Source organism: Salvia hispanica, chromosome 2, assembly GCF_023119035.1.
Source record: "Salvia hispanica cultivar TCC Black 2014 chromosome 2, UniMelb_Shisp_WGS_1.0, whole genome shotgun sequence".
Taxonomy (NCBI): domain Eukaryota; kingdom Viridiplantae; phylum Streptophyta; class Magnoliopsida; order Lamiales; family Lamiaceae; genus Salvia; species Salvia hispanica.
In genome coordinates this window covers 10,304,025-10,372,325 of record NC_062966.1, presented here as the reverse complement: position 1 = coordinate 10,372,325, position 68,301 = coordinate 10,304,025, and the positions used below count along the sequence as shown (strand labels likewise).

Genomic DNA, 68,301 nt, shown 5'->3' with positions numbered 1-68,301 from the left:
GTTTTAAATGAAAAGAACCCAAGTCACTAAAAGCATTTTCACATAAATTTCGGTTGCAACCATTTTCCATCCACATCACCATCACCATATCTGAACATACATGACAAGGAACGTGGCCACGAACCAAGTCACTAGACCGGCCAACTCCAAAGAGATAGCGCACGATCTACTGGGTGTACACTAGTCCGAGCAGGGTTTGCGGCCCTACTGGGACCCGAATTCGATTAAACATACATGGCATAGCCACTTCAGATAGGTTCATTCAAACACAAAACATGGCAAGACAAACAATTTTCACCTCCTTTCACATAAAAATAGTATTTAGGACATAGTCCTTATTTAAAACGAAAGCCCACCTCAAAAGCTTAGCTCCTCCACAAACTTCATGTCCCAACCTCAACAACGTGCAAAATTTTACCCTTTTCAAAATAACATGATATGCAAAAAAAATCAGGCTTTGCTAAATAATTTAATTAAAGACAATACATGCATGTGTGTCTGAAAAATTTATCCCTCATTCACAAATAATAAAACAGACTCATTAATCAAGCACAAAACCCAATGGTGGCCAACATACAAGTCTCGGTTATTACTAAAAATAGGCCAAGCGATTCACATAAATTTTACTTAATGAGATAAACTAACCCAACACTAATCGGTCAACTCTATTAAACAAGAATTAAGGAAAAGAATAGCATTAGTCATTTAATATATATTACTCCCAGCCATACTCACGTCTGTACTCCCTATCAAACTCATGTATATATTTTAGTATACTCCCAACTTAACACTTTTATCAACTAAAGAAAAGGAAAAAAAAAAAAAAAGTAGTACATCTCCCAAATCATCACATGTATATATCCTCTGCCATTTAGCCACGCCTATATCTTCCTCTCGTCTCTATCTCTATCTCTATCTCTATCTCCATCTCCCCCATTCTCAAACTTCTCTCTGAAATTCTCCTAACAATTCACAATGCAGGAACAATCCCAAATTATCTCCCAAATTATTTCACAGAGGCATAATTCCTATCCGTCATAGCTCCCTCCCTCTTTCTCACAAAAACAGAAGTAACCAAAGGACTCTCATCTCTCGTTCCAAAAATCGACGCCGCAACAGCCTTCGTCGCTGCTGCAGTCACGGCCTCTCCGTCACCGCCACTGTCCGCCACCGATCCCGGCGGTCAGCTCCTCCGTCGCGGCACCGCTACTCCCAACAGTAGGTCTCTCCCCTTTTCCCAATCCAAACTTTTATCTCAAAATTCTAATTGATTGATTGCAATTATTAAATGGGCAGACACATGATTTAATTGAAATTGAAAAGAAACAGGAGACGGCTTCTAAAGCCTTAAAGATCGAAGCTTTAGGAGGAAAAAGATTATCATTCAACAAGTTTCAAGGAATTAAATTCCAAAACTTTTCCGGGCTGTGATCTACTGTGAAATATATGTGACCATGATGTGGAGGATTTCAGCGATTAAGGATATACCTTTGAAGAGAAGAAAATTTGCACAAGCAGAAGGTATTGAAAAGTCACACTCTCTTGATTTCTCCTTCCCACTTCGCGGAAGAAGCAGAACTTGCAGAAGAGAAGATATTGAAAAAAAAATCACAACTCGTTGCGTTTCTCCTCCACACTGTGATTTCGAGAATTTTGATTATGGAATCGACCAATATGCAGATTTTCGAATTCAATGGGAGGGGAAGAAATTACCTTCACTGAAAGGGAAGAAAACTGCAGGGACGACGGACTGCTGAGATTGTGGGAGGAGATGTATAATATAGAGATTTGATTGGTTTGTTGAGAGATTTTTGGTAGTGGGAGCAAGGTGGAGACGTGGATTTAGGAGAGGGAATGTATTTTGACTAAGAATTTGACTGTAGTAGAAGAATAATTAATTTATATTTTGGCTTCTCAAAATCGGTCAACCAAAAAGGAATAAAAGCTAGAAACATGGGAGGTAAAAAGATAAGCCCAAATATTTGGTTTAGAGTATTTATTGGTATTTTATTTTTAGTATTTTGGTGATTAAATAAGAACACCTAATATTCCCATCGACGGCACTCACATCAATCTCGCCGAATACTTTCACCACGCGATTAACCAACAACGATCAAGCATTCACTAATTTCATTCACAGTCAATCGAAACAAAGACAGTATTTTATTTAAGGTCTATCACTCGCTCGTTCTCAAAACAAAACTCAACGTGAAGAGGTTCTAAAAAGACGGGTGTTACAATCTACCCACCTTCACAAAAATTTCGTCCCGAAATTTGGTTAGATCATTCGAACAGTTCCGGGTATTTCTCCTTCATTTTATCTTCTAATTCCCACGTAGCTTCCTCAATACCATGATTTCTCCACCGTACCTTCACTGAAGCGATAGACTTGTTTCTCAACTCTTGCACCTTCCGATCTAGAATAGCTTCGGGCTTCTCTTCATAACTCAAATTTGGATTCAAGATCATCATCTCTTCTTGATGAATTATGTGACTAGGATCGAACACATACTTCCTCAATTGTGACACATGGAAGACGTCGTGCACATTCCCAAAACATGGTGGTAGCGCCAATCTATACGCTACGGGACCTACTCTATCAAGAATCTCATACGGTCCAATAAATCGTGGTCTCAACTTGTCCTTCACACCGAACCGAGTTATCCCTTTAGAAGGAGCTACTTTTAGAAAGACTTTATCACCAGTTTCGAACTGTAGATCGGTTCTTCGAACATCAGCATACGATTTCTGTCGATCCTGAGCTTCCTTGATCCTCTCACGGATTTGTCGGACAATCTCTATCATTTCTTCCACAGATTCGGGTCCAAGGACTCTTCTCTCACCCACTTCATCCCAATAAAGTGGAGATCTACATTTCTTCCCATACAATGCCTCATACGGGGCCATGTTAATAATCGTCTGATAACTATTGTTGTAAGCGAACTCTATTAGTGGCAATATATTCTCCCAACCTACCCCTCGATCTAGCACTACGGCTCTTAACATGTCCTCCAAAGTCTGTATCGTCCTTTCCGTTTGTCCATCAGTCTGTGGGTGTAACGCAGTACTGAAATTCAACTTGGTGCCTAACTCTCGCTGCAGGCTCATCCAAAATCTAGATGTAAACTTCGAATCACGATCACATGTAATAGTCACCGGCACTCCATGTAAGCGTATGATCTCTCACACATACATCTTAGACAACTTATTAGCTCTATAAGTATCACGAACCGGCACAAAAGTGGGCAGATTTGGTGAGACGATCAATAGTCAGCCAAATAACTGTGTTTCCTCGTTGAGATCTCGGTAATCCTGTCACGAAGTCCATTGCAATGTGCTCCCATTTCCATTCTGGAATCTCAAGTGGTTGCAGTCTTCCATAGGGTCGTTGATGTAGGGCTTTCACTTGTTGACATGCTAGACACCTCTCCACAAATGCCGCAACATGCTTTTCATGCCATTCCACCAAAACTGTCTCTTCAAATCTTGATACATCTTTGTACTCCCCGGATGAGCAGTATACAGTGTTTCATGCGCTTCCCTCATGATTTCATTTCTAAGTCTTTCGTCTTTAGGCACACACAACCTTCCCTTGTAGGTGAGGGCATTATCCGCCTCTTCGTGAAAAATTTCTTGCTCTCCTGCCCTCACTCCCGAACGGATTTTCTCTAGTAGAGTATCGCGTCTTTGAGCCTCGACAATTCTAGCTCTTAGGTCAGGTTCCATCACCAAGGTGGCGATCCTTCCTTGCACTGTCTCGGGTGCCCTCACGACTTCCAATCGCATCCTACCAAACTCTCGTATCAAGTGATCTTCATTTGTGAGAAAAGTGGCTAATTGAAGTTGAGACTTTCTACTTAGAGCATCAGCCACTACGTTCGCCTTTCCTGGGTGGTAGTTTATGCTACAATGTAATCCTTCACTAACTCGAGCCATCTACGTTGGCGCATGTTCAAATCCTTCTGTTCGAAGAAGTACTTGAGGCTTTTGTGGTCCGTGTATATTTCACAGCGAACTCCATAAAGATGATGTCTCCAAATCTTCAAGGCATGTACTACTGCTGCCAACTCCAAGTCATGCGTAGGGTAGTTCAACTCATGTGGCCTCAACTGCCTTGATGCATACGCAATCACTTTCCCATTCTGCATAAGTACACATCCAAGTCCAACCTTCGATGCATCAGTATACACCACATAGTTAGTGTCCGGCTCTGGCACAGCGAGAATCGGTGCGGTGGTCAACTTCTTCTTCAACAACTGAAAACTCGCCTCACATTCCGGTGTCCAATTCACTTTGACTCCGTTCTTCAATTGTTGAGTCATTGGCCTTGCTATCTTTGAAAATCCCTCGATGAATCTCATTTGGTGTAGTCGGTGACTTCCATTGTTGTATCGCTTCCACCTTTGCAGGGTCCACTCGAATTCCATCCGCGGTTACTATGTGTCCAAGGAAATTCACTTCCTTAAGACAAAACTCGCACTTGCTGAACTTAGATAGAGTTTCTCGGCCCTTAGCGTCTCCAAGGTGGTCCTCAAATGTTCTTCATGTTCCTCCTCGTTCTTTGAGTAAATAAGTACATCGTCTATGAAGACTAGGACGAACTTGTCCAAGTATTGATGGAACACACAATTTATAAGGTCCATAAATACAGTCGGGGCATTTGTTAATCCGAAAGGCATCACTATAAACTCATAGTGGTCGTACCTAGTTCGAAAAGTCGTCTTGGGTACACCTTCTTGCCGGACTCTTAGTTGATGGTACCCAGATCTCAAATCCATTTTCACAAAGACACCAGCTCCTCGAAGCTGATAATCTATTCTCGATAGTGGAAACGTGTTCTTAGATATAGTGGAAGCTGATTAAAGTGTCATCTCGTTCAGGTCTCGATAATTTATGCACATTTTCAACGTTCTGTCATTATTCCTAAGAAATAGTATTGGTGCACCCCAAGGTGGCACACTGAATTTGATGAAACCCAGGTCTTACAATTCTTGCAGTTGCATCTTGAGTTCTTCAAACTCTTTAGTCATCATTTTGTATGTTGTCTTAGATATCTAAGGTTGATCATGGCTCCTAGTCAATTGTAAACTACGACTGTCGATTTGTCACGAAAGGTAATCCAACGTGAGTTTCCAACATATCATTAAATATTTTTTTTTTCTAACATTCCTTCCATTTTCTGCGTATGCAAAAATTCCTATTATAATGTTACTAACTCTCTACTTGGGTTGAGGAGGTGGAGGGCTACCACGCGTTCTTTCATTCGATTGCTTTTCCTACTCTACATATCTCGTCTCGAACGTTTCTCTCTTAGTTGATGGTATTTACCTTGTTAGCATCCTCGTATTTTCGCCACAATTGTCGTATTGTAGCAGTGATATTTAAATACTCCATTCCTCGTGGTTCACTTAGTTTTTTTTTTTTTTTTTTTTTTTTTCATCATCCTCATATCGATCGATCAACTAGTTTCATATAGATCACTACACCGTACAAGACAATTAGGCCTGTGTGCCTAAAATTTTCCTTAACATTATTTTCTCCAATATCATTATCTGTGCACATAACACGACATTCAATTTCTTAGCAGCTCATTACAAGCGGTTCGTAAATGCAATCTATTCCACTCTCGTTCTATTGGTCATGTCTACACTTCTGGTTGGTGTATCATTTCAGTGTGTGTCTGTCTATAAAAACTTATTTCCCACGTGTATCTTCAAGCTTTTGCCTTTCCTCACGTTGTATCCAGAACTCAGAATATGTATCAAGGACTCAAAATTTAATCAAACAGTCTTAGCTTGGATATGGACCAATTTCAAATTATCACAACACTGTTAAAAGAAAGTGTCTTTAAATTAGAAAAGTTCCAGAATCACTCAACGAAACAAGAATTACAATTTCAACTCGACTTTTGTTTTGAATCTCTACGCTAACTTGTAACAATTGGTTTGGATCATCCCAATAGAGTTTGAGAATTTACTTCCAACGAGAGCTTGAAAGAACACAAGATAGGTTATGAATATAGGATGGAATCGAATTAAATCTCAATTCCCATAGTAGGCTACCCAACATGATAATCAGTTGTCCGACCAAATTTGAAAGGTCCAGACATCAACGGATAATGATTCAAACATGTCACAACCGAAAATGATTAGTTGCATGAGAATTTAGAAACATAGGCAGTTGTCACGAAGCAGCACTAATCATGGTTCAACGAAAATCATTGTATAGAATAATGATATCACATCAATGAGTACATAAGTTTGTGAAAGGCAGCCATAGTCATGGGGACTTTTGAGAAAATCAAGTGGATTAAATCTGTTAAGGAAAGTACAAAATGTAGGCCTTAACTTCGTTTTACATAAAGAAAAGTTCTAATATGGAAACGATACATGTAGTGGACTGGACCAAAAAGAATTTCACTTCTATAAGAAAGAACATGCCACATACATGGTTGCAAAATGAAAAGCTGAATAACAGTTCGAAGAAGTTTAATCTTCTATAGAAAACATATCTGCAAGCAACATTAGGAATGATGTTCAATGGCGAAGGCTCACAAGGTCACAATATTTTTCTTGTGAATGACGAGTCAAAGAAGATTACAACCAATCAAAGCGTGTGAAGTTATAAGGGGAAACCTCAATTTCCAAGAACTGAAAGTGAGTCATGACTTGATGTAGGAAAATAAATAATGGGCATTACTTGCAAAGTATGAGTCAAACAAGGTGTTAAATAGACAAGAGCTCATGGTTATTCGAAAGGTCCCAAAAAGAACTTCTTAGAATCCAAGTAAGTACTGTTGATTAAAATCATTCATTCTAGCTATTAAGGTCGCACTCCCTCGTTCATCTCTCACAAGCCGAAACATGGTAACATCGTTCTAAGAAACTGTAGATTCCAAGTTGAGATTCTTCGTGTTGTTACCACCAATAACGATGATCAGAATCCATATCTTCATAATATTCTTTGCACGTCATAACAATCATTCTCTTAAAAACATTGTAATTATACTCCCGCTCTCAACATGCAATAACAGTTGTTTTCGTTGCATCGCTACTTTTGACATAAGATTGGGTTTAACTTATTAGATCGCATGTATGATCTTCACCCCCGTTGCAGGATTAAATCATTTAACATCTCCTCTTGTCTCGAATATTTTCTCGTTCGGAACTTCTCTTCAATTTGCACACCTTTTCCTCTTGAACTCATTATCGTACGTAATGTCTCTTCACATTCTCGTTATTCTTATCGTTCATAAAGACAATAGTGAATTTGTAATTATCCAATTAAGTTCGAATTCGCACCACATATTTTCATTTGTCCTATCACTCAGAAAAGTGATATTGCAGTTGTAACAACTAAGTTCGATATCGTTCAATCTAACAGACATCTTGGGCATCCTATGTTTGCATACAAAGTTCATAGCATCATACTTCCATTCTATCAACAAATTCGCAATATATTTCATACTTTACTGTCCATACTCTATTAATTAAAACGTTATTCATATACCACATAGCTAATCATGCATAAACGCATATCTTTATACATCTTAAGACAAAACAACGTCATACTTCTCATTCACTTCAATATCTCAATTTCCCAAAAGAAACGAACTAGCATGCTTTCATGTAAAGTTCAAAGATTTCTGAAATTTTCAACAATTTTCCTCAACATAATTATTTTCCTCAACCAAATTTCCACCAAAACAACTAGTTATTACCACTGAAAACATTCACCTCAAAATTCTTTCCATTTTTTTTATTATATAAATCAAACACATTGCAAAAACTTCCAAAAACTCGTTCTTTTCTCAACATAACAAAATAGTTCTTCACTTTCTATACAAAACATCCTTCACTTCTTTTTCCAAGAATATTTTTTTTTACCTCTTTTCAGGTTGAGCGCGACGGTCGGATGTTGAGCCATTGACACTTTAAAATTTATTTATTCATTTATTTATTTTGATCTAAGGATACAAATCTAGATCAAGACAGAAAGAAGACTCTTGGGTCCAGAGCGGAAAGAAAAATTGCTCTGATACCACTTTGTCACGCCCGTATTTTCTAAGGATAGAAAACACGGTTGATCGCGACTAGGGGATGATTAAAGAAGCGGGGAAGAAAGGGGGAAACACACATCTTTGACCAAAATATTTAAATAATTGAAATAACTTAGAAAACAACATAGTATCATTTCAACAAAGAACCAATTCTAAGAAATAAAGACTAGAAAGTAGACAATTTTGAAAAGAGTTAGGTTCTCAATACTAAAACAATTTTAAAGAAAAGACACCTAGCGGAAGCGTTCAAGACACGGAAAATGCCGAGTATGAAGACACGACATATCCAACAATATTAAGCCAAACATAAATAATCCATGAATTCTGCTCAACATCCTCCACGCCCGTCGTCGCTCAATCTGCACATTAAGAAAAACAAATATGCAGGGCTGAGTACTTGATGCACTCAGTGGACACATGCCAAAATCAGTTTGTCAAGCCATACCGAGTGATCTTGGGGGTTTTAAATGAAAAGAACCCAAGTCACTAAAAGCATTTTCACATAAATTTCGGTTGCAACCATTTTCCATCCACATCACCATCACCATATCTGAACATACATGACAAGGAACGTGGCCACGAACCAAGTCACTAGACCGGCCAACTCCAAAGAGATAGCGCACGATCTACTGGGTGTACACTAGTCCGAGCAGGGTTTGCGGCCCTACTGGGACCCGAATTCGATTAAACATACATGGCATAGCCACTTCAGATAGGTTCATTCAAACACAAAACATGGCAAGACAAACAATTTTCACCTCCTTTCACATAAAAATAGTATTTAGGACATAGTCCTTATTTAAAACGAAAGCCCACCTCAAAAGCTTAGCTCCTCCACAAACTTCCTGTCCCAACCTCAACAACGTGCAAAATTTTACCCTTTTCAAAATAACATGATATGCAAAAAAAATCAGGCTTTGCTAAATAATTTAATTAAAGACAATACATGCATGTGTGTCTGAAAAATTTATCCCTCATTCACAAATAATAAAACAGACTCATCAATCAAGCACAAAACCCAATGGTGGCCAACATACAAGTCTCGGTTATTACTAAAAATAGGCCAAGCGATTCACATAAATTTTACTTAATGAGATAAACTAACCCAACACTAATCGGTCAACTCTATTAAACAAGAATTAAGGAAAAGAATAGCATTAGTCATTTAATATATATTACTCCCAGCCATACTCACGTCTGTACTCCCTATCAAACTCATGTATATATTTTAGTATACTCCCAACTTAACACTTTTATCAACTAAAGAAAAGGAAAAAAAAAAAAAAAGTAGTACATCTCCCAAATCATCACACGTATATATCCTCTGCCATTTAGCCACGCCTATATCTTCCTCTCGTCTCTATCTCTATCTCTATCTCTATCTCCATCTCCCCCATTCTCAAACTTCTCTCTGAAATTCTCCTAACAATTCACAATGCAGGAACAATCCCAAATTATCTCCCAAATTGTTTCACAGAGGCATAATTCCTATCCGTCATAGCTCCCTCCCTCTTTCTCACAAAAACAGAAGTAACCAAAGGACTCTCATCTCTCGTTCCAAAAATCGACGCCGCAACAGCCTTCGTCGCTGCTGCAGTCACGGCCTCTCCGTCACCGCCACTGTCCGCCACCGATCCCGGCGGTCAGCTCCTCCGTCGCGGCACCGCTACTCCCAACAGTAGGTTTTCCTCTCCCCTTTTCCCAATCCAAACTTTTATCTCAAAATTCTAATTGATTGATTGCAATTATTAAATGGGCAGACACATGATTTAATTGAAATTGAAAAGAAACAGGAGACGGCTTCTAAAGCCTTAAAGATCGAAGCTTTAGGAGGAAAAAGATTATCATTCAACAAGTTTCAAGGAATTAAATTCCAAAACTTTTCCGGGCTGTGATCTACTGTGAAATATATGTGACCATGATGTGGAGGATTTCAGCGATTAAGGATATACCTTTGAAGAGAAGAAAATTTGCACAAGCAGAAGGTATTGAAAAGTCACACTCTCTCGATTTCTCCTTCCCACTTCGCGGAAGAAGCAGAACTTGCAGAAGAGAAGATATTGAAAAAAAAATCACAACTCGTTGCGTTTCTCCTCCACACTGTGATTTCGAGAATTTTGATTATGGAATCGACCAATATGCAGATTTTCGAATTCAATGGGAGGGGAAGAAATTACCTTCACTGAAAGGGAAGAAAACTGCAGGGACGACGGACTGCTGAGATTGTGGGAGGAGATGTATAATATAGAAATTTGATTGGTTTGTTGAGAGATTTTTGGTAGTGGGAGCAAGGTGGAGACGTGGATTTAGGAGAGGGAATTTATTTTGACTAACAATTTGACTGTAGTAGAAGAATAATTAATTTATATTTTGGCTTCTCAAAATCGGTCAACCAAAAAGGAATAAAAGCTAGAAACATGGGAGGTAAAAAGATAAGCCCAAATATTTGGTTTAGAGTATTTATTGGTATTTTATTTTTAGTATTTTGGTGATTAAATAAGAACACCTAATATTCCCATCGACGGTACTCACATCAATCTCGGCGAATACTTTCACCACGCGATTAACCAACAACAATCAAGCATTCACTAATTTCATTCACAGTCAATCGAAACAAAGACAATATTTTATTTAAGGTCTATCACTCGCTCGTTCTCAAAACAAAACTCAACGTGAAGAGGTTCTAAAAAGACGGGTGTTACACGGGAGTTTCAGTATCTCATGCGTCATAGGAAATGACAGACAGACAAAGGCACTGTATGATCAAGGGGCAAGCATAAATTTGATGTCATTATCGTCTTTAAGAAAGATGAAGATCGGCACTCTCAAGCCGACTACAATCACACTGCAGATGACAGATACCTATCCTAAATGAATTGTTGAGGATGTTCTGGTGAAGGTACACGACTTTATATTTCCCGTCGATTTTGTAGTGTTGGATATGGAGAAAGAAATGAATGTGCCGCTTATCTTGGGGCGTCCATTCCTAGCAATGGGAAAAACATTGATAGGTATAGCAAAGGGAGAGCTCATTCTTCGTATGAGAAACAAACGACACATTTTGTCTATCTACAATGCTATGAAGAGTCATGAAGACGATGAACTTGTTATGAAGATGGAGTTCAAAGTTGTGCATGTTGTGAAGGTCCAAAAGACACAAGCAATTGAGTCAACATTGGGGGATTTTTAATTACCACGGTGGATGTTTTGTTTATGTGGTGGATCAATTTCTAAAGAAGAGAATGCATCAAATCCTAAAGCGAAGGAGAAAAAAACAAAAACTAAAAATTCACCCAAGGTGGAAACCAAAATTTCTGATGGAGCGCTAAAAAATACTTGGTGGAAGAAGAGATTGGCGAGATCATATGCGTCCAAGATTGAAGGAAAAGCCAACACCACCATTTATGGCGTGACATGATGCAGCTCATGGAGGACGTCGAGCCAATGACAATAACCAAAGGCACTGTAGGGGAGGTAACCCCTAGTAGGTAACTTATAAATTTTTTTTCGTTTCAGTTTGTTTTTGATGGGTTTTGTGTGCTTGCATACCATGTAAGTCTCCCTTCTCCACCAATTTTTCAAATTTATTCTTTGCATAGCTTTGAATAAGTTTGGGGGGATGATATGGTGGATAGGGACACTAACGAGGTAAATATCTTTTTGATTGATTAGTTGTCTTTTGTTGCTTTTTTATCTTATTTTAGGATAGAATTTCTTTGTTAGAACTCCATGAATTTTTTTTGCTTTGATTGGTTGGGATTGATTGAAAATTTTAAAATTGAATTGAAAATTTGGGTAGTAATTTGGGTGAAGACTAGTCGTCTATGATAAAAGAACCATCTATTTTGATCTATCACTTGACCATTGACTTGAGAGTTTGAGTAATATGATGCATAAGTAACGAATTGCCTGTTTGTCTTGATTCATGCTATTTGCCCAGTAAGACTTGATCTTTCAACTCTTTCATATGTGTTTTATCATCAATTGTGCATGTGTTTCTAAAACTTGCCCCTTGTCTTCTTGAGTCCACATAGTGACCTTAGAGATAGGGGAAGATGTTAGGCCATCGTTGTTAGCCTTATTTTTACCTAAACACTAACCTTATTATATAATACCCTTGATAGCCAAGTTTGAGCCTATTGTCTTTTCTTTTGTCAAGCTAATCAAGTGGGTAGGGAATCCTAGACTCTATAATTGTTGATCTATGAAAAGAAGAGTTTGGAGAGTTTAATTGTTGAAAGAAATTGGTTGTGTTTAGCTTATCAAGTTGGAAATTGGTTGAAAAAAAAAAAGAAAGAGAAAGAAAGAAAAAGAAAAAAAAAAGAAAAAAAAATTATATAGAGAATAATTCAAAGTCTTTGGAAGTTGGGAAGCATTACACAAAGTCTAGTTATTGTTGAGAAGTGTTTTGGTTAATGGTTGAAGTTGAATGTGGATGATGTAATGTCTTGGGATTTCACATCTTTTTGAGGAATTTAGTCACTTTAGCCAAATATTACCCCACCTTACCAAAGAGCCTACATTATAACCTAATTAAAAGACCTTTCGGACTCTAGATTTATTGTCACATGAAGTAGATGAGAGGTTAGACATTGAGCAAGCCTATGGTAAGTCATGCATTTTTTAATGCATTTTTGGGGAATTTAGTCACTTTAGCCAAATATTACCCCACCTTACCAAAGAGCCTACATTATAACCTAATTAAAAGACCTTTCGGACTCTAGATTTATTGTCACATGAAGTAGATGAGAGGTTAGACATTGAGCAAGCCTATGGTAAGCCATGCATTTTTGAATGGTTTGAGTGTTACTTGATATCTTATACACTTTTGAGTAAGGTAAAATACACACATATATACATACCGAGTGAAGCATGAATCCAAGGTGATATATGATTTAGTAGTAAAAGTGCATTCGACGGCTTAACTTGATGAAATTTGTATTGTGATATGTTCCTTTATTCCGTATTATTTGAAACGATGATGATGTCTAAAACTCTTTTGAATCCAAGTTTCTTCTAGTTCTTTTTCTTCTTTGCTTGAGGACTAGCAATTGTTTAAGTTTGGGGAGTTGATTCACTTGGATTTTACATGGTTTTAGAGGGTAGTTTTACTTGGTTTTGATCATATATTGTGTACTTTGAGACATGGTTATAGCTACTTCTCTATAATATTGGTATTTTGACCATTTTGTGAAGAATGTGTAGAAAAATGTACAAAATATATGGATGTGCAACGGCTTTGGTTCGAAATAGTTTTTCTGGAGATTTTGAAGTCCGATTCGCACATAATGCATACCATTCTCTTCGACTTCGAAAGAGCTTTGCGTGGATATCTTAAACGTCTCAATCGAAGTTTGGTAGAAGAAGTTATGACCGTTTTACCAAGACTGAGCGGAGTAGTGACATAGTTGGCGACCCGTCGGGTTCGCATGCAAACAAACCTGGCGACCCGCCAGCAAAACACGAGAAAAACGTCGTAAGCAGTTGGCGATTCGCCAACTTCGACGCACACCCAACTTGGCGACCCGCCAGCTTTGTCCGACAGTTTATTTCGCACCCAAAGTCAACCCTAGGTATATATATGCCTAGTAAACACCTCCAAACACAACTTACACGCCTCCTACCCCAAAAATACCGCATATTCACCTAGGAAGAATACAAGAACGAGCAGAGGACGAGTATTCATCACAAGATTGAAGACGAGGCCTCCAATCCGCCCAATCCAATTCTAGGAGTTCATCTTTTAGTTTTATTCTTGTTCAAACAATGTTTTTTATTATTCCTTTGAATATTTCTTTGACTTTTGTGATGAACATGAGTAGCTAAATCCTCCGTAGAGTTCTACGGGGGAGATACAATGATTCTTATGTTTAATTGATTTCCTTTTTCTATGCCTTGGCTCATGTGATTATTTTGACTTCTCTTGTGCTTATACAATTATTTGATTGATCTCCTTATAAATGCATCTAGATTTTACTACAACACTCGGGAGATGAGTAGTTTAATTTGAAAGAAGAGAAGTTGACGTCTTTGCCGATATAATCGATAGATTTAAGCCCTTGAATGAAGCTAAGTATCTTAGGAGCTTTTAGGAGTTGTTACCTTTGTTCTAGGAAGACACTTCGGTTCTAGGCAGCAATCTACGAATTGTATGCTTCGGGAGAAGATATAGTTTTACCTTAGTGATAGCTTAATAACCCTTGAGACCCTTGTTGGCATAGTTTTGAAATTAGTTGAGCATAGGATAATTGTTATCGATCTCGTAGGAATCTACCTTTCTCATCCTTGATCTACATCCGTCTCTTTTATTTGCTTTTAATTCTCTAGTTGTTTTTAAATGATTTTACCTTGCTTTTAAGTAGATTTAGAAAAACCAAAACTTTCTGATTCATTTAGATAGTAGTTGAGGTTGGTTCGTGGTAATTAGGTTGACACTCATTGTTTCTGTGGATACGGTACTCTTTGCTTACTATTTGCTACATTAGCCCTTTACACTTGCGGTTATACTTGTTTTAAAAATAAGTTGAGTCAAGCAGTTATCCCTAAAACATACAACTATTCAATTTTTGTGCGTTGATTTGCTTTTGGAACTATAAAATGTAATTAATGCATGTAACTTTAGTAAAGCAAGAAGAGGGGAATTTAGATTTTAAAAATAAAAAATGAGGTTAAAGGGTAATTAAGTCTTTTAAGTTTACCCACTAACTACAATTAATATTTGAATACATAATTATTACTTCAAATTACTGATATAGCCTTATTTTAGTTGTACATAATTTGGTTGTTTATAATTTGGTTGTTTATTAGTACATGTTATTGCGGAATCTGCATTTTTAATGCTACAAGTTTGCTTTGCTTTTAGTATTTCTTTCTTGATTAATGCACACTACAACAAACTTAATTTTTAAAGATACGAAAATAGTTATACATAATTTGGTTGTTTATAATTTGGTTGTTTATTAGTACATGTTATTGCGGAATCTGCATTTTTAATACTACAAGTTTGCTTTGCTTTTAGTATTTCTTTCTTGATTAATGCACACTACAACAAACTTAATTTTTAAAGATACGAAAACTTAATTTTTAAAGATACGAAAATTAAAATGCAATTACTTCTGTTGGAAATTTTTTTAAAATAACAATAATTTAGGACATAAAAGAAAGCGTTTCAAAATTAAGGACAATTAACTTAATCTTTTGTTTTTTAGGACGCTTTCATTTGCGTCCTCTAATTTTAATTTAGACGCCAACAATAATAACATTTTTTGAAACGTTGGTGACATATTTAGAAACATAAATTAGCATCTTTAATTGCATTAGAAGACGTCCTTATCGATATTATTTTTAGTGGTATTACGTGATTCTTGATATGGATTATTATTAAACTCGAATCATACAACTATGCTATATAGATCTAGAGTTGTGAGCAATGTCGAACCAATTTTAAAGACCGAACTAGAGACCAAATTATGGCCATTAGATCAAGTTTTTTGATGAGATTCGTTGATGTGTAAATTATTTCGATCTTCATTATAAGCTCATTTTACTTCATTCTAGCAGGTTTATTACTTCATTCCGGTATGTAATACCTTGAAACTACAGTATGTTTTTACTTACGTCCAGTAGGTTTTGAAATGATTCAACACATGCTTTATACGAATTCATTGAACTGGGTTTTTACTTTATTCACTTTAAAAAGATAATTTATTCCAATAAGTTTATTACTTCATTCAAAAACATTATTACTTCATTGGACAAAGTTTTTACTTCATTTCAGCAAGACTTCAAATGCTTCTACACATACTTCATTCAAATAGTTTATCACACCATTCCATGTGCTTATTACATCATTCAATTAGGCTATCATTTCATTTTGTTGTCAACGTCGTACGGCGGTGATAGACATTACAGAGAAAAAGAACGGTACGTGATGGCAAAACCGCCTGTATGTACTGGAATGAAGTTAAATCTCATCCATAAAAACCTATATCCAAAAACGTTACTCCCTCCGTCCGCGAATAGGAGTCCCGGTTGAGTTGGGTGCGAGTTTTAAGAAAAGTTTGAGTGTAATAATTAAAGTGTGTGATAGTGGAACGTGGGACCCATTTATATTATTATTTGATTTATTCTTTGGAATAATGAAATCTAACATTAAGAGAGAGAGTGAGAAATTGCAATCAAAGTGGATTAAAAATAATTGCAGCTTCTAAATTAAGGGAACACTGAGGTCATTTTTATACTCCCAAGATAAAATGTCTAACCGGGACTCCTAATGGCGGACGATTGAAAATGGCCAACCGGGACTTCTATTCGCGGACGGAGGAAGTACTTTGATTTAGTTGAGGAGTGGATTAACATTATGAGACTCATAGACGCTCGTCTCTTATTTAATCTGCTCTGGGAATATTTCTTAGATGGACTTCGAAATATTAAATTAGAAAGGTGCTAATACTAACATACTTATAATTATTATGATTAAAATGATTAAAATTGAACAAGTTTTCTTTATTTCCCGAGAAAATTCGGAGTCTTCTTATACGAACTTATAAGCTTATAAAATTTAATAATTTTCAATAGCTGCCGTTTTTGTTAAATAAGATTTATAAGGGGTCTTATTCTAATGCTTATAGCACCCTAATCCAAAATCAAGACTAAATCTCCACCTTTGGATTTTAAAATAAGTGGATGAGATTAAAGCATACAAATCTCAATAAATAGTAGACAAAATATCAACAAAAGGGTAATATCGTCATTATGTATCATATGATAATTTTCGTGGGTGTTTTTTTATATCAACATTGTGTATTACAAAGATCAACAATATGACATTAGAATATCAATACAAGGATAAGAAAATATCAACACATTTTTATTGAGATTGGACATGCATAATATTGAGATTTTGCCTACAATATATTGAGATTTTTTGTTGCATTTGTTGATAAAAGCTGCTTATCAACATGTACGAAAATTGAAATATAATTTATCAAATTTCATCACCCGAACATCGTCGGAACATATGCAATTGAGATCTCGTTGGAATCCTTATTAAATTATCTTTAATTTGATATATTTTTTACGAAAAAATAATTTAAATTAAGAGAGTTATGTAAATTTAAAGATTTGAGATGATTTTGAGGAGAGTGAAAGTAGTTAGTTATAATTACTATATATAAGATTTGACATTAATACCCTTTTAATTTAATTAATAATTATTTAAATTTAAAATATATTACACTTGGCATTATATTAACTACAAGATCTTCTAATCTAATGGTTGAAAATTGGTCTCAATTTGGGATTGGTAATTAGTTAGCAATTGATTACATCCCTATAAGAGCACTCCCAATGGTTAGGCGTTAGGGTCGGCGAAAAATCGCCGAATATCGCCGGATTATCGCCGGGCGTTGGGGTGAATTCGGCGATAATTCGGCGTTAATTCTACCGATTCATCACCAACTCCCGATTCATCGCCGGATTATCGCCGAATTATCGCCGACCACTGTGGGCGATAATTTGGCGATAAAAATATTTATTGTTTTTTTTTTAATTTCTCCCCTATAAATACACACCTTCTCTTCATTCTCTCCCCATCCCTTTTCTCTCTTCATTCTCTCCTCATCCTCATCCATTTTCTCTCTTCATTTATTTTCTCTCTCTCCATCTATATTTAATGAATTTTGAATCATCTTCTCATTCTCGGTCCGACGAGGAGATATCTCATTCTTCTTCCGAAGAAGAGGTACCTCCCGCTCCCACCGGATGGGATGTCGCGGGTTTCGCCAACAACGAACATGAACGGTTCAAGGCGTTCATGGACATACACCAAAAGGAGGCCCATCGAGCACTACAACACGATATGATCGAAGAATTGTGGGCAAATAGAAACCGCGCCCACCGCCCTTGAATTTTTTTACTTTGAATTTTTTTTTCCATTCCTGTACTATTTTTTTTTATTAATTTTCGTCGTTGTAATGTTTACTCGTGTTTAATACAACGAACTTTATTACTATTATTTGTTTTGTCTTATAAATTAAATTAGCTAGCTTTATTATATACAAAAATAAAACAATTAAATTAGTAATGATGTAAAAATGAAATGTTGAGTTAGGGAGAAATAAGGGAGAAACCATTGGAGCAGTTGGCTAAAAGTTGGCTAAAAACTGGGGATAAATTTTGGTGCTGATGTGGCGCTGATGTGGCAGGAGTTAGGGAGAAATAAGGGAGTTTTTAGGGAGAGCATTGGGAGTGCTCTTAGAGATATAATTACGGCCTTAATAAATCATAGTATCAAAACCATCGAACCACGATATACAAATAAACTAGAAAGAAAACGCAAATATGTTGTATTTTTAATGATAACTGAAAACCGGGGACAAATTAAATCAAACAGAGCATGAGAATTCAAAATGGAGTATTATTACACAATTATAGGATGAACTAATTTTGTTAAAGTGACCTTATCGGCTCCAGTCACCCTCTGAATCCTCTCAACTATCTCCAACATCTGAGTTTCCTCCATTTTCACCCCACATGGAACCAGCACCACCTGATCATTCCTCACGCTAAGTTCGTCACAAATCCTTCCGAATTCCGACAACACTGACACCAACAAATCCAGCTTAGCTTTCTCCGCCAAGAGCTTCACCAGTTTAACCAAATGCTTCTCAAACCGGCCTTGCTTCACCACCTCCTTCACTAACTCTCCCTTCGCCGTCAAATCAGGGTCCGCCATCACGTGGCGGAGCTGGTCGTCGCGCAGCCATCTCAACAGCCGCCCGACGTCTCTGCGGACTGCGCCCACCGCGTTGTGGCGCCGTGCGGCGTCGAGCAGCGCGACGGCGTAGCCCGTGGAAGGGCGGTGGTGGGGCTCCGGTGGCTTGGGGTACTGTTTGAGCGGCGAGGATGGTCGAGAGGAGTTGATGTGGGGAGGGAGGAAGTGGTTTTGGGTGGTGAAAGAGGTGGTTTTGTTTGAGAGTTTGGTGGTTTTGGGTTTGGATTTGGATGGGATTGAAGGGTGGTGGTGGTGGTTTTTGAGATTGGATTTGGGGATAGTGAAGATTGGATTGAGGGAGGTTGAGAGGGTGTCCATGGCTTGGCTTTCGATGGGAATGGAATGGGGTCAGGTTTGGATGATTTTGGAGCTTGTGGAGTCTCAACAAATAGACTCCACATAAATTCAAATGGGAATTTTTTTAAAATAGTTGTGGCAATGTTTACAATTTCATTCTATAATATTTTTTGTCGTTGTACTTGTATACAAATTCATTTAAGGAGTCATTCCATCTACGTCCAAAAGTAATAGTAATATGGGTTAATTACATGAAAATTCACGAATTTTGGTCAAATTCTGATTTATTTTGGATTTTTCAAAATTTGAATAATCAATTTCCCATGATTTTCTTCGGACAATGCGATGTAAAGTTAACATACACGTGTAAAATTTTAGTAGTGTGAATGAATAGTGAAACAAATGAGTACTAATGTGAGGACACCAATTTATCATTCAATTATGAAATGTGCAAGACAAATCACTAGTAAGATCATCGAGAATCTTAAGAACCTCTTGGTGGATTAGCCCGTTAGGGCTTTATCAGAGGTGATAAGGTGGAGATCTATTGGACGATAGTGCGTTAAATGCATAGTAAAATCTTTTTTCACTTCGCGTGCAATTCAAACAAGGAATATTTGGCTCCTAAAATTTTAGCTGAGATATGTGCGTGTGTAAATAAATTTTGTGGACTCTCTCTTCTACCTTTTGGCTATAGAATGGGCATGGGAAGAATGGTTTTAGATCAACCAATAGTACATCAGCACGGTTACAGAGCTTCTGTGCTCTCCCCCCTACTTAGCTTTCTAATTCCTATATCTCAAAACTGGTGTTAGTCTTTTATTAATTATTTCTATATATTATAATTGATCGATGACATTGACAGAATCACATAATATTTTTATCATCCAAATTTTTATACTATTTTATTTGTTTATTATTCAATTTTCGTGGTATTAGATTGAACCGAAACTAGATTCAATAATATGATGGTATCAGAGCCAAAGTCTTCAGTTCTAAAATACTCTTTAGTCATCATGGGATAACAAAGAGTTCAATTGAAAAGTTTTCTAGGTATGGTAACTTCGCAATATGGATACTCAAGATGAATATTACTCCTATATGATACTCCATATCAAACTAGGTGGGGTAAATGATGTTTGAGGACTTGTACTCCATCTGTCCTCATTAATTCAATTTCCTTTCTTGTTTATACCCAATTAGTTGAAATCCTTATATCTACTACTTTTAGTAATTCACCTTATATTCACTAACTTATTATAGAAACATTTTATTATAAAATTAGTATATAAAAATAGGACTAATATTTCATTAACTTTTTCCACCTACTTTTTACTACACTCTCTGTACTACAATAGGATTCACATTTGGTGTAAGCATGAATTTTAAGAAATGTTAAGAATAGTGGATTTCAAAAGTTAGTGGAATATTTGGTCCATCTTTTTATGATAGTTTTATAATAAAATGTGAATGAAATAAGTTACTGGAATGTGAGACATACTTATAAAAATTAGTTATAGTAATTTTTATTGTGGGATGGACTAAAATTATGAGATGTGACTTTTATTTGAAATGAATAAGATAGTACTCCCTCCGTTCCAAAGTAATAGAGACATTTCATTTTCTGCACTCGTTTTGAAAAAATGATACTTCCTCCGTCCCGCTTAAGATGACACGTTTTCCTTTTTAGTTTGTCCCAACTAAGATGACACATTTCATTTTTTGGTAACTTTCTCTCTCCAATTAATATACTCAACCACTTTTTCTCACTCCTATTAAAATATCCATCTTTCTTTATATCTATACTTTAATATTTGCACTCACCTTCTCTCTCCAATTAAACACTTTAACCAATAACTCCTAAAATCCCGTGCCGGCTAAGCAATGTATCATCTTAGCCGGGACGGAGGGAGTATTAAATAGTTAAAGTGGAGAGAGAGTGAAGTAAGAGAGAGAATAATATAGAGACGAGTCTTATTTACAATATTCTTTCTCTTACTTAACTTTTTCTCCACTTTAACTATTTATAATAATTTTTCTAAATGAGTGCGCAAAATGAAATGTTTCTATTATTGTGGAACGGAGGGAGTATCAAATTAAAAGGGGAAGCAAACGAGAAAACAAGGATGTGAAGAGATAGGACAAGGGAGCCGTGCAATGCCTCTGCCAGCTCTCACCGACATCCAAAAAGGGGTCCCGCAATTTGAAGAGAATAGAGGATTGAACGCATATTTCCTGTTTTACTTTTTGTCTTGTCCAAAAATTATGTTTGTATTGTGAATAATTATTACTTAATGAAATATTAATTCAAGGAAAATAGGTTTTCAAACATTCATTATCTAAAGGCCATAAATTATAGATTTATAGATAACATCATTTATATTGTATGATGATATATTCTGCAAGACAACAAATTGTAGAATGTGATTACATTTTCCATCGGTTCCTCTACAAACCTTTTTCCGTCCGAGATAGTACGAATACATTGATTTATTTTTATAGCCCCTGTGGTATGCTTGTATATCATGAGTCATGAGTCATGACCCGTTTCTTATATTTGAGAGGTCAACACCCAAAGGCCAAACTCCATTACTTTTAAATCATTTTACCTTTTGTGATATGGGCTGTTCAATTTTGGTAAAAGTGTGCATCTTACTAGTACTATAAGTTATAAGGCTCCTGTCCTAGCATGTTAGGTAGGATAGATAATAATCTAAGAATGAAATTCAATAAATAAAAATAACATTTTTATATATTTTGCTACTAATTTTAGCTTTAAATCTTTTACTGAATTTTTGGAGAAAATTTCATGAATCGATCAAGTGTGATACTATGATTTATTTGATGGGTTATTTGGTAAATATTCGTACGTATTCAATTTCCTCTTTTTTTTCCTTTTTTTTTTCTCAGCAAGATTTTTTCACTTTCGAATTTCAGAAAATTTTGAATTTTAACATAATTGATTAGAAGGTTAAAAAGAAAATAAAGTTGATTTGAGTTGAAATCTCTGAAAATATAGCCGAATATTTGTAGTATAACGAAGACAGAATTAGTCCTTGGATCACGGCCGAGATTATGGTAAAGTGCTAGCCTTTACACCCATAAAACCTAACCAAAATATACTTTGCTCATTATTAAGCGTTTATATTCTTTATCTGGAGTAAGAAATTGAGAAAAAAAACTTTAATTTAAATGAATATATCCAACTGTGTGTAGGACTGTCCAGATGTACATAAATAAAAATAATGCAGAAATAAAAACAATAGAAAAATGAAAAGTACAAAATATGATCTAAAATGTGATTGAATTGAGGAAAAAGGTGAAAACAGTTGATGAAGCAGAGTGAAAGCAGTGGATCACTATCAATACTCATTTCATTTTCCGCGTTATTTATTTAACTCAACCGCCTTTACTTTATCAGACATCCCCTTGTAATTGTTTCCTCTGATTTTGAAGACGAAAAATGAATCAAGAGATGAGCGAGGAGGAGAGGATAGCCTACGTGTTCAAAGTGGTGGTGATCGGCGACTCCGCCGTCGGGAAGACTCAGCTGCTGTCGAGGTTCGCGAAGAACGAGTTCTGCTTGGACTCCAAGTCCACCATCGGCGTCGAATTTCAGACCAGAACCGTCTCCATCAGTTCTAAACTCGTCAAGGCCCAGATCTGGGACACCGCCGGCCAGGAGAGGTCTGTAATTGTTGCAATAATTGTTGTATTTTGGTGGATAGTAATAATTGTTGTAAAATTAATTAAGTCAGGTATAGAGCTGTGACGAGCGCGTACTACAGGGGAGCCCTGGGGGCAATGCTGGTGTACGACGTGACGAAGCGGCAGAGCTTCGACCACGTGGCGAGATGGGTGGATGAGCTCAGGGCTCACGCCGACGCCTCTATTGTTATTATGTTGATCGGTAACAAGGCTGATCTCGTCGACTCCAGAGCTGTTCCCGCTGAGGATGCTGTGGAGTTCGCAGAGACCCAAAATTTGTTCTTCTTTGAGACGTCGGCGCTCAGCGGTGAGAATGTGGAGCCTGCGTTTCTGAAGCTGCTTCACGAAATCTATGATGTGGTTTCTAAGAAGGCCTTGGATAGCAGCAATTTGGTGAAGCCCAATGGGGGGCTGTTGTCAGGGTTGAAGATCGAAGCTGCTCAGTCTGAAGTTAGTGAGATGAAGAACTTGTCTACCTGTTCTTGCTGACTCTTGTTTCTCAGTATGTGCTAGTTTTGCTGTGTTTTCGATCTTCATATTAGTATAACTCACCATGAATCATGATTGTGTTTTGGCTTCAAATGCTTTTTGATGAGCTCAAACCGGTAGATTCTTTTAGTACAAATGTGATTTGTTTGGTATATGTTATGATTAAATGCATATTATGTTTACGTGATAACGAGTGAGTCATGGGCAATTCTGTTGGATTAAAATAATCTCACAACTTATCCTAGATGGATATCATATGATAATGAGTCATGACAATCGAACAATGCCATAGTATTATTGTCATGTGTTTGTATGTATGCTATCCGGAGGGAAGAGGCTAAACCATCGCTGTCGGAGGAAATTTGCCACTCATATCCCTACGGCATCATGTGGCTGATGATAATCATATCTGTTAGATAAAAATTATCCATAGGCAAAACATATTATTGTTGATGTTTGTTAACTATTTTTTTTTATGTCTAGTCTCTAGACATCATTGTTTAATTTATTTATCGGCAGTACGAAGATATCCTTAAAGTACAATACTAAATGTAATTTCATAAAAAATGTTCGTCATAAAATAATTGTGAATACATTTAAATTTTATTGTGAATAAATTTAAATTTTTTGTGAATAAATTTAAATTTTATGATGGATTAAAATTTCATCAAAGCTTATGATTTGTTAGACAATTTACTCAATACATAAATGCTTAATGTTGCGTTGCAAACAAGCAAACTTGATTTTAGCTTGAAGTATTTTATACATAGATTTAATGAAATAAATAGTGAGGTATTTGCTCGTGCAAATGACAGCATGGGTCAATCATAGATAGGCATATGATACAATAATGGTATTGAACAGCCATTTACTTACTCGTGCATTTATCGCTTGAGACAACTTGCATGTAACCTGAATAAACATTCATTTTCTGTCTAATTTATAATGCCAACGTTTGCGACGGCAGTTGCCTAAACTCAAAATCATTATTACTATAAGAATGAGACAGCTCAAGAACTTCACACACACACACAATCATTGCCATTCACCAATAATCACTCACCTAATGTATAGGACCTTTCTATCTGTGTTTTATAAATCTAACCTCAAACCATTAATGCTATTAAGTGTAACTTATATACTCATTCACATAGGAGAAAAAAAATTGAAATCCATACTCACTATTTATTCATGAATGGTTTGCATTAACAATGTACAACCTAACAAATGCAGACGAATTAAAAACTAAAACTAAAATCTATTGGAAAGTAGTAATCAGTTGTCATCTATCAACAATTTCATGGTCAGGTTCAAACGATGCGGACTTCTTGGCGCTCTTCGACCTCAACATTGAGTACACCTTGCGGAGCTCCTTGGGCAACGACTCCGCCGTTGGAGATGTGGTGGCGCTGCCAGACACCACCTTCATAGCGCTCAACTCTAAAGCCGATATCACCTTCTTCAGAGCCCGGCTCGGGGAGCTCCGGTTCACCAGCATCAACTCGCTGATCTCCGCGGGACTCGTGGTTCTGCCGCTCTGGATGATTTCTTCGACTTGCGGGAACAATTTGTGCTCCTTCACGCCTAGGTAATTGGTGGCTAGAGTTTTGAATGAATTGAAATCGCACAATGGGAAGTAAATGTGGACGTCGATTCTTCCCGGGCGGAGCAGGGCTGAATCCACCACGCCTTCTTTGGATCTCATGGTGAAGATCATGATCCTCTCGTCCTGGAAATTCGGCAATCCGTCCATGAAATTGAGCAGAGCCGATGTCGAAACCCTCGCCGGATTCTCCGAGACGTGGCGGTCCAGATCCTCGACGACGACGACGGATTTCGATGAGCTCTGCGTTAACAGGGAGATGAGATCTGCGTCGTCGGTGACCTGCCAGAGATTGACGCTGTAGATGTCGTAATTGAGGAAATTGGCGACGGCGGCGATGAAGCTGGATTTGCCGGTGCCGGAGGGGCCGTAGAGGAGGTAGCTCCGCTTCCAAACGCGCCCTAATTTGTGGTGGTATTGCTTGGAGCGGGCGAACATCTCCAATTCCAATTGAATCCTGCTCTTCAAATCGTGGCTGATCACTAGGGATTCGAAATCGGCGGGGTGATCGAAGGGGGCGGAATTCCAGCGGCCGCTGCCGTTGACGTGAATCCTCATCTCGCGGCCGCGATCATCGGAGACGGCGTGGATGTGTTGGAGGTAGGGCTTGAGAATCCGGCGCTTGTCCTTCCTCTTGATCCGAAGCACAAAGCTCCGCGCGACGACGTTGGTCCTCTCGTCTCTGTCGACGCGGTTGAGCCAGGAAAGGCGGGCGCCGAGGAAGGTGTCGGGGATGACCTGATCCTCGCCGGGGGATAAAACGATGTCGTTTGGGGCGTGGCCGGAGAGGAGGTTGATGTAGTCGGAGTCGTGGAGGGAGGGGAGCGAGTCGATGTAGAGCGCGACTCGGCGGTAGAACGGGTTCTCTTTCTGAGTCGAATCGTCGAGCTGGGGCACCTTCACGTGGTGGTGAACGTCCGCCCATTGGAGAAATAATCGGAACAAAAATATGAGAAATATGATGGAGGAAGATGCCGCCAAAAATAGGCTTGGATTTAGGAGGAGCATCAGCATGTTGGGAGAAACCAACTAGATTTTTGGGTCACATATCGTGGCGGAGGATGAGATTGGTACTAAAAAGAATTTATTAGTAGCAATGGTTGTTTGTAGCCGGCAACTAAATATATATGGGGATTGCACAAATACAATTATTCCCACCGTGTTCAAAGATTATAGAACAAACAAACTTGATATCTTCGTATTTGTGCTACAAAAACAATAACATACCCAAATCAGTCCCGCGGATTTGCAAAATACTCCCTCCATCCCCGATTAAGAGTCACACTTTTGACCAAACACAAATTTTAAGAAATGTAAAGAAAATGTGGTTGAAAAAATTAGTGGAATGTGTGACCCATTTTTTTATATTGATTTTGTAATAAAATGTGAGTGAATTGAGTTAGTGGAATGTGAAACCTACTTACTATTTATGGTAAAAATGAAGTGTGACTCTTAATTGGGGACGAACCGAAATGAAAAAGTGTGACTCTTAATCGGGGACGAAGGGAGTATGTAATTATGGATTAATGATTAATGTATCTTGTCCTTAATTAAATTTTGGTTTTGTATTTCTTCAATGGAATGTGATTTTGGCGAATGGTGAGATACATTCAAAATAGGAAAGTGATCGAACGCAAATTAAATGCGGCTACATTGATATAAACCCTACACTTTCGCGCGCTGGATGTGGTTTGATTGCTATGACTGGGTGTTAGTATGCCTTAAATCTGTATAGGATTAGGTTTCCTAATTGGGATAGTATTATGTTTCCTAGGCTCAGTCTGTCATATGTGTGCCTATGGGAGTAGAGCACATAATTCTGTGATCTGAAATCCAATCAGATCCAATCTGTAGCCATAATCCGAAATCTGAATAAAATCTGTTCTCCGTTTCCTGCCCATGGACGTAGCCAACAACGTTGGCAAACCACGTAAATCCGTGTCTTCTTTACATTTCTGTTTGTCTCGATTACACAATTGCTCTATTCTGTCACAACAAACTGGTATCAGAGCCTGATTTTCGAACCTAGGGTCTCTGACTTCCGCATCTGTTAGGGTTTCTGTGTTAATTGATCAAGATGTTTGCTCTGAACGTGAAGGTCGATAAATTCACTGGGAGAAATAGTTTCGGTTTATGGAAAATCTGAGGCAAGGAAGGAGAAGTCTGGTTTCTAGCATTGTAATGATGCATTTGCAAGGGAGAATTCAAGTCAAGGTGGAGATTTGTTAGTATGCCTTGAATCTGTATAGATTATGTTTCCTAATTGAGATAGGATTATGTTTCCGAATTGGGATATGATTGTCATTCTAGGCCCAGTCTATCATGTGTGCCTATTTATACGGGAGTAGAGGACATAATTCTGTAATCTGAAATCCAATCAGATCCAATCTGTAGCCATAATCTAAAAACACTCTGAATAAAATTTGTTCTCCGTTTCCTGCCCATGGACGTAGCCAACAACGTTGGTGAACCACGTAAATCTGTGTCTTCTTTATGTTTCTGTTTACCTCGATTATACAATAGCTCTATTCTGTCACAACACTAGGGGTGGCCAAATAGGTAGCGAATAATGGGTACATGGGCGAATCTATCTTATGGGATGGTAAATGTTGTTGGGGATTGGTGCCCCTTGCACAGCGGAAGTCACACATAAACAAATAAATCATGCATTTAGATCTATTTGACTAATTATGGGATCAATTAACCACATGTTAAACAATCAATTGCATTCACGAAGGCACATACATTCATGCTTAAGGAAATTAAACCCTAATTCATGAATTCTACGGTTTAGAATTACCGATCTGATTCTCTAAAGAATCGTCGATTGCTTGCGCCTTCTTCACGTGATGTTCTTTGTACTCAACCACGAATCTTCTAATCTATATCCCGAACTTAGATTATGACCTTTGGGTGGGCAAAGCTTGTCAGAATCGAAAAGGGCTTGAATAAAAAGAAGACAGAATATCAGTTTTTGAGAAAACTGATTTTTCGTTCACTCCCAGAGGGGAGCACGAAAAATAATGAATAAAAATCAGTTAATCTCCTTTCTAATCTCCTTTTATATAGAGTTATTATGGGCTAGATTAGCGATCCATGGAGGTTGGACTTGGGTCAAACCTGTTAGACTTTTACTAATTAAATTGAGCCTCAATTTAATACAAGTTCAACATAATATTATAATCAGCCACTACAGTAAAATAATATTGTCTGCCCGTCCAATCCCAAATTACGAGTAATCCGGGCTTTACCTCTTTAATTTATTATTTCCCGTGTTTAAGATATAAATATCCATTAATTAATTTTAGTCTGCTATTTGACTTTATTAATTAATATCTTTTTCCAAGAGTTGTCTAGTTCAAAATCTTTATTTATTATTCTGGAATAAATTCCAACCGGCCGGGTGTCTGAATAATAAAACCTTTTCAAACACCTCTTGAGGATATTATCAAACTAGACTCACCTAGCACACAATTCATTGCAATAACAATACTAGCACCTCTAGGCATTGATCACCACTACCTAAGATATCAGGATTCTTGGATTGCGAAAAATCCGCACCATTTGATAAATCAAAGTAGTGCACAATCAATATCGTATGCTCAATGTTATGTCAACAATGATTAAGAAATAACAATCACCGAGACCTCATCTTTCAGTAAATAGCAAGAAAGACTTATCTCAACTGTTAGATCCTTCAGTGCTATACCACACCAGTGTCGTTTATTCCCTAAGGTAAGGAAACATGCGGACTAACACTGCAACCTTTCACGATAGGTAGCCAAAGCCTAACTAGGTTGTGAAATTCTATTTCTCTTCTACAAAGAACCGACTGCGTCACCTTCTGTGAACATTGTTCACGACCAATCTACTATGCTAAAGAATTAGACTTGTTTGCTTCTTATAAATTTAAATGTTTGAGAAACATCTTATAAATGCACAAACAAACACCAATGCGATAAAAATACTTCTTCTCGCTTTGGGTTAAAAGTGGATTGTAGAATATATTGTATACAAGCAATTCTATCCGTGCAACATGCTCGAAATATGCTTTTCAGTATACTAATCCTAACAAATGCCCCTCCTCATATTTTTCTACACACATATGTTATAATCCCTCCGTCCCACATAATTTGTCTCATTTTTTCTATTTCGGTCCGTCCCACATAATTCGTCTCATTTTTCTATTTCGGTTCGTCTCACATAATTTGTCCTTTCACTTTTACGATATTTGGTAGTGGACCACATATTCCACTAACTCATTCCTACTCACATTTTATTGTAAAACTAATATATAAATGTAGGACCCACATTCCACTAACTTTTTCAACTCACTTTTCATTACATTTCTTAAAACCCGTGCCCGGTCAAAGTGGGACGAATTATGTGGGATGGAGGGAGTACAAAATAAATTTTTTTTATTGCAATCTCTCACTATATGCCCCTCCTCAAATTCTTAACATTTCTTCATAGATAAATTTGCCCCTTTCCTTATAAATTCCTGGTTCCGCCCCTGAATGGGCAATTCTCATTGCGACCCGTTACCCACCGGGTATCGGGTACCCGCTACCCGACGATAACGGAAAATAGGGGGGGATTGGGTAGTTTGTTTTAGAGTTTTGCGGGTAGCGGGTATACCCGTTAATCCCGATAATACCCGTTATCATTAGTATTAGCCATATACCATCTTTTAATACTCCCTCAGTTCCATATTAAAAGAGGCGTTTCAAATAGTTAAAGTGGAGAAAACATAGTAAATAGTTAAATAATAATAGCCATATATGCACTCATTTTGAAAAATTATAAATAAATAGTTAAATGGAGAAAAAGTTAAGTAAGAGAGATAATAATGCACAGAAGAGTATTTATATTAGTATTACTTTTTCATAATGAGTGAAGAAAATGAAACGCCTCTATTAAGGTGGAACAATGAGAGTACTTTATACTATAATCTAAGAGTTCTTTTGAAACATTTTTAAATTCCAACGAACATACAATTGAAAACTCACCGGAACTAGCTATAGTAGAGTGTTCTCTCACTTTTATTTTCAATCTATTCAAAGCTTACCATTGATATTAATTAAGTAGATTAGGGAACATTGACGACTATTATGGTTTTCAAATTTTTTATCATGATTTCAGGTCGGGTACGGGTACCCACATTGTCGGGTACGAGATACTAGACACGGGTATCGGGTAATCCCGATATATCGCGGGGCGGGTATTGGGACAACAAATTTGGTTGAAATCGGGTGTACCTGCGAGTAACCCGTTTCGCCACCCATAGCTATGACTTATTATCATATGATTATTTATTTAGGATAAATTATAAATTTATTTTAGTTGAATGTAATTATAACTTATTATCATATGATTATCCATCTAGGATGAAGTCGTGAGATTATTAAGTTGGAGAAGTGACTATAACTCATTATCATATGATTATTCATTTATAACTAAGTTATGAAATTCATTCTTATGAGCTATCCATTTATAACTAAGTTATGAATTCTTATGAGCCAAACCTAATACCTTCAATCATGTTGTATAAACTTTCAAATTAAATGTTTCTTTAATAAAAAAATAGGATTGGATATTTGAAGGTATATAATGATTAAATAAGTTTGAAAATAGTCAATCCATCAATTACAAATTTAGATTATTTTTTTTTATCAAACATATAATACGATTCAAGATAAACTCATGAAGACCATTTTCATTTTGCCTAATGCGAGTAGCTAGAATAATTTTCTAACAAGTAGCTTTCTAGCATATTAAAAGAGAATTAATTCACTTATATTTGGATCCACAAACCTCATAAAGATTGTCGAAATTGGCTGAGCTAATTAATAATAAAACGACAATTTCTTTTTGATCTTTTAGGGGGTGAAAAGAGCAAAATTTCGACAAGAGGTATAACGCATACGTAAACGTATCAATAACCATGGTCTTAACAATAAGAAATTAAGCGAAGCAGGTGAATTAATAGAGTGCACCGCAATTTCAATCTAAATAAATGGACTACTCATTTTGTATCACGTAAAACTCAATCAAGAGTTGACTAATAAAATACTAATATTAAGCTTTTCGGTCTAGCAGAGGGACAATAAATCCTTGCCCACATTATCATAGCAATCGCATTAGCAACAAGCACGACTTCTTGAAATTCTATAAATTAATTTAATGGTCAACGACTCGATTCGTATATTCATAACTATCTTGCAAGAATAAATCAAGATTGAAAAAAAATTAAAATGAGCTAGATATTCAAGTTTCTCATATTGGTAAATTACAAAATTGGGAATTGGTCAACCAATTGTGTAGGAACGATTCAGTGTCAGGGATGTAGAGGAGTACGTATATGAATTATAATACTAATTCAGCCCTAAACTTTGGAAACTCATATTGAAAAAATAATGTGAGTATAGTAACATCTTGTTTTGTTCAGATTTGTAAACTTTTTTTTTTTAATTTTTGTATTTTTATTTTCATGAAATCTTTTACTCCCTCCATTCTTTGTTAATAAAGACATTTCTTTTCGGCACGGAGTTTAAGAATAGTGTGTTAAATGGATGGTGAATAGAGTAAGAGAGAGTAAAGTTAGTGAGATGATGAGAGAATAAAGTAAAAAGATGAATTACTTTTTGCCAAAAATAGAAATGACTCAATTAACTTGGAACTTCCCAAAATAAAAATGACTCTATTAACATGGAACGGATGGAGTATTAATTATTTTATTTATAAATAAATAAAATGTGGTGTATGAGTGATCTACTGATCCAACCTAATAAAAATATTAATGTGTCTTAGACCATCTCCAACCATTTAAACCAAACTCAAACGCATTTTTGAGTATACGTCATATCAAAAAGTAGTTTTACTCCAATCATTTGCACCAAATTCAAAAGTTACACCATTTTTTAGTTTTTGTCTCATAAAATTTTTGCTGTAACACCATAATTAGTGTTGTTTCACAAAAAACACCGAAAATAAGTTTGAGTTTAGTGTATGATTAGAGAAGATTTCCACGTCAAAACTCATTTTTGAAGTATGGCTGGAGATGATCTTATGACAATTTTAACAATGGTAAGTAATATAACAGTGCCATTTAATGAGAACTCATATTCATTTTTATTTGTTAGATATTACTTCCTCCGTCCACGATTTAAAGAATCCTTTTGCCATTATAGTTTGTCCACGATTATAGAACTATTTACTTTATTCCACTTTTAGTATGAGGATCCCACATTCCACCAACTTTTTACACTCACAATCCAATATAAAACTAATACTTTAAATGAGTCTCACATTCCATCCACTTTCTCCCTTTACTTTCCTTCATAAAGACAAACAATTTCTTAAAAGCCGTGCCGAGTTAAAATGATTCTTTAAATGAGGGACGGAAGGAGTACTCGTGTAATCCAATGATACATGCACATGCCATATGTAATTTTTTATTATTTTAAGAGTGAATTTTAAAATTGGTCTTTTGAAAATGAGGTTTACATATTTTGAATCCATGAAATAGGAAAATCATATTTCAGAGATGTATAAGTCCTTTTATACGTGTTATAAACTCATTATTATTATTTTGATATGTTACTGAAAAGATGTTATAATCTCATTATTATTATTTTTATATGTTACTGAAAAGTATGTATATTTAATTCGATAAAAGTTTTAATGTATAAGTGGTGGAATAAGAGAGAGAGAACGGGGGAGGAGGGGGGAATGATAGTGTAAGTAGTGTTAGTGGAGATTTTTTTTTTTTTATGAATAAATAAAACAAAAAGAATCAAAACCAAACGTTTACATCATACACTCGGGCATACCAGAGGATAAAAGAGAAGTAGCCACAAGTTAGCTAGTACAAAGCAACATAGTAAAGACCAAGAAACGAACAACATAGGGTCAGCCCGCAAAAAGGACGATCACAGTTCAAGTCACCCATTTAAACACAGAGTGGGCGGGCCTCGTTAAAACTCCTTGGGAAAAAAACCCTATGGGATAAAACTCCCCAAGGGGGAAAAGAATACCCTGATGAGTGACTCAAAGTGCGTCGAATACCCAACCATCCAAAACTTGTGAACTCCATCATTTGTCTGGAAGGTGGAGAAGAGCCTGCTCATGTGTAAAGTGTGAGTACAAGATGCTGTAGGTAACTTCTTTGATCTCAAAGATGACCTTAGTTGCGTCCTAAGTTTTCCCATCAAAGATATTCTTGTTCCGGGTCCTCCAAATGATCGCCACTGTAGCCATGAGTGCAATCCTTTTCACCATCTGGACAATCTGTGAACCTTGAGTTTGTCGTCCTGCCCATTTGATGACGCTCCTAATCGTTGTTGTTCTCCTCGCAATGTCAAGCCAAAGCATGATCTTCTCCCAAACTGCCCAAGTCTTCGAGCACTTGAAGAAAAGATGATCCACTAATTCCTCCTCTTGTAGGCAAATTTGACAAGTGGTGTCCAAATTATCCAAAAGGTGGAGGCGATCCCGTGTGGAAAGATGTTCTCGAAGTGTAAGCCAAGTAATGAATGAGTACTTAGGTGGGACAAAGTCCTTCCAAACATACTTAGCCAAGAAAAGTCTCTCACCTCTAGGCCTAAACCAGTCATAAGCCTCATTAACACCTTTTCCCACAAACCATGTGCTCCAGAGGGCTGTGATCTCCTCTAGTGCACTTTCCCAACATTTCATCCCGGATGGATAAGATCTTCTTGATGAACAAGGAGTCTCTCTTCTTGTGTGCCATCCACTCCCCGATCGTTCTGTTCCCAATATATTCTGCATGAATCCAATGAATCCAGAGAGAGTCCTTCTTCGAGTGAATGTTCCATAAGATCTTGGCATAAAGTGCCGAGTTCCAACCGTTGAGGTTTCTAATTCCTAAACCACCTTCCTTCTTCGGCTTGCAAACATCATCTCACACAACTTTACCACACTTCTTTCCCCAAAGAAAAGTACGGGCACTCCCAATGAGCTTCTCGATGACCGTCTCAGGTATCAAAAAGGCTTGAAGACAGTAAGCTTCCACGCCCTACAAGACAGATGTAATCAGTTCCAAGCGCCCAGCGAAAGAAAGAGTCTTACTTGGCCATTTTTTTTATTTTGTCCGCCAGCTTATCGATCAATTGGCCATAGTCTGAGGAAGCTAGCCTCTTCGATGCAAGCGGAATGCCCAGATACTTGATTGGGAGATTGCCTTCTAGATAGCCAAACACTTACAGCAAAGTCTCCTTGGGTACATTGATGGTGCCTGCAGTAAACATGTTAGACTTTCCCTGGTTGATCCCAAGCCCTGAGCACGCCGAAAACTCGTCTATGGTGTCTGCCAGAATCTGCATAGAAATCAAGTCTCCCCTGCCGAACAGTTCTGCAAAAGCAAGGTGAGTAATGTCCACGTGCTCACACTTACTATGGAACTGAAAGTCCCTAGAAGTGCGAACAAGAAGCAAACGAGACAAATACAGAAAATGAACAAAGAAGGAGACATGGGGTCTCCCTGCCTAAGACCCCTTTTACCTCTGAAGTAGCCATGGTTGATACCATTCACCGTGACCATGTACGAAGGTGATTTGACGCACCCCATGATAAGGTGGACAAAGGAAGGGTGGATGTTGAGACCTGTGAGCACGTCCCTCAAGAAACTCCAGTCGACTGTGTCATAAGCTTTCCGGAGATCAATCTTGACAGTGCACCTCGGTGATCCTCTCTTAATTGTGTAACCTCTCATGATCTCCTCAGCAATGTAGATATTGTCCATGATACTCTTCCCCGAGATGAAAGCCGATTGAGCTGGGCTAATAATCTTGAGAAGCAGCAACCCGAGCCGCTTCGAGATGATCTTCGTGATTACTTTGTAGACCACGTTACAGTAGGTAATCGGTCTGAAGTCACTGACCGTTGGGTTCATGGTTGTCTTCGGGATGAGAGAAATGGCTGTTGTGTTGAGGCTTTTAAGGAGCCTTCCTGTAGTAAAAAACTCCTTAACCGCCCTTACCAAATCTTCCCCAACGAACTCCCAATGCTTCCTGTAGAAGGCTGATGTGTACCCATCCGGACCCGGTGACTTATCAATACTGATGTTGAAGAGTGCTTCCTTGATCTCCTCTGTGGTTACCTCTCGGGTGAGGCCTCCATTGTCTTCATCATCAAGTCTGTATCCTCTGTCAAGTACCTCCATAATTTCATCTTGATCGTTCGTCATAGAGCCATCTTCTCTGCAAAAGAGTGTGGTCATGTTCCTCGAGTTGTTCCTCTTGACAAGAGAGTGGAAGAAAGTTGTATTCCTGTTGCTCTGCAGAAGGTGCTTTAGGCATGATTTCTGTCCATAGAAAGCCTTCTCTGATGTGTTGTAGAAAAGAACTTTCGATCTGACTTCATTGATACGCTCCTGAATCCCTGCATTCCTTGTATCTCTGTCTGCTACCAGCTGAAGATCTTCCAACTCCTTGGTGTAGTCCTTAACTCTCGGTGAAAGATTGCTAAACTCCTTGAAATTGAAAGACTTGAGAATCTTCTTGAATTCCTTTCCCCTTTCCATAAGAATGAACTGCTTGCATTCTTGGATCGGTGTCCTCCAGTGGTCTCTCAAGAGAGGCTCGAATCCTGCATGTGTTAGCCAAAAATTGAAAAACTTGAAGGGTTTAGGAAGGGACCTAAATTTCCCAAAGAGGATGGTGATAGCCGGTGAGTGGTATGTTTTAGCTCCTAGTGGAGGGAAGCGTGTTGAGATGAGGTAGCCCGACCATTCGTCCAGGTGAACTCGCAGCCTGAGGCTGTAAGTAAGAATTGCAAACCAAGAATTGCACAAGTAGCAACAAGCTCCTTGGATTCCTTGTTAGGAGTGCGTCGAGTTCTTCTAGTTCGTTCCTCCGGAGATATGACACAGTTAAAGTCTCCACTGATGAGATAGGGGTCCACCTGTCCACAAAAATCAACAACCGAACTCCAAATTTGGTCTCGTTCCTTGTCAGTGTAGAGGCCATAAACAATAGAATAGTTAAACTCATTCAACGTACGAGTGCACCTGATTCTTGTGTGAATGACCTATTTTTCAGTTTTAAAAATGTCAACGTCATCTGCTTGCGGGTTCCAGAGAAGGAGAATTCTTCCTCCGGAAAGCTGAGCTAAGTTGTGTACATAATTCCACGTAGGAAAAAGTCCCCCCATAAAGTCCATCATACTATCAATGTCCATCTTTTCTCTAGGAGGCCAAAAACATCCATTCTGTTTTGTTTGATGAAGTCCACAACTGCCGGTTGCTTCTTGGGGCACTTCATACCCCTCACATTCAAGGTTGTAACAATCATCATCACCGGTGTTATCCATATCATTAGTAGTGTTAGTGGAGAATGAACTACATATCATTAGTAGTGTAGTTTAATGATATAAGTTGTAAATATAATGATGTGTAGGGGTAATGTGTTGTTTAACTATTCCAAAATTAGAAATTTAATACTTTTCAGGGACAAACTAATAAGAAAATAGTTCATACTTTTCAAGGGAGGGGGGTATCATTTATGGAGTTAATAAATGTCATTTTTTTCTTCATTATACTCCCTCCGTCCCATAAAAATTATGTGCACTTTCCATTTACGTTGTTTCATAAAAATATGGCATTTCCATTTGTGGACTCCAACTCATTACCTATATATGTCAATTTATTTACACTTATACCACTATAGCTCACCATTGCAACCCAGTAGAGTATCCACATCCATGCTCTTTGGCAAGAGCATGGATGTGGGTCTGGACCCACTTTTATTCATTTTTTACTCTATGCTCTTCCGCAAGAACACAACACCCATATACATGCTCTTCCGCAAGAGCATGCTCAAGGGTCCCACCATTCTATTATTCAATTTAAATAAAAACGTTTCCACAATATTATATTGCGTTACAAATACCCGAAATACTATTACCAATTACTAAAAAATTAAAAATTACATAATTAAAACCCTAAAAATTAAAAATTACATAATTAAAATCCTAAAATTAAAAATTACATAGTGAAATTCATAAAAAATAAAAATTACACAGTTAAATTCATAAAATTAAAAAATCCACTACTCGTGTCCGGATTTTGCTAACAAATGTGTTGGAATAGGTGTTCTAGTAGCTCAATGTGGGTTTTGGTATCGCGCATTGTGTGTCTTGTTTCGATCCTATCGCGCACCGTCTTATGCACATGTAATCTGCGGCTTCATACATGTAACGCCCCAAAAATGTTCCTAGAAGAAATTTGTTATTCTAATTAAGTGATTGATGAATCGGGGCTTGCGGTGAATGATACAATATCAAAAATAGTGATAATTAATAAATATGAATGATAATTTTCATATGTCTAAATATTGTGAGCAGCTTGAATTAAAGTGTATATATGACTTAGAATGAAAAAAAAAAAAAAATTATTGTTTGAATTGTAAGTTATCGATATGACATTGTGGCAAGTTATTTCAAAGTTGTAAAGAAATTATGTCCTATAAATGAAAGGAACGATTTTTTTAATGTATTTTTAGAAGATAAATTAGCCCTAAATGTTTACTTAGTATGGTAGAAAGTTCTAGTGAAATCAAGACAAATGTATTACTCTCTCCGTCCCCATTAGGAGTAACACTTTGACCGGGCACAAGTTTTAAGAAATGTAAAAGAAAAGTTGGTTGAAAAAATTAGTGGAATGTGTGACTCACTTTTTTATATTAGTTTTATAATAAAATGTGAGTGAAATGAGATAGTGGAATGTGGGACCTACTTACCATTTATGGTAAAAATGAAGTGTTACTCTTAATTGGGGACGAACCAAAATGGAAATTAGTAACTCTTATTCGGGGACAGAGGGAGTACATAAAATAGTGCCACTTGGCATATGCAAATACCACATAATAATATAATAGTTGGAGGACACACATAAATACACTTAAATACACCATTCTTCCTTAATCTTCATCCTCTAAGATCAGCACTTTTCCTCTCCCAACTCCAAGTTTTATTATTTGATTCTAAATTTCCAATAAATGATGATATGATGGTACAATGTGTATATAAGATATTATTGAGGAAATAATTATCTTTGGAGAGTGTGGGACTAAGGGGAAGCAGGAACGACAATCCCCTCCTTCATTACACATTGCATTTTTCTTCTTCAATTTAGGGTGCTCGTTGGTAAATCAAGCATGTAATCGGTAGAATATAGCTAAATCAAGGTAGCTAATCTCTTCTATCACATTTTAATAGAGCATAAATGTTGGGGTTTGGAGCCCCCTGCACAGCGGAAGACTTGTACACAACAGATAAATCAGATACGGATCTATTTGACCGATTATGCGATTAATCAATTCACATGTTAAACAGATAATTGCATGCTAGAACGCAAATAATTCATGCTCAAAGAAAGTAAATCCTAAAACATGAATTCAACGGTTTAGAGTTAACGATTTGATTCTCCAAAGAATCGTCGATTGCTTGAGCCCAGACATGGATCTATGGAAGGTTTTGGATATGGGCTCCCCCAATTAGCTTTTTACTAATTAAATTGAACCCACAATTTAATACAAGCTTATATTGGAATATTACGAGCAGCCACTACGAAGTAATATTGAACTCTCCCCATCCAAATCCGAAATTACAAGTAATCCGGGTTTCCACTTTGTTTATTATTTATTTCTTGCGCTTAAGATATAAATGTCCATTAATTAATTAATGTCTTCTATGGACTTAATTAATTAACATCTTATTAATTACAAGAGTGGACTTAGCAAGAAACACTTATTTATTATTCATAGAGTAATAAAACTCCAACTGGCCAGTTTTCCGAATAATAAAACCTTGTTCGAGCTCCTCTTGAGGACATTATCAAACGAGACTCACCTCACGCACGATTCAATATAATAGCAATCCTAGACACCGCTAGATATTAATCACCACTACCCAATATATCAGGATTATTGGGTTGCGAAAAACCCGCACCATTTGATAAGTCAAAGTAGTGCATAATCAACACCGTATGCTCAATGCTAACATATGTAGATTAAGAAATAGTATTTTATCAAGACCTAGTCTTTCAGTAGATAGCATAAAGACACGTCTTGCTGTTAGATCCGTTCAGTGCTATACCACACCAATGTCATCTTATTTCAGTAAGGCTTAGAAATATGCGGACTGACATTGCAACCTTTCACGATAGGTAGTCTAAGCATATCTAGGTTGTGAAATTCTTCTTTTTCTATTGCAAAGCATTGCATAGATCTGACCATGTTACCTTAAAGTGGACGACGCCCACAACCGGTCTACTAAGCAAAAGACTTAGACTTTGTTTGCTTCTTATACATTTAAATGTTTATAAAACATCTTATAAATGCACAAGCAAACACAATGTAATAATATACTGATTCTATTCGTGCAAAACTGCTCGAATAATACTGAATCGAGTTAAAAATGGATTGTAGAGTTTTTCGTATTCAAGCAAGATTATATTCGCTCGAAACTGCTCAAAACATGCTTTTCAGTATACCAAACCTAACAATCTCCCACTTATACTCAAAACATGCTTTCGAGTATACCCACACCCACTGCCAAAAACTCTCCCACTTATACTCAAAGTAGGTCTTTGTACTAGATATATCGAACTACCATTCATTTCACAAGGTGAAAGAAAAATCTGCTTGGTTGTTCTCTGATTATATCTTTTTCACCATAATGTCTTTGCTGCGTACTTGATCTTTAATTAATTTCATCCTCATATGTGATTGCTTAGCTTAATAAACTCGTGTGTCCCTTGAGTTAGCCTTCACTAGAGTAATAAAAAAATAATACTCATATGCATACTCAAACTTACGATTAAAGCAATTATGAAGATATTCCTAAAGTAAACACATATTCAGAGGACGACTTACTCGATCATTGATTAGTCATAAAACTAAGACAGTGTAACCCCAAGGACATTACATGAATGACTGGTAAACTAGAATATAGTTACTAGTCTTTCTCAAGCACTATGGTATATTCATTACTTCAATCAAAATCCTTTGCCATGGTTAATATGATATATACTTGCTATGCAAAAGTACAACTAATATCAAACTTAGTACACATAATAGCATACATGAGACATCTATCTCCAAAACTAGTCTCATTATTCTTGATCTCACTAAGTGTCAAACGACACTCGACTAGAGACAAGACAATTCCATCTTGAAAGGTAAAACCTTTGCATGGAAATTCTAATGCTAAAACGTTCCAAGCAATGTATATATAGGATTCCTAAGAGAATCTCATCATTCTTTCTAGCAATCTTAAAAAGACTTAGATGCTCAGAATGTAATTAGTTTCTCTTTAATCCTTTATCTTAAACTGGGCAGACAACCAGTTTCCTACGCCAGATGTCAATCTTAGTTGTTTGCAACTTTTGTAGATTTTATCATCGTAGAGTACCAATAATACCATATTTAATGCACTTTCAACTTCCTTGTGCTTACAACACTGCTATGGGCAAAAGTCAAATTCCAAATATTTGACAATTTTGATAAAACACATATACTCTGATTTAGATGCTTGCCTAAGACCACGAAGGTCTTTATAAGCTTCAAATCATGTGTTTCTTGCCCTTAATTACATATCCATTAGGACGTTCTAGTAGATGATTTCCTCAAGACTTCTATTTATAGAAGGCTGTCTTGACAATCATAATACATACATTCTAATTTATGTAAGTTCTAATAGACAATAGGATCGAATAAATCCTGGCACAACGATAGCGAGAAGATAATTCTCTTTGGGCATAACCCATTGTCATTGTCTAGCCATTTGAGATCCACATTTACACTTGCAAAGATACTTGCTCCCACTGACTGACACAGCCTGTAGGTAGTATTGCAAGTCTTGTAAAACATGTTGTCTATCTTAGATTGTAATATGGAATCTATCATCTTTTCAAAGATGATTATCCAAATTAACCAACACTACATTGTAGTTAAAGGGATTATGTTCAAGTTAATCTAAGACTGAGTCTTACGACACTCTTAGACCCATGAACTTGTTGTGTTCCAGTGGAACGCTCCCACTACGATATGGTTCTTACAATCTTAGGTACTGAAGTTGATTTTATTAGTGCAAAATTTTCTAATGGTATGACTTCTTGGTAATGTGGAAAATCCGATATCTCTCTCTTTATTTTGAGAGTTATCACGCTGTTAGGCTTGTAGTTCATCTCTTGATCTTCATACAAGAATTATATCTTTGAAGATTACAGAACTTATAACCTTACATCATTTGGGAAAAACCTTAAAACATGCCTTAGTACTCAACTCCAATTTCTTGGATACTTTTCCAACACGTGTTGGAACAACGTTACACCTTGAGATGTGCTAGACTAGAGACGCTCTAGTCCACAACTCGTGTTTTGTAGAAGGTACTGATGTTGGTAGTTTCTTTAATGTTTATCCCATCAATAATAAGATTTTAATGAGTACAACTCATCACATAATCAAACATGTCTTAGAAAGACTTCGATTCCTTCTTACATAACTATCCCATTCATTAGATGAATGCTTGGATTTATTAATGGAGATTAGACTCCCACTACTGATCATAACCCTTTGCTCGTCTCCTTATGGTGTAAACCATTGAGACTTGCTAGTCTTTCTATGTTGCACTTCTATAAGTATTCTGAATCTCTTGAAAAATCAAATGATTCTAACTCATAGTGCATCAAATAGACTTTCTCAACTCTCAAGCTATTTAACGAAATGTTAAAATCTTAATAGTCTAGATCAGTTCGAACAATTTCTAAGTATTTTCTTGGCCTTAAGGCTAAGAGCCATAAATACTTTATCATTCAATGATTAAGAAGTTGATGTGTTGTTGAATACTCAACCTTGTCGCACTTATATTATTTTAATACTATGATGCCTTAAGCATCAACCATAAAACAATAGTTGAGCATTAATAGCTCCCACTGCAACAAAAATAACCTAACTAGATCAAGATCTCTTACTTAGAAGTTGCATTGTCATGTAAGTCATTGTCCTTCTATAAAATAGGTCAATCCAACTCACAAAGCATCTTTTCTCGCTTTAAACAAACTTCGATGACAATCCAGGCTCTCCCATTTCCATATCTAATCTTTTGTTCAAATGAACTAGGACTTAAGAAAAATGCAGCCTTTATGAATTCATCATCTATCATGTTACTTTCCTCTAACAGTAACATAATGACTATTATTCTGAAGATTTTCTACTTTTCAATTAAACCTTCTTGTAGTCAATTCTTGTTACTTTAGGCGATGACTTGTGTCAGAAACTATTTGAGTGATCAAAAGATCCTCAAAACATTTTGTCACTCTAGGATATTCCAATCGAATCATCTTGACAGATTCTATTGATATCCATCTTTCATCGTCATTAACCAAGACTTGTCGAGCTACTTAAAGGAAAATAGCTTGACCTTATTCCTCAAAGAGCTTGTCAAGTACATGCATAATGCATTCTCGAACATTCTTCGTGGAATTATGTCGAGGAAATGGAGGACATGAATCATTGAGTATAAACTCCAAGCTTTCAGCGATGAGAATCTTATCCATTTTCGTTTCCGGTCTACATAATTTAGGCATTCGAGTTTACTTTCTTTAAAGTTCGCAGACTAAAGTTGAATGACATGATGAAGATTTGGCAAATAAACTTATTATCACATACTTATGCTCAATACATAATCACAAATAACCACAAAACAATTATGTATCTTACAACAACAAAATTAAAAAATTGTACCCTCCAAAGGAGGTTTATACGCATTAAGATTTTGACAATTTTACTGGTCACAACACCGACGAATAGTCCAGAGACCACAAAACATGGCATGGCCGCCTAATGTTGCCTAAGCACGACCATCAAATTTAGCATTATAGAATTTTATCTCTACAACACACTCCCATGACAAAATCAAGCTATCTCATAAATTCTGATTGAACCCTTAAACTCGTAGTTCCTTAGGATTATTGTCCCACAAAGTGGGTGGCGATAATATTGAGAACCACTTTCTAGTTCATTCTATTTATTGTGTGAGAAGTTCACCCTTATGAAATTACTGTTTCGTAGGATTATTGTCCCCACAAAGTGGGTGACGATAATATTAGAAACTAGCTTCACAAAATTTGGCAGACCAACCGATGGAGACCGTATACAACGCACTTGTTGTAATCATCACTTAGATATTTTGTATGGTTTTTACATAATTATCACATAAGCAGATAAAGCAGATAATCCACTTAAAATAGATAAACACCAAATAAACAGATAAATCCATTTAATGCATGACATTTAAACACACTGGATAATTAACGACAATTATTTAATCTAGTCAAGGGTGAATCAATTAAATAATTAAGTTTTATCTTGGATAATCTTTATCCAATTCATTTAGGATTTATCAAGATAGTATTAACTATCTAAACCCATTTAGGATTATTCTAGATTTTATTTCGATAAAATCAAATCCTACAATTCAAGATAACGTTGATCTGGGATTATCATTATTTAAACCGTACTAGGATATTACTAGATGGAAACAATTCCATCATTATCCATAAGATAAAAATAAAATCCTATCAACCAAGATTTATACAAATCTTAATTCTATTTAGAATAGACATCCAGAATATATCAAACATTTCTTAGGATTTCTTAGATAAATAAATTTATATAAATCGAATTAAATAAGAATTTCTTATATACCATCTTTATCCTAATTAATCTAGGATATAAATCCAAAAGATAAGGATAACTTGAACTAATACTTATTTTAATCCATCTGGGATTTGTCTTAATAGAATTAAATCTATTCAAATGAATAGGATGAAATAAATTAATATAAATTTTATCCTAATTCATCTAGGATTTATCTCGGAGTTAAATCCATAGAATACGATAATATTATATTATAATTATTCAAATCTATTCAAGATTTATCTAGGAACAAATCCATATAGATCTATAAGAGAAGAATAAAATATTATATTATCATTATCCAAATCCATCTAGAATTTATCTATGAATAAATTCATATGAACTCATAGGATAAGAATAAAATAATATTATTATTATCTAAATCCAACTAAGATTTGTCTAGGAATAAATCCATACAAATCCATAGGATATAGATAAAAATTAGATTGTCATTATCCAAATTTAACTAGGATTCATCTAGGAATTAAATCCCTACAAATCCATAAAATAAGGATAAAATCTATAATTAATCCATGATTTAATTCAAAATCAAATCTTATATAATATATAAAATCCACAAAAGATATATTCAAATCTTATTTTCAAATTAATCTTGATTTCTCAAAATTGAATCCAAGGATTTGGAAACTCTAATCAAAATTTGGAAAGCGAAGTCACCAAGACGAGACAAAACGACGTCACGCATAGGGAAACCCTAATCTTGCGTCGCCGTACTCCCACTCGAAATTCGCCGCTGCTGCCTACGTGACGACGTCGCTGCTGCGTCGTCCTTGTCACCGCTGCACGCACCCACCTTTCGGCTCCCACTCGAACAAAAAAACTGTCGTTGCTCGGAGACGTCGCTGCAGTCACAAATTCGTTCACAATGCATCCATCTCCGTCGACGTTCGAGCCCGGGAAACCCTCTCCGTTCAAGCCTGCTGCTGCAACGCTGCCTGCGCAGCGGCTGCTGTCTTGGCGATCTCCGACGCTGCTGTTGCAAGCGTCGCTGCCAGACCGCCGCTGCTGCACGGAGTTGCCTGTTTCTACTGCCACGATTAACCCGATCAGCCAGCGCCGCGGTCATAATCGTTGCACAAGGCGCGACGGTACAGCCTTCGCGATTTAATTAGGTGGTGATTTTTATTCAATGGCCAATATACATGCAATCATTTAGCAATTGCACACGTATATAATCAAAGAAGCAAACACGTCATCATTACATATTTGTTTGAACAAAATCATGTGAATAATAATAAGAATCGATTGATTCTTGAACAGGCCACAAATAATTCACGCAAAATTGAGAAAACCATCGCATATGTAATTGGCACCTGCATTCAAACAATTCATATAACATGAAATTAATCCACATAATCAGAGCCAATGCCAAAAATTGGCTCTGATACCAATTGTTGGAGTTTGGAGCCCCTTGCACAGCGGAAGACTTGTACAAAACAAATAAATCAGATACGGATCTATTTGACCGATTATGCGATTAATCAATTCACATGTAAAACAGATAATTACATGCTAGAATGCAAATAATTCATACTCAAAGAAAGTAAATCCTAAAACATGAATTCTACGGTTTAGAGTTACCGATTTGATTCTCAAAAGAATCGTCGATTGCTCGCGCCTTCTCCACGTGATGATCTTCGATACTAGACAACGGATCTTCTCTCTGGTTCCCGAACTATATCTCGATATCAGGGTGGGCTGATCTTATCGTCCCCTTCTCTATGATGGAGTGGACGAAAATTTTAAGAAAATAATAATATGTCTTTTTTTCTGTCTCCTTTATTCTCCTATTTATATTAAGTTCCTTTTGGGCCCAGACAGAGATCTATGGAAGGTTTTGGATATGGGCTCCCCCAATTAGCTTTTTACTAATTAAATTGAACCCACAATTTAATACAAGCTTATATTGGAATATTACGAGCAGCCACTACAGAAGTAATATTGAACTCTCCCCATCCAAATCCGAAATTACAAGTAATCCGGGTTTCCACTTTGTTTATTATTTATTTCTCGCGCTTAAGATATAAATGTCCATTAATTAATTAATGTCTGCTATGGACTTAATTAATTAACATCTTATTAATTCCAAGAGTGGACTTAGCAAGAAACACTTATTTATTATTCATAGAGTAATAAAACTCCAACTGGCCAGTTTTCCGAATAATAAAACCTTGTTCGAGCTCCTCTTGAGGACATTATCAAACGAGACTCACCTCGCGCACGATTCAATATAATAGCAATCCTAGCACCGCTAGATATTAATCACCACTACCCAATATATCGGGATTATTGGGTTGCGAAAAACCCTCACCATTTGATAAGTCAAAGTAGTGCATAATCAACACCGTATGCTCAATGCTAACATATGTAGATTAAGAAATAGTATTTTATCAAGACCTAGTCTTTCAGTAGATAGCATAAAGACACTGTTAGATCCGTTTAGTGCTATACCACACCAATGTCATCTTATTTCAGTAAGGCTTAGAAATATGCGTATTGACATTGCAACCTTTCACGATAGGTAGTCTAAGTCTATCTAGGTTGTGAAATTCTTCTTTTTCTTTGCAAAGCATTGCATAGATCTGACCGTGTTACCTTAAAATGGACGACGCCCACAACCGGTGTACTAAGCAAAAGACTTACACTTTGTTTGCTTCTTATACATTTAAATGTTTATAAAACATCTTATAAATGCACAAGCAAACACAATGTAATAATATACTGATTCTATTCGTGCAAAACTGCTCGAATAATACTGAATCGGGTTAAAAATGGATTGTAGAGTTTTTCGTATACAAGCAAGATTCTACTCGCTCGAAACTGCTCGAAACATGCTTTTCAGTATACCAAACCTAACAATAAACTCATAAATTCATGAGTTTATGAACCCTAAGGTTTTGCCTTTCATAGTTTGAGATTTAAGGATAATTTATTTCTAATGTTGTTAGTGAAGATGTGACGATATGATACTACCTCCGTCCACCAAAATTTATCCCATTTCTTCATTTCCGTCCGTCCCCCAAAATTTTTCCCATTTCACTTTTACTATTTTTTATGGTGGACTTCATATTCCACTAACTCATTTATACTCACATTTTATTATAAAACTAATATATAAAAGCAGGACCCACAATCCACTAACTTTTTCAACTCACTTTCCATTACATTTCTTAAAATCCGTGTCGGGTCAAAGTGGGACAAATTTTGGTGGATGAAGGTAGAGTAGTGAAAGTACGTATTTCGTTGTGTTCACAGTGCGCACAGAATGAAATAAACAGGTTCCCTTAGTCCAGCAAATCCACTAGATCACGCGGTCTAGGAACTCATTGGTCGTAGGAAATCCTGGTCGTCGGACACACAGAGCACTCTTTCAAAGACCCTCAACCACTTTACTAAACTTAGTATAGGGAAGTAGGGATCGATCCCACAGAGAAGGATGCGTAATAATTATGTTCAAGGATTTGGACTTGTTTTTGGTGTTGGCTGCTGCCACGCATTTTTCTTGGGTTGAGAAAAATAAAATAAACTTGACTTGGGAATTTTAAAACGGCTACGCTAACAACTAGACCTAGGCGAAGTAACAAAGAAAACGATGCAAGGAAAATTAACCGCACAATTACCAGATCTAAGAAAACTACTCTAATTACCTAGACCTAGGAAACAAACTGACTATGGGGACCATGACTGAAAAAGCAGAGTACGGACGAAAAGCTGGCAGAATAACTAACTCGGGTACTAACTAACAGCGACATCATCTTCTTCAACCAAATTGCGTAAAAACTCATAAGAAAAACAACATGAACGAAATCAGAGCAGAGCAAACTAAATCTAAATCAAATTGATGCATAACAACAAAGAACTAAACGGATATACAGATGCTAGACGAAGTAAAACAGGAAACAAGCAGAAAACTCAAATCCATCCAACAATTTCCCTTTCTCAATTTAGATCCAGCCTCAGACGCTAAATCCACTCCGGATCCAAGCGTCCGACACGAACTCCACCCAACAGAAACACTTCATCACTTCAGATTTAAACAACAACCTCCAATCAGTCAACAAACCACAGATCTATCACCAAATTCCCAAATCGAGTACCACAACATCAAAATAAAACAGAGATCGACATAAAACTTGTTAAAATAAACTCTCAGCAGCAATATCTACGTAAATCAACTTGAAATATCACAACTAAACGCAAACCAACAGAAGCGAAAAGATAACAAGTAACATCAACAGTCAAGTCACTCCCGAAAGTGAATTTCGACCGCAAAAGTGCAAAACAACTGAAATTAAAAGAGATTGTTTCTTCGTCCACACGCGGACGATGTTGCAACTGAGAATTTTCTAAAGAAATGACCCTTTCGTAACCCGAACTACCCCAGATCTCCCATTCCCAAGTGTGTTGTGTGTGTGAGCTAAAGAGAGTGAAAAGTGATATTTTGTGCGTTGCATACTCTTCTATATATAGGCGTTGGAGTGGGGCCCAGCGAGGTATAGATAGACTTTGTTGCCCTCAGCTACTGACTCCCTCCGTCACACCTTCTTTTCCTTTGAATTCTACTCACTTCACTTCATTCCTCTGCTAGACCGTTTCCTTCAAGCATTCCCTCGATCTAGCGATTTTATCACACACCTGGCTTAGGAAACGTGTTAGACCCAACAAATTGTAACGCTTTTCACCATATAACCGATGCATGAAATTAGCCTTATCAAACTTGCTCACACTTAAACCATACTTGTCCTCAAGTATAAAGACAAGAAAAGAAAAAGAATAAGGCGAATTTCAAGCAAGGTTATCTCTTGACCGACTCCTAGACCTAGACACAATTAAAAACTTAAAAAGTTTAGGAAAAACATACAAACACATACACATGAGCTAGCTTCAACTTTTAGGCATCCGTCCCCACAAGATTAAGGTCAATTCAATAGGTTGCACTCCTCCAAATAGGCCTTTTCCCTTCCTTTACCTAGCCAATCTGTCAGCTTGTCAAGATAGCCTTTTACTTACTCGATTGTTGGATTCACTCGATCACTCATTCCTCACCAGGGATGTTAGGATCGATGCTCTCTTAAGTTAATGCTACACCACTGAAGCGTCGGGTTATGAGAGTTCCTCCTTTTCCTAGGTCAGGCTATTATCATTCCTGCCTTCTAGACAACTTCCCTCTGGACTTCGTCCAACTTATTCCTCCTTTTTTATATTATTTTTTTCCCTTCTCTTTATATATATATATATATATATATATATATATATATATATATATATATTTTCTTTTCTCTGGACTTCGTCCAGCTTATTCCTCCATTTCTCCTCTCTTCTCTTCTGGACTTCGTCCAGCTTATAACACCTTACCCTGGACTTCTCCTTTTAGGTTTGGTATACTAAAAAGCATGTTTTGAGCAAGTTTCGCGCGAATAGAATCTTGCTTGTGTACGTAAAACTCTACAATTCACTTTTAACCCGATTCAGTATTATTCGAGCAGTCTCGCACGAATAGAATCACTATAATTATTACATTGTGTTTGCTTGTACATTTATATGATGTTTTATAAACATTTAAATGCATAAGAAGTAAACAAAGTCTAAGTCTTTTGCTTAGTAGACCGGTTGTGGGCGTCGTCCACTTTAAGGTAACACGGTCAGATCTATGCAATGCTTTGCAAAAGAAAAAGAAGAATTTCACAACCTAGATAGGCTTTGGCTACCTATCGTGAAAGGTTGCAATGTCAGTCCGCATATTTCTAAGCCTTACTGAAATAAGATGACATTGGTGTGGTATAGCACTGAACGGATCTAACAGCAAGACGTGTCTTTATGCTATCTACTGAAAGACTAGGTCTTGATAAAATACTATTTCTTAATCTACATATGTTAGCATTGAGCATACGGTATTGATTATGCACTACTTTGACTTATCAAATGGTGCGGGTTTTTCGCAACCCAATAATCCTGATATATTGGGTAGTGGTGATTAATATCTAGCGGTGCTAGGATTGCTATTATGTTGAAACGTGCGCGAGGTGAGTCTCGTTTGATAATGTCCTCAAGAGGAGCTCGAACAAGGTTTTATTATTCGGAAAACTGGCCAGTTGGAGTTTTATTACTCTATGAATAATAAATAAATGTTTCTTGCTAAGTCCACTCTTGGAATTAATAAGATGTTAATTAATTAAGTCCATAGCAGACATTAATTAATTAATGGACATTTATATCTTAAGCGCGGGAAATAAATAATAAACAAAGTGGAAACCCGGATTACTTGTAATTTCGGATTTGGATGGGGAGAGTTCAATATTACTTCTGTAGTGGCTGCTCGTAATATTCCAATATAAGCTTGTATTAAATTGTGGGTTCAATTTAATTAGTAAAAAGCTAATTGGGGGAGCCCATATCCAAAACCTTCCATAGATCCCTGTCTGGGCCCAAAAGGAACTTAATATAAATAGGAGAATAAAGGAGACAGAATAATCACAATTTTTATTCTCAAAATTTTCGAAAATTTCGAACTCTCCAGCTGTGGAGGATTTCGAATTCTTCACCTTTTCCCAAAAGGATTTCTTCTGTCTTCTTTATTTAAGTCCTAGTATTTTGATAAGATCAGCCCACCCTGATATCGAGATACAGTTCGGGAACCAGAGAGAAGATCCGTGGTCTAGTATTGAAGATCATCACGTGGAGAAGGCGCGAGCAATCGACGATTCTTTGGAGAATCAAATCGGTAACTCTAAACCGTAGAAATCATGTTTAGGATTTATATTTTCTAAGCATGAATTATTTGCGTTCTAGCATGCAATTATCTGTTTAACATGTGAATTGATTAATCGCATAATCGGTCAAATAGATCCGTGTCTGATTTATTTGTTTTGTACAAGTCTTCCGCTGTGCAAGGGGCACCAAACCCCATCAATTGGTATCAGAGCCAATTTTTGGCTCTGATTATGTGGATTAATTTCATGTTATGTGAATTGCTTGAATGCATGTTTTCTTCGTTGCGTGGTTTGATAAATTGCGAAACCAATTCTCACCAAATTGCGTTGTTTTTATCCGTGACTTTTGGAAAAATCGGTGGAATCTAATTCTCATAATAAAGTAATCTTTACGCCATGATTACTAGGAATTATGATTATGCATATGTTATATGATGGCGTGTGTGATTACAACAATTATTGTGTACGTGAATCAATTCTTTGATGTATGCAATATTGTTTTTGCGCCAACCGTGAATCAATTCATTCGGCGGTGGGGCTGGCCTATGATCGTGACAGCAGCGATGGCTGTCTGGTCGATCATGGCAGCAGCAGCCCCAAATCGGTGATAGCTCGCAAAGGTAGTACGATCATCGGCAAGCTGGCCAAGCTGTGTCGGCAGCCCAAGCTCTCGGGCTGGGCAGTCTGCGCGACGCATAGCAGCAGCGTGACGCCGGTGATGATTCGGACTCGCGAGTACACGGGCTGTTGTGACAGCAGCTGCGGTGAACATGCAGCGCCGGCGGAGCAGTGGGAGCTCCGCGCGCAGCGAGTTGCAGCGCTGCGAAGGCGACGTCGCAGTAGCGAAGTCGACGCAGCAGCAGCAGGCGCCGGCGGAGAGGATGCAGCAGCGCCGGAGTTCCGGGCAGCAGCGGCTGCGATACCCAGCAGGCTGTCGGAGGTGACGCAGGAGCAGTGTTGGAAACGAAGCAGCAGCATCCCTCTGTGAGCAGCCGCGCGACATCGCGATGTCTTGTCCTGTGACTTCGGTTTCCAAATTTGATTAGGGTTTCCAAATTTGATTAGGGTTTCCAAATCCTTGGATTCAATTTTGGAAATAATTCAAGATTAATTTGGAAATAAAATTTGAATATATCTTTTGTGGATTTTATATATTATATAAGATTTGATTTTGTATTAAATCATGGATTAATTATAGATTTTATCCTTATTTTATGGATTTGTAGGGATTTAAATCCTAGATGAATCCTAGTTAAATTTGGATAATGACAATCTAACATTTATTTATATCCTATGGATTAATGTGGATTTATCCCTAGACAAATCCTAGTTGGATATAGATAATGATAATATTATTTTATTCTTATCCTATGAGTTTATATGAATTATATTCATAGATAAATTCTAGGTGGATTTGGATAATGATAATATAATATTTTATTCTTATCTTTTAGATTTATATGGATTTGTTCCTAGTTAAATCTTAGATAGATTTGAATAAATATAATATAATATTATCTTATTTTATGGATTTATATGAATTTATTCCAAGATAAATCCTAGATGAATTAGAATAAATATTTATATTAATTTATTTTATCCTATGGATTTGAATAGATTTAATTCTATTAAGACAAATCTTAGATGGATTAATATAAGTATTAATCCAAGTTATCCTTATCTTTTGGATTTATGTCCTAGATAGATTAGGATGTTGATGATATATAAGAAATCCTTATTTAATTGGATTTAGATAAATTTATTTATCTAAGAAATCATAAGAAATGTTTGATATATTCTGGATGTCTATTCTAAATAGAATTAGATTTGTATAAATCTTGGTTGATAGGATTTTATTTTTATCTTATGGATAATGGTGGAATTGTTTCTATCTAGTAATATCCTAGTACGATTTAAATAATGATAATCATATATCAACGTTATCTTGAATTGTAGGATTTGATTTTATCGAAATAAAATCTAGAATAATCCTAAATGGGTTTAGATAGTACATACTATCTTGATAAATCCTAAATGAATTGGATAAACATTATCCAAGATAAAACTTAATTATTTAATTGATTCTCCCTTGACTAGATTAAATAATTGTCGTTAATTATCATGTGTGTTTAAATGTCATGCATTAAATGGATTTATCTGTTTATTTGGTGTTTATCTATTTTAAGTGGATTATCTGCTTTATCTGCTTATGTGATAATTATGCAAAAACCATACAAAATATCTAAGTGATGATTACAACAAGTGTGTTGTATACGGTCTCCATCGGTTGGACTGCCAAATTTTGTGAAGTTGATTTTCTAATATTATTGCCACCTGCAAAGTAGGGACAATAATCCTACGAAAACAGTAAGTTCATAAGGGCGGACTTCTCACATAATAAATAGAATGAACTAGAAAGTGGTTCCCAATATTATTGCCACCTGCAAAGTAGGGACAATAATCCTAAGGAACTGCGAGTTTCAGGGTTCAATCAGAATTTATGAGATAGCTTGGTTTTGTTATCAGCACATGAACATTGTTATGGGAGTGTGTTGTAGAAATAAAATTCTGTAATGCTAAATCTGATGGTCGTGCTTAGGCAACATTAGGCGTATTAACCTCCAAAGGAGGATACAATTTAATGCGTCGGTGTTGTGACCAGTAAAATTGTCAAAATTTTAATGCGTATTAACCTCCAAAGGAGGATACAATTTATTAATTTTGCTGTTGTAAGATATATAATTGTTTTGTGGTTATTTGTGATTATGTATTGAGCATAAGTATGTGATAGTAAGTCTCGAATGCCTAAATTATGTAGACCGGAAACGAAAATGGATAAAATTCTCATCGCTGAAAGCTTGGAAGTTTATACTCAATGATTCATGTCCTCCATTTCCTCGAACTGATCTAGACTATCAAGATTTTAACATTTCGTTAAATAGCTTGACAGTTGAGAAAGTCTGTTTAATGCACTATGAGTTAGAATCATTTGATTTTTCAAGAGATTCAGAATACTTATAGAAGTGCAACATAGAAAGACTAGCAAGTCTTAATGGTTTACACCATAAGGAGACGAGCAAAGGGTTATGATCAGTAGTGGGAGTCTAATCTCCATTAACGAATCCAAGCATTCATCTAATGAATGGGATAGTTATGTAAGAAGGAATCGAAGTCTTTCTAAGACAAGTTTGATTATGTGATGAGTTGTACTCATTAAAATCTTATCATTGATGGGATAAACATTAAAGAAACTACCAACATCAGTACCTTCTACAAAACACGAGTTGTGGACTAGAGCGACTCTAGTCTAGCACATCTCAAGGTGTAATGTTGTTCCAACACGTGTTGAAAAAGTGTCCAAGAAATTGGAGTTGAGTACTGAGGCATGTTTTAAGGTTTGTCTCAAATGATGTAAGGTTATAAGTTCTGTAGTCTTCAAAGATATAATTCTTGTATGAAGATCAAGAGATGAACTACAAGCCTAACGTCGTGATAACTCTCAAAATAAAGAGAGAGATATCGGATTTTCCACATTACCAAGAAGTCATACTATTAGAAACTTTTGCACTAATAAAATCAACTTCAGTACCTAAGATTGTAAGAACCATATCGTAGTGGGAGCGTTCCACTGGAACACAACAAGTTCTTGGGTCTAAGAGTGTCGTAAGACTCAGTCTTAGATCAACTTGAACATAATCCCTTTAACTACAATGTAGTATTGGTTCATTTGGATATTCATCCTTGAAAAGGTGATAGATTCCAAACTACAATCTAAGATAGACAACATGTTTTACAAGATTTGCAAAACTACCTATAGGCTGTGTCAGTCAGTGGGAGCTAGTATATTTGCAAGTGTAAATATGGATCTCAAAAGGCTAGACAATGACAATGGGTTATGCCCAAAGAGAATTATCTTCTCGCTATCGTTGTGCCAGGATTTATTCGATCATATTGTCAATTAGAACTTACATTAATTAGAATGTATATATTATGATTGTCAAGACAATCTTCTATGAATAGAAGTCTTGAGGAAATCATCTACTAGAACATTCTAATGGGATATGTAATTAAGGGCAAGAAACGCATGATTGGAAGCTTATATAGACCTTCGTGGTCTTAGGCAAGCATCTAAATCAGAGTATATGTGTTTTATCAAAATTGTCAAATATTTGGAATTTGACATGTGTCCTTAACAGTGCTGTAAGCACAAGGAAGTTGAAAGTGCATTACATATGGTATTATTGGTACTCTACGATGATGAGCATAAGCTAGATGACTCGTCATTTCAAAGTATAAACTGTGCTAGGGTATTGTAGTTGGAATTTGTATAATCATAATTTTGAACGCACATCCCTAAAATTCTCTTATCTCTCATATTTTATCTTTGTGATTTAATTGCATTTAGTTGTTTTCTTGTTTTTAATTGTTTTTACTTTCAAAAATCCAAAATTCTCTTGTTTCTCTAGATAGTATTTGACGCTTAGTACATAATAGCCAGTTGCAATTATATTCTCCGTGTTCGATATCCCGGTATTGACCCTTAGCTATACTAAATCTACCCTGTATACTTGCAGGTATTTTTAGTGCTAATAAATAGTGCATCGTGTCGTTGGCCACGAATCTGGTTTTTGGACCCTCCCATCGACACTCCTCATTGTAGAGAGGCGATGACTGCAGAATGTTGATGTCGTTGTTTGAACCTGCGACACCGAAATACGCATGCCAGATCCGCAAACGGTAGTCAGCAACGGCTTCCAGGATCATCGAGGGATGTTTGCTTTTGAAGCCAGTAGTGAATTGGCTTTTCCACGCCACCGGACAATTTCTCCACTCCCAATGCATGCAATCGAAGCTGTCCATCATCCCTGGGAAACCGTGCACCGAACCGTGCATATCTAGCACTCTTTTGCAATTATGAAAAGGTTGGCTTTCGTAGATACTCTAGATCGATGATGTCCCGGATGCCCTTACAAAAATGTCGCAGCACCTCTAGGCTAGTCGTCTCACCCATCTGTAGGTATTCGTTGAACATGTTAGTCAGGCCGGCATAGGCAAGCTGCTGCCTAATTGCAGCGGTTCACTTCTGAAAAGTCGATAGACCGATCCAGCCGCTGCAATAACGTCGGAGGGTGAAGCACCTGTACCGCCTCGCCAATGACGTCGCTATATGGATGAAGAGCCGTTGCGACATTTTGAGACGCCGACGAAAAATCTCTGGCGGATAACGGGGGTCATCGCTAAAGTAGTCTTCCATCAGCCGCTGGTGCGATCCGGCATGGTCTCGTCGGATTGTCCGCCGGTGATGAATCGGACGAGGGACCGCCTCCCGCTCAGCGTCTTCATCGGCTTCACACTGCACCTCTTGAACCAGAGAATCCCACACTTCATCCCACAAATTATCCATTTTTAGGAAGTGGAATAGAGAGAAATTTAGAAGATTTCCGTTGGAATGGTGCGAAAATAATGAGAGGAATGGTTTAGTCCCCTCCCCCCTCCCCTCGCGTCCACGCCGAGTAGTCGGCTGTGGCCTTTCCACCCCCGTCCCCCCGGCTCTGGCCCCGTCCGTCCAGCGCAATAGGGAGCCGCAGCGCCGCCGCGGAGTCGGCGGCCGCCGGGGCTCCTTTATTGTTGACACTCTAACACTACTTTAATTATTACTCTCATCTTTTTTCTTACTCTATCAATTATGTATTAATTTTCGTGTCATTTCAAATGTCCATATTTTTATGAGACGGAGGAGGTATCTTTTTTTAATCATTATTTAATGTAACTACTTAGCCCTCTTATGACACCATAACTTGACAAGATAACTTACTTTCATATATTACACTCCTCCGTCTTCCAACATGTGTTCTACTTTGAATCGACATAAGCTTTAAGAAATGTAGAAAAAAAAGTAAATTGAAAAAATTACTGGTATATGAGTATTACTTTAATATATTAGTATTAGTATTATAATAAAATATGAGTAAAATGAGTTTATGGAATGGGAGGTCCACTACTATAAATAGTACTCCATAGTAGAAATGAAATGAGACAATTCTTTCTCAAATTATAATGTCTCTCTCTAATTAGATGGTCTCTTTGTCTTCTAGTAATATATTAATCAATTTTTCTCCATTTCTTCTATTTTATTAGGTTTATATTAAAATCTATGTCATCCACTGTTAAGATTATTTTTCATGACAAAAATTATGATATTTTTTTCACTTTTATAATGACAATATACAAAAAATTATGAGTGCCAAGACATCTTCTATTCGAGAACATCAAATTTGTTAATACCACGTCTGTCCCATAAATGAGTTAAGCTATACAAATAATAAAGTAAGAGAAATAATTAAAAAGAAAAAAGAAGCGATTGGAATATTATCACTGAAGAACAGGTACAACCTTATTAGAGAAAAAATTTTAAAAATAGAAAGTTCCTAATTTTAGAACGGATCAAAATGAAAATAATTATTATTTTAAAGAATGGATGTAATATTTACGAGATTCCTGCACACAAGGGGTTGAAAATAGGTCCATTTCTTTTTAAGCAAATTCATATCTCATAGTGATTCAAACTAAGCCAATTCAAATTGGTTAAATAGAAAAGGTCCCCGGTGAAATTACGAATCGAGCAGTTAACTTGATTGATTGGTATAAATTCGTGTATTCTGACATTTTGCTTGGTTGAATAATTTAGATGAAGGAACGTATGCCTTGGTTCACTTATTTGGCTTCGAGAAATGTATTTGAAGAATGATGAAGTTAATTCCGAGTTATAATGTTAAATTTAATTTGTGCATTGATTCGCTTTCCTTCTTCTAATACAAATTCCTCGATAACGATTTGAGTGAATTTCAATTTATACTCCATCCGTCCCACTTTAAGAGTCCCGGTTTACTACTTTTAGGTGTCCCATGTTAGGAGTCCCGGTTAGAATATTCCATAATTAGCAATAGACCTCACATTCCACTCACCTTTTTCCACTCACATTTTATTATAAAACTAATATATAAAAGTAGGACTCACATTCCATTATCTTTTTTCACCAACTTTACTTTATATTTCTTAAAACTCGTGCCGAACTCAATCGGGACTCCTAAAGTGAGACGGAGGGAGTATTATTTGACGTCCTTTTATAGCCATGGAGAGAGGAGATAAAAAGGTAAAGGAATTTGACATTTATGCCCTTGTAAGGCTTAGGGTAAAAAAAAAGGAAAAAATGACATTAAATGATATTTTGCATTTTCTAGAGAATTGTGACTATATTATTTCAAGTTATAAGGACTTAATTTATAGTTCACTCATAAGTTAGTAATAACAAGATAGAAAATTATATATGGACATTTTTAATTGTTTAATATCATAATTAATCTTAACTCTAAGTCCAATATAAACAAAGGCCCTACTCAATCTTACTAAAATTATAACTTTAACCATGTTTATATATCCCACCAATTTGTCAAATTAAGCCATGTTATATAGTATACTATACAAATTTAGATAATTTCTTTTCAATCAAACAACAACGAAAAAAAAATCATATATTTGCATATCTTGACATGAAACCCGTATTTCTATCTTGTTTTACATATCTTCTCATATCCCATCTTTTTTATCAAATGAGTCCCAAGTATTTTTGTGTTTTTATATGATAATGTTTCATTTGTTAATAAAATATGGAAGAGAAAATATTGGGTAAAACAATAGTTAAAAGTAGGAAAAAATGGGTAAAATAATGTTGGTTAAAAGTAGGACGAACATAATTAGTAGTAGTGTTTTGTTATGGAGAAATTTTTTATTTTTAATTGCTATGAAATTAATTTTGGTAAGCCTACCGATATAAAGACATAACTATTTTTTTTAACAAAATGAGTATAAAGACAGTATATTTTATTTTAGTCCATCCTTGAAAAATACTTCCTTTGTCCCATTAGAAATGAAACGTTTTCTTTTTTAGTTTGTCTCATTAAAAATGAAACGTTTTCCTTTTTAGTTTGTCCCATTAGAAATGAAACGTTTCCTAAAATGAAAACATTTCTATTTCTACTTTTTCATTTCTCTTACTTTACTCTCTCTTCATTAACTCGCAAAACAACAATACATAAAATCCCGTGCCGATTCTCAAGTGTTGCATATTTAATGGGACGGAGGGAGTATAAATTTTTTAATTTTGGAAACTTATTTCCACATTAAAAATATAATTTTTTTAATTTTGAAAAGTTATTTCTCTCTAATGAGGTGAGACTTATTCTCTACTGACAATATTTTAAAACTTTTTTTTCTATTTCTTACTTTACCAATTATATATTAAAACTTATGTCAAATCAAATGTTCATATTTTTAGGAAACGGATGGGATGGAGTATACATTATCAATTTCTCAAAGAAAACACTGTTGAATGCTCACCTTAATTTATCATGATTTTCCCGTGTCCAACACCCTGTACACAATTATCAGGCCTTTAATAGTTCTAACTCGGTTAGTGGAATTCTTAAACCATATTTTTTTAGCTATTTTAAAGATTTTATAAATTCAAGCCAACACCAGATTCAATTAAATTGTGTGTATAATCTAAAGTCTCTTTTCTTATTTATTCCAATTTCCATAACTATAAACCAATAAATACACATTTGGACGTGAAATTACTCTAGAAGAAGTACGTAGATGATATATTTACTCTAGTTTAAACTTTAAAGAGCACCTGATACTCACTTATTTCTATTTTTGTCTGTCTCTAAAAATTTATTATTATCTTTCACTTTTACTATTTTTAATAATAGATCCTACATTTCACCCTTCAATTATTCTATTACAGACCCAACCAACAAGCATATTCACGTAACAAAATCTGAGCATAAGCAAGTCATAGAACCATATAATTAAAACGTCAAAAGGCTAAACAAATGAAGAATTGTTTGAGGATTCTTCCACAATAATTTTATTAAGAACAATAGAAGAAATCCAGGGTTCTATTCTATAGCATACAAATTTACTTTTGCATCAGTCGTGGAATTACCATTCATTCTCACTTATTATTTATATATTCATATCCATTTCCATGAATACACATCTCCGAAGTTTCTCTCTCTAATCACATGTTAATCAAGAATTAATTAAACCCACCAAGGAAGTTGAAAATTGATATTGTTTGGTCGACAGACACGTTAACTTTATGGTCTCTAAATAATTTTATTTTAGTACAATTAATTAACTACTTTGCACATCTATGTGTCCAATTTCTTCTACTTGTCGCCACTTTTAGCAACTTGTGATTGAGGTGTAATGCAACTAATATATTTTACAAATTTAATCTGCAATTTTGCCCCCTCAGAGAAGTTGCGACATTCGCCTTTTCTGATAATTGATAAACAACAACAATTTGCTAATCATGTCAATTTTATTCCACGGTGTTATTGGGGACAAATAATTTGTTTCCATCTAAGGTTCTAACAAATTCTTATACTATTTCTCAACTACCAAAAACAATACAAATTTGTTTGACTATTAGAATAATTGAAATAAAATAGGATAAGGTTTTTTTGGAATTTTCATGACGTAAAGATATCAATAATTTCAATCAACTTAGTATATTTCATTCTTTAGTTATAAGTGAAGCATAACTTAAAAATACAACTTCCATTCTGTTTTAATTGCATCTTCATGGAGAAAATAGAAGTAAAATATCAAGCTAGACTATCTCATTCTAGATATATTCAAGGGGAGACATATAAACATCATTATCTATATGCATTAATTGTATGTGATGTTAGTAATTAATATGATGAAGTAGCAATTTAAAAAATACAGTCCACAAGTTCTGCAAGTAGAGATTTGGGCTGGTCCCCGTTGTACTTGTACTACAAACTACAAAGTAATCCAACAATTACAATTAAAAAAATAAATATTTATATTTGGGGCCCAAACCAAGTTCTAATTGCGCCCCATATATGAGTTGAAGAGGCATTGTACTGTAATTATATCCTTTTAAAATTAGAGTATATCTCATAATATTCCCTCCGAAATTAATTGACAGATATCTGAGTGTATTCGAAACCTACAAATGACAAGTCATTTTCCCAACTGCAATTACAGCTTCAAGTTTTAGTAATTTGACTAACTGAAATGGTCTAAACTGAATTACCAACAAAGTAACAATAATGCCAGGGGGTAAATGCATATCATAGTTAAAAGAGGGAAATATAAATATAGTTCATATGCACTATGTTTGGTTCATAAGCATACCAACAAAGATACGAGTTTTACTTCTATTGCCCCTATGCTAATTTATTAACATTAGATTTAGAAGTACTTATACTTGTGGAAAAAATGATCTTTTTCAGATAGTTTTGTACTGTCCCTATACTAATTTATTGACAGTAGATTTAGAAGTGCTTATACTTGTGGAAAATATCTTTTCAGATCATTTTGTAAGTTTTTTAATTCTTTAGACAAAAATACGACCTCATCCAAAAAAAAAAAGTTTTGGATCTCAACTACACTGAGTTTAAATACAAAATTGGTAAACTCGGAGAGAAACAAAGAGAAAAAGTGGTTAAAGTGTTGTTAGTGGAAAATGAGACTCACCTTATTAGAAAAAAATTTAATATAAATAAAAAGAGAGATTAATTTTGGTGGATGGCATCAAATGGAAAAATATGATTTTTGTTGATGGACAAAGATAGCATTATTTTTCAATTTTTATATCTCATTATTTACTATTATAACATCATCCTATTCTCTGTTATGATGTTATCTCATTTATACCACCACCTTTGACATTCTTTCTCAATCTCTCTTTTATCTCATTTGCTTGTTCTTTTTCTTTCTCAACTCTATGCCCAAAGCCATCTATATTGAGAGAGTGGAGAGAGGAGAAAGAATTAATTCGTGTAAAGATTTTTAAAAAATGAGAAAAAAAGGAAGATAAAAAGGCATTTTAGAGCAACAAATGGCAAAAGGAACTCCAACGGTATTATATCCTACATTTGGACTTCTCAAGTGACTTACTAAATTAAGGATTAAGAAGTGATATCATATTCTCATGTTACTAAATTAATATAATGATTGCAGAAGTGATAAGCTAAAATATAGGGACTATTTATTTTTATAATTCACTCTTTATAAAAATATATTTAATTCTACTTATGTATAAAAATATATTTAATTCTACTTGATGCATAATAATGTAAAGTAAAACACTGGTTTCAGTGATGTAGTAGTTTAGTAGGAGCATTCACAATGGTAAATAAGCTGGCCTATAGCTAGCCCGTTTCTTCTCCTGTCACATCATCCAGTACTAAAATTTCTCCTGCCACATCATCAGGACAAGCAACTGGACAAACAATAAGCTAGCCACAGGCTAGACACATCATCAGCACTATTAAAAAAATAACTAAATTTACGGAATTAAACACAAAATACGAAATAAAAATTTACAACAATATATGGGAAAAATTCGTTAATTTTATTTAAATAAAAAAAAGTACATTACCTAAAAATAAAAAAAAAAATTACATAATAAAAAAAAATTCCGGGCTTCCACACACGAGCCACCACCCCACTCTACTCCTCGCCGCCGTCGCCGCCGTCCTCGCCGCCATCCCCGCTGCCACCGGCTGCACCCCCGGCATCTGAGCCCACACCTGATCCCCCCAACTGTGCCGCGAAGGTATCCAAATCGACCCGCATACTCTCGAGCATTGAGTGAAGAAACTTCTTCTCCTCGGGGTTAGTTGCCTCCTTCCACTCGTAGAAGATCTTGTGCATCTGTTTGCGCGTTTGTTGACGCGCGTAGAAGGCGAGCTCGGCTGCCGACTTGCCAACGGGGGGATGCCGACTGGACCTCCTGGGACCCGTGGGCGACTCCCCCCGTTGCGCCCTCCTCTGACTAATCGGGCGAGTGCGGCAAGCGAAGGATGGAGGAGACGGCTCCTCTGGAACATCCTCGGGGAGGTCGTGGGAACCGCCGCTGCTGCCGCTGTAATCACCGGTATAGTTCACCCGTTGCTTCTTCGGCCAGCCAACATCGACACCCGCCCGGAACTTCTCGGAATCCATCAGCACCAGATAGCAGTTCCAGTAGGTGAATTCCTTATACAGCCCACGCACAGGGAAGGCTTTCTCCGCTATCCTCCTGCAGTCCTCGTCAGTCTGGCCACTGGTCTTCATGCGGAGGGCATTGGTGTACAAGCCCGCAAATCGGGAGACCGCAGCCCTGATTCGCTCCCACCTCTTCCGCCACTCCTCCCCGGTGTGTGCCTTCCCATGCGGGCAATTCCTCCGGTAGGCTGCTGCAATCTTAGCCCACATGTTGACGATCCTCTGATTGTTCGAAACGAGGGGATCGCCACAAACAGACACCCAAGCCTTGGCCAGCGCGACGTTCTCATCTTCTGTCCACTTCCTCTGTGCACTGTCGTCATCAGCCGGCTGCGACGACTCGCCTACCACCTTTTTCCCCTTCTTCTTCTTTGGTGCGCCCTGACCCTGCCCCCGCCCTGACCTACTCCCTCTGTTTAAATGGGAGTGTCTCCGAATCGAACGCTCGATAACAAATCCTCTATGGAGAAAGTGTCATCTCCAGTGAATTGTGTCTCCACTGGGGTCGATCTGTAGGAAGACGCAGTCAAAAAATTAAGAGTGGGGCGATAGACATTGTCCCCCCCTCCGGCGTCTCGGGCTGCACCGGCTGCACCCCCGCCTGCCACCCCGGCATCATCTGCATACCGACTCTCCAACCGGGCATCATCTGCATACCGGGTTGCATGCCCGGTACCCCCTGCCCACCGCCCTGCGGCATCATCTGCTGCCAAGGGTACATGTTGCAGTACCTGCCGCCCATCTGCACCCATCCCGCCCCCGCGGGTATCGTGGGAGTTTGAGTCCCGCTCGTCGCTGGAGTAGACTCGTTGTTGTGATCCATTTCACGTTATTGCTCTTGTACATAAATTAAGAGAGAGAGAAAACTTGTTTTGGTGGGAATGAAAATGACGTGAAAATCGCGTTTATATAGTGTTTCGAAAATTTAATAAAAAAAAATTGCGCTGGCCGATCGCCAGCCTACAATGGCGGTGAGCGGATCGGCGAGCGCATCGACTAGCGCCCGAGAATCGGCGAGCGCTCGCCGATATTCTCGCCGATTCGGCGCTCGTCGATTGCAATAGTTCGGCGAGCGGACCGACTAGCGCCGGGTATCAGCTAGCCGGTCGCTCGTCTATTACTATGGATGCTCTAAGTGGTCAGGTTAAGAAGAAAATGTTAATTCGGTAAACATCACTAGTGTTTGATAGGAAAAGGCAAAAAAATTCTTATTTTATGGACTTATCCAATATTTCGTACATGAGTAAGCAAAAGGAAATTAACTTAATTTCACTATTTTATCATTTCTTAGTTTAAGTATCAAACGGTCTCTCTTTTTTTCTTTTTTTAATATATCCTACGCATCCTATGTTGGCTAATTTTGGTGGATGGCATAAATTTATTAAAATCTAAGTATATTTTTTTTAATTAAAAGTTAGTTCCGTTTAAGAATAAAGAAATCTTTCAAATAATAATATTTAAATATTATTTAATATTTGAAAATGATATGCCTACATACCATTTACTCCCTCCATCCTATAGATGGAATAAATTATGAAATTTTTTAACAAAACTCTAGTATTAAGATGGAATAAAATATATATGGTGTTAAGGTTAAATAGGTCATTTACTAAAACAAATTCAGAGAGAACCACGTTTTATTTATACATTAAATTTTAATACAAAATTTGATATTTGTTGTGGTTTAAGTGTACAATAAATTTAATGTAGGTTGTCTGAAATCTATTTTAATAATTTCTAACATGATTTAGTGAATCATATTTTCGGTACCTGAATTTTGCCATAATATTAAAAGATTGTTTTGGACCAAGAAAAGACTAAAATATTATTTAGAGGCTTGACGGTATTTTGAACAAAAAATTAGTTCGAATAGTGCAAAAGTCCTTCTAATGATCGAAGTCTAGAGACATGTGAAAATATTTTTTAAAGAATGGTAACCACGTTTGATTATGCCAAAGTTTAAATACCACATATTAATATTTTTGTGGTTGAGACAACATTTAATTTGTAGGTATACAAAACCTCAGTAGACCAAACAATTATATTTTGGAAAAATGAAAATTCTACTCATTAAGAAAAAACCAGGTGCCTAACATTAAATTAACATCAACCTAAATTACCTTTTGTTTTATTCTTACAAATGAGAAGTAGGAGTGTGTGAAATAAAATCCCAGGATCTGTTATCCAATTCAATCAAAGGCGACACGTTTACATGCACCTAATGGCTAATGAGCATGACAAGACACAACATAGATTTAGGTTCATGAAATTAATAATGCAAATTAAATTCGGGTAGATCTTCGTAATAATGTTATGGTTATAGTGAAAGAAAGTGCCTAAGTTCTTCTCCCTTCCCACAAAGTTAAATTCCACAAAAAAAAAAAAAAAAAGTTAAGTTAATCTGATCTTGAATACGAAATATCAGAAAAGCACAATCACTAGGCTACAGTCACCTGTGTATAAATATAGTAGTAGCAATATTATACTATATTAGACACTTGCAACAATTGAATCCTCCAATCAGATTAAATCCAAAAATTGAAGCTGATTAATGAAATCGTGCATATTGCGCACTTGATAAATTAATGATTTCATTAATCCCCTCGCGAAAAGTGACAAATCCATGAATGAGACACACAAATATATATGTTGGCAATCAATTAATAAATCCTTAAATTTCATTTCTTTCTTGCCTTATCCGAACATGAAATTGTTTTTTGTTTGTTTGTTTAGGTTTGAATCTTGTGTTAGGGTCGCAATCTTTCAACTCAAACATCCGGAAATTAAGAGTAGTGTTTTTTTTTCTCTCTCTTGCAGGTACCACGTCTCTTTCCAATGTCACACACCGGTGAGTGTACATGGTGATCGATCCACTAATTTTAAAATTCTTGGCTTTCAAGTATTGGTTCAATTTTAATATCTGAATGTAAATAGAATTATTGTTCAAATTTTCAGTTCCAAAGTTCATGGAACACCTAGACCGTGACCAAGGCGGTGCAAATAGAAAATCATATCGGGGTTGCAAAAATATATACTCCCTCCGTCCCACTTTAGGAGTCCCGATTTACTATTTTTGAGTGTCCCACTTTAGGAGTCTCGGTTGGAATATTTTATAATTGGTAATAGGCCCCACATTCCCCCACTTTTTTCCACTCACATTTTATTATAAAACTAATATATAAAAGTAGGACTCACATTCCACTATCTTTTTTCACCAACTTTCCTTTGTACTCCCTCCGTCCACGAATAAGAGTCCTGTTTTTTCATTTTGGTCCATCCACGAATAAGAGTCTCGGTTCATAATTACCATAATTGGTATATGGCACGGGTTTTAATGTAGAATTGGAAAAGTAAGAAAGAAGAGAAAAAAGTAAGAGAGAAGGAGAAAAAGTAAGTGACAAGTAGTGTTAGAGAAATGATGTGTAGAGTTATTATTTGTTGATAACTTTCCTTAAATGAATGTGTTCTATTTTTTGTGAACGGTCAAAAATGATAAATGTCCCCTATTTTTTGTGGACGGAGGGCATTTGTGCCCTTGTTAGTAAAACTTGGCTCCGCCGATAATCGTGTATAAATAAATAATTAAAAAGCAGTGGATAAAAACTAACAACAAGAATTGAGAAAGGTGTGGTTAATTGTATTAGCAATAGTTTGTCAAAAGGGAGGAATCTTCGCCTGCCAACGAGTACCATAAATTGTTAAAATGTTATGGAAGGAAAATCACAAATAGACATGGACTTTATATATTTTTAATGTTAGACTTAAGTCGTTTTGAGTATGAATCGTATAATTCTGGACTTTAGTTTAATTTTTGTATATTATTGGACTTTAGTTTAATTTTTGTATATTATTTTAGTTATTTGATATACTTATTAATTTTTTTATATTAAAAATGGTGAAAAAAAGTTAAAGGTAGCCAAACTGACTGCTCAACTTAATGCAGCCAATGGGGTTTAAGCCCTAATTCAAATATCTTTAAAGAATTGTCAAAATATTGTGTCAATCATTGTATAATAAAATCGTCATCATGATGAAGTACTATAATTGTCTTTTTCTATGCTTTACACTAAAAATTTAGTGTTTTTATCAATATTGATTATGGTTTTGTACTTTTAGCTATCGAGGAGACGAGGACCCTGCTATTTACTACTGGCTCCTTCTCCCAAATTTTGACGCAGTTTACTATTTCGATCCGTTCCTGAAAATTTAACACACCTCACTTTTTACTATTTTTAGTAGAGGACTCCATATTCCACTAACTCATTCCTACTCACATTTTATTATAAAACTAATACTTTAAAAGTAGGACTCACATCTCACCAACTTTTTCAACTCACTTTCCTTTACATTTCTTAAAACTCGTGCCGGATCAAAGTGTATCAAAATTTGAGGGACGGAGATAGTAAATAATAATGATAATAAAAAATATCATATAGTACTAAAAAATTTCTTTTTTTTAATATCAAAACACCCTATGAGTATGTATATAAAAAATCTCATTAAACTGAAACTTGTGTCATTTCCCATTTTATACAAATGTAGAATTACATTGCGAATTTTGCTTGACTATAACTAAAACTATAATGTTAAAATTGCAATAGAGATTGACATTGACAAAGCACAACCAGTAACAATATACATAATATATATATTATGAAATTTCTTCAAATTTTATAAAAGCTAATAGATATATATTTTTTATATATTGAAGCTATCAGTTAAAAGTCGATAAACAACGCCTTGATTGGAGCTTGACCATGAGAGGATTAGCCATTTCACAAGACAACTTCAGGCGCTCCGACAAGTCAACGTCTTGATCAGAAGACTCAAACTGAAATTGTTGCAATAGGGTAGCCACCCAAAAGTTAACAGTGGTCATACCCAGAGTCTTGCCGGGACAAGACCTCCGACCCGACCCGAAGGGCGCTATTCGAAGGTCTGACCCGAAGACAGAGAAGTCAGTGCTTGAATTGGGACTAAGAAAGCGGTCCGGGTTGAATGTTAGAGGGTCCTCCCAAACTTGTGGGTCCGTCATGATGGCCCACATATTAACAATGGCTGTGGTCCCGGCAGGCACGTGATAGCCGTCAACGAGGGAATCCCTGATGGATAGACGGGACCAGGAGAGAAGGGGCCCCGGAGGGTGCAACCTCAAGACCTCCTTGACCACCGCCGTTAGGTATACTAGCTCGGTTAGATCCGATTCGTTAACCGCACGTGACCTCCCCACTACTTTGTCTAGCTCCTCATGGACCTTCGATTGGACATCAGGGTGCTTCACCAGTCTCGCCAATATCCACTCCATCAGAACTGCCACCGTGTCTGTTCCCCTAAATATCATTTCCTGTAATATCCAATTATCTTGTTTAGCATTACCACACAATATAATGCGCATGCTTTTCTTAATACTTTTCTATTAACATAGGAATATTCTCTTCTAGTGTTTTTTGTTTCTCTATAGCTAATGATAGCATATAAACAATTATGCACGCACGCATCAAAACTCAGTCCCATCTCTCATCCTAAAAAATATACTTTCACTCTTTCTTTTTTTTTCATTTTCATATACAGATATACTATATATTTTACTAGTATTTTAGAAGTATACAATTAGTATTGAAAATAGTGTTTCTACGGCTAATTTGACATAAGACATATTCTGGTCAGACAAAAAAGGACACGAGCAAAAAAATAATTAAGGTTTGAATTAGTGAAAGGGACTGATGCAATAAACATAAAATTAAAATATTACCCAGAGAACGGCGATCATGTCTGAATCCGACAGCCTATCAGGCCCCCTCAGCGACAGCAGCACATCCAGAAAATCAGCG

At 36.4% G+C, this 68,301-nt stretch overlaps 4 protein-coding genes and 3 long non-coding RNA genes across 8 annotated transcripts in view; 3 read left to right on the top strand and 4 right to left on the bottom strand.

Annotated features, from left to right (window-relative positions):
* Window positions 1–696: 696 nt before the first annotated feature.
* Window positions 697–2,047, top strand: LOC125204293. The gene is made up of 3 exons (XR_007173534.1): window positions 697–1,218; window positions 1,297–1,521; window positions 1,681–2,047. It is a non-coding gene; the product is annotated as an uncharacterized LOC125204293 (long non-coding RNA).
* A 6,172-nt stretch (window positions 2,048–8,219) lies between these two features.
* Window positions 8,220–10,308, bottom strand: LOC125204291. Its single transcript, XR_007173531.1, has 4 exons — window positions 10,237–10,308; window positions 10,012–10,159; window positions 8,876–8,938; window positions 8,220–8,418 (listed from the first exon to the last, which is right to left on the bottom strand). It is a non-coding gene; the product is annotated as an uncharacterized LOC125204291 (long non-coding RNA).
* LOC125204292 lies at window positions 9,331–10,570 on the top strand. 2 transcript variants are annotated; one of them, XR_007173533.1, is made up of 3 exons: window positions 9,340–9,737; window positions 9,820–10,044; window positions 10,204–10,570. It is a non-coding gene; the product is annotated as an uncharacterized LOC125204292 (long non-coding RNA). The 2 variants fall into 2 exon arrangements; XR_007173532.1 differs by having other exon boundaries at window positions 9,331–9,737; window positions 9,820–10,570.
* Window positions 10,571–18,382: 7,812 nt separating this feature from the next.
* LOC125204380 lies at window positions 18,383–19,212 on the bottom strand. Its single transcript, XM_048103036.1, has one exon. It carries the CDS (start codon window positions 19,149–19,151, stop codon window positions 18,480–18,482), a length of 672 nt encoding a protein of 223 aa, XP_047958993.1. The 5' UTR covers window positions 19,152–19,212; the 3' UTR covers window positions 18,383–18,479.
* Window positions 19,213–22,485: 3,273 nt separating this feature from the next.
* LOC125207219 (ras-related protein RABA3-like) lies at window positions 22,486–23,481 on the top strand. Its single transcript, XM_048106466.1, has 2 exons — window positions 22,486–22,817; window positions 22,889–23,481. The coding sequence occupies exons 1-2, from the start codon at window positions 22,594–22,596 to the stop codon at window positions 23,325–23,327; spliced, it is 663 nt and encodes a 220-aa protein (XP_047962423.1). The 5' UTR covers window positions 22,486–22,593; the 3' UTR covers window positions 23,328–23,481.
* A 1,011-nt stretch (window positions 23,482–24,492) lies between these two features.
* Window positions 24,493–26,005, bottom strand: LOC125207218 (AAA-ATPase At2g46620-like). Its single transcript, XM_048106465.1, has one exon. It carries the CDS (start codon window positions 25,942–25,944, stop codon window positions 24,610–24,612), a length of 1,335 nt encoding a protein of 444 aa, XP_047962422.1. The 5' UTR covers window positions 25,945–26,005; the 3' UTR covers window positions 24,493–24,609.
* Window positions 26,006–67,056: 41,051 nt separating this feature from the next.
* The window catches only part of LOC125208545 (cytochrome P450 78A9-like), a 2,191-nt gene continuing 946 nt past the window's right edge, over window positions 67,057–68,301 (bottom strand). The window contains exons 1-2 of the mRNA XM_048108179.1: window positions 68,223–68,301; window positions 67,057–67,814 (exon numbers count right to left, since the gene is read on the bottom strand). The exon at window positions 68,223–68,301 is cut by the window's right edge and continues 946 nt beyond it. Coding sequence (XP_047964136.1) covers window positions 67,185–67,814; window positions 68,223–68,301 — 709 coding nt within the window. The 3' untranslated portion in view covers window positions 67,057–67,184. The remainder of the gene's footprint in view (window positions 67,815–68,222) is intronic.

What these genes read in the sequence shown, in the direction of transcription:
- LOC125204380 (XM_048103036.1), bottom strand. Translation starts at nt 19,151, where the DNA reads ATGGACACCCTCTCAACCTCCCTCAATCCAATCTTCACTATCCCCAAA.
- LOC125207219 (XM_048106466.1), top strand. Translation starts at nt 22,594, where the DNA reads ATGAATCAAGAGATGAGCGAGGAGGAGAGGATAGCCTACGTGTTCAAA. An exon ending in GACACCGCCGGCCAGGAGAG is followed by an intron (nt 22,818 to 22,888) that starts GTCTGTAATTGT and finishes TAATTAAGTCAG; the next exon opens with GTATAGAGCTGTGACGAGCG.
- LOC125207218 (XM_048106465.1), bottom strand. Translation starts at nt 25,944, where the DNA reads ATGCTGATGCTCCTCCTAAATCCAAGCCTATTTTTGGCGGCATCTTCC.